This window comes from Abrus precatorius, unplaced genomic scaffold (assembly GCF_003935025.1).
Source record: "Abrus precatorius isolate BTA unplaced genomic scaffold, Abrus_2018 Scaffold7, whole genome shotgun sequence".
Taxonomy (NCBI): Eukaryota; Viridiplantae; Streptophyta; class Magnoliopsida; order Fabales; family Fabaceae; genus Abrus; species Abrus precatorius.
This window is the reverse complement of record NW_020874417.1, coordinates 4,128,907-4,192,511: the sequence shown is the minus strand read 5'-3', so window position 1 is coordinate 4,192,511 and position 63,605 is coordinate 4,128,907. Positions and strand designations below refer to the sequence as shown.

Here is a 63,605-nt window from a genome sequence, read left to right as displayed (position 1 = left end):
TCTTAATATAATTTTATAATTTTTATATTGATATAATTGCTAATCATCTTTCTTATGAATAAAATTATAAACTATCTCTTAACGCATAATTATTTCAGTCTCTAACAAACTCAAAAGACTATACGTTGTTATAGTAAAAAAAGTTCTTAATAAAATTTCATATTCTAAGATATTTTTACATTTTAATTCTTTAAATTTTTTATATATGATTTAGATTATTAGTCTACCTTAATCATAATAGTTTAGTAATAGTACTAACAAAAATAGTTGAGATAATAATGGTAACAATCACAATAAATATGATAAGATAATGACAAATGAGTACAAATAGTTGTGGAATAGGGAAAAGTGGCAACAAGTATAAAAAGAATTGACAGATGTAATTGATAAGATTTATTCAAGTCTCATGTTAGAATTTTTTAATAAAACAAAAGATAGAAAAATATAATAAATGAGATTATTTATTTTATGTTTACTTATCGTAATAACATATAATTTTTGTAATTTTGTCTGTTTAAAAAATTATAAAATAATAAAATAATATTAGGAGTTCATGAATGTAGTTAAAAAAATGTTAAACCACGTTAAAGTTTATGTTAATTAAGAGATAGAAAATGTAGATGATTTATTTGTTTATCTTTAATAACAGTAATGGTAATTGTAGTAATAATAATTGTGTCACTAATAAAAACAACAACAAAAATATGATAATTATATCGATTTGATAATAATTGCTGCAATAATGATAATTACACTAACAATGATCATTTGGCGTTAACAAGCGTGATTGTGTTTTAGATAACAGTAATAAGATCAGTTGTATGAGTGAAGGGAAGGGAGAAAAAGTTCTTCCTAATAATAATTACTATGTGAAGGTGAGTTTTGGGAATTTCGAGACAAAATTAGGATATTGATTGAATTTATTGCAGAAAAGCAAATGGATGAGAAGGAATGAAGGGGGGAAGGTGACAAGAACCGTTTCCGAAGCATTATTGCATTCAATTTGGATAACTTAGTTTTGAGGACCCATTTTCCACCAAATATGGGATGGTTTCTATCTATAAATAAATGGGACATTATGGCCTGTCTGTGCCTCGTTAAAACCTCAACATGGCTTTACCCTTTCGTCAAGGAAACGTCAATTTCCATATTAACATCAAACAAAGAGAAAACATTTCAAAGGAAAGGCCTGGCTCCACCGGGGATATATATATATATAGTATTTTTTTTAAATGATAAAAATTGGGAAAATAAATAGATAAGGATTTTCTTTTCTTTTTTTCTATTGCGGTAAAATTCAGTACTTAAATTAAGCAGGTAAGGCGAATTTAGAAATTCATGGCATCCTTTCATGTGTTTTTCAGGGCTTATTTATTTTTTTAATATTTTTTAAAAAACAAATTCTTAAAATAATGTTTTTTAAAAACAAATTCCCTGTCTGGGGTCTTTTTTGCCACGTCAAGACCTGTTTCGCATACTGTATAGACGAAATATAATTTTTTTTATTTTTTAAATGCTATTTCGTCTTTAGCAGAGACGAAATTATCAGATTGCGCCATGTGTCAACTGGTGTGTTTCGCCTACTGCAGAGACGAAACTCAATAAATGGTGCCATGTGTCATGATCTGGATCAATTTACGAAAATGGTTAAAAAAAAAGAAAAAATTTATATTTGAATATTTAATTAATATTTATTAAAAATAGAAAATTATAAAATTTAAGAATAAAAAAATTATATAATTTTTAATTAACTTAATTAACAACTACAAATATATTAAAAATGTATATTGAAATTACACTAGGTATAATGTATGACGCAAAAAAGAATATCTGCTAATAAAATTATAAATTTATAATGGCAGCATTAGAATTTAATGGAAATGTATTGAAAAAAAATATAATATTTAATTAAAATATATTAAAATAAAAAAATCATAATATTTAATTTAAGAATAAATTATTAAAATTTAGATAATTTTAATTAAATTAATTAATAATTATAAATATATTAAAAAAATATAGTGTTAAGAATTTGTTAATCTTAGTTTAAATATCTATAAAAATTATAAAAAATACATATTTATTATATAAATTATTAAGATTTTTAAATATCACACCTAACTTACAAATTAGTTTAAATAAAAAAAATTATAAATTTATAATTTTATTAGCGGATATTCTTTTTTGCGTCATACAGTATACATAGTGTAATTTCAATATACATTTTTAATATATTTGTAGTTGTTAATTAAGTTAATTAAAAATTATATAATTTTTTTATTCTTAAATTTTATAATTTTCTATTTTTAATAAATATTAATTAAATATTCAAATATAAATTTTTTCTTTTTTTTTTAACCATTTTTGTAAATTGATCCAGATCATGACACATGGCACCATTCATTGAGTTTCGTCAGGCAAAACACACCAGATGTTGACACATGGCGCAATCTGATAATTTCGTCTCTACTAAAGACGAAATAACATTTAAAAAATAAAAAAAATTATATTTCGTCTATACAGTATGCGAAACAGGTTTTGACGTGGCAAAAAAGACCCCAGACAGGGAATTTGTTTTTAAAAAACATTATTTTAAGAATTTATTTTTTAAAAAATATTAAAAAAATAAATAAGCCGTTTTTCAGCATATTAGTACTCGGAAATATTAAAATAAAATTTTAAAAAATCAAGATTAAATAAGTTATTGATATCTGAAAATGGTATAATTTTTAATTTTAACTTTTATAAAAAAAAATTTTGATTTTAGTTTCCATATTAATAAAGATAAAATCTTTCATTAAGAATTAAAACTTTGTGATAATTTTTTAAAAAAGATTAAAATTAAATATTTTTTAATAAAAATTGAAAATACAACATGATATTTGAAAAGCTAATAACTTATTTTCTAAAACTAAAGGGGTGTCAAATTACACTTGTAACGATCATAATTAAACGATACTATGATTTTTTTTAATTATCTTTGAACAATTATCCTGTATTTTGTAATATTTTATATTACAAAATACAGGATAATTGTTCAAAGATAATTAAAAAAAATCAAACAATCCTAAACTTTATGATGAACGAAGTTGTCTACAAAATCAGATATCTCTCCTGAGATGCTGTCAAACACATTGCACAGTATTTCATTTTTGTTATTGTCAATAGGTGAATCGGTGACATCTGAACTACGCTCGTGGAAAATTCACCTTCCACCAATAAACTTTATTGAAAATAACTTAACTTTAAACTGAACAAGTTCAAGAACAAATGATCAAACTGATAGTCTTGCTCTAAAATGTCATTGTAAACAACAACGTCTTGATTCCTCTTCACGTAGTGTTTTTTTATTTTTCATTTTATGTCTGAGCCTACATGAAGACAGGTCCAAAGGCAAGAAAAACAACGTAGTCCTTTTGACCAAAAATATAAAACAAATGCAATGCTAAAAGACACAGAAAACTGAACAGACTAGGAAGGCACGCTTTGGGCAAGTACAGCTCAGAACTACTCTTACACATGCCTCTCCATATCTACATCTTTTTCACTCAACAGCCCACAAATCATCTCTCTCTCTTTTGGATTGACTGTCGGAGGAGAAGGAAAGGGTAACTTTTTATTCTTATATTAAGAGAAATATATAGTATTTATAAAAATAAATAAATGTTTGACATTATAAATTTGTACTTAGTTTATTGTTTTATTTTTATTTTTAAAAGTTATAAAATAAGAGAATATTTATTAAAAATAAAGTATTTCTTCTTCTCTTTAAAACCTAACTCTCAAACATAATGAGTTTCTAAAGAAGGGAGAGGATGAATTTTTCAAAAAATTAAGAGAACTATTTATCATTTATGATGATAAATAAAGATTTGTTATATTAAATTTATATTATTAATTATATTATATCTTTTATTCTAGAAATATATAAATTAAAATATATTATTTAAAGTAATAAAATCAGAAAAATACTCAATGTTACAAAAGCTTCAAGTACGAAATATATACAAATAACGTGTCAATGTCTTAACCATTCGTCTATTAACCATCCACCCATGTTTGTCTATCAAAAGCAATCTGATTGATTATTTTCCTTTTGTTACATTGTGTGAAAAGAATTTCATAACAAATAGCAATTCTCATAAAATTATCCTTTCTTCCATTTCCCTTCATAACCATAATTTCCGAACAACACATTAGGGTTAATATTTTTTTTTTCCAAGTATCTTCTCTTTAACAATTTTTATATTTATTTTTCGTTTTAGTCAATTACATTTCATTTCATTCACGTTTCAAATAATTTAAAAAATCATATGAAAAATTAAATGAATTTTTTGGAAAAATTGAGGGTTTGCAATGTTTTTTAGAAAAACATAAATAAGAAGAAAAAATAAAAACAATGCAATTCTTAAGAAACTGTCATGGAAAAAGTGATGAACGTACTTTTTTCTAAGACTATTCGTGTACGCCTTTAACATTACCATGTTAAAATGTTTCCCCGTACCAATGCCCCGTCTATGACAAGAACTGAAACGGGTGTTTCGTCCTCTACACGTTCATCATTTATATGCATCTCGCTAGGACAATGAATCTTGAGACCAACGCAAAAGACAAGACAGAGAGTATCGTGCGGTAAACCCAACACTCAAAATGTCAATGGACATTCATATCACAATCTACACCACTATAGTTCACAAATACAACGCACTACAACTAAGAAAAAAGGGGCAAAATTTCAGATAATGGGAGTCAGGAACATTCCATATGATTTGTATTCCTTTAATTTTAAGGTGGTGGCATTGCACTGTTACTGGGAGGTGGCGGTGGTGGCATTGAGGACTGAGGATATACTAAAGGCCGTCCACCCTGTTGCTGAGGTGGTGGCGGTGGTTGTGGTCGCCAAACAGGTGGTGGCTGACTTGCCATTACTGCCGGTGGTGGAAGAGGCCTTGGAGGAGCAGGAACAGCTTGTGGTGGTAGTGGCATCTGCATACCAGAGTGAGGTGGCCTGAACTGCTGGACTTGAGGTGGAGGCATTACGGGAGGCATGATGGTTTGACCTGGCTGTTGTTGGTGCCATGCCGGTTGTCCAGGTACTGACATAGGTTGGAAGGCCGCAGCTTGAGGGGGTGGCAGACGGAGGGCAGGAATAGCAGCTGGAGCAACCCCATTGGCGAAGGGGCGGGGAGGCACTGGTGCAGCAATGCTGCCATTAGCCTGTGCACCGGGAAGTGTTGGAGGCCCACTCGCAAATAAAGTATGAGGCCTGCTCTTCTGTGCACTTGGATTACTTGCAGCCAAAACTCTCTCTGCACCATAATAGAAATACAAGTAGATAACCAGATAGTATCAAAACAATAGGCATGAATGAATCCAAAAAAATAGGTAGTTGCAAGAAAGGGGCTCACCTGCAGGGGTACCGTGCCTTTCACCTTTAGTGTCTTTCTTATAAGCATATGATACTGTAATTTGACGGTTGCAAAGATATTGTCCATTCATTGCCTATGAAATTTAGAAAAATCAATATCAGAATGCTTACTACTTTATATCCTATAGTTAAGTGGATTTGGATATCCAAACAACAAAACTGAAACACAATACAAGTTATTAATATATTTTTGATACACTAGTTATATAAAGTTAACATTAAATAAATAGAGGTCACGTGCACTTTATCTCCTTGACGGATAGCTTTAGTTGCATTTTCCACCTTAATTTATTAAATTAGGGATATTACTCCCTAATTTAACACTTCGTATTTAACTTCACCCCTTACATTTAACTTAAGGTCAAACGGAACAAATAACCAAACCATGTAATAGAAGTGAAAAGACAAAATTATCCAACTTTTTAATTTCATAAATTTTTTTTAATTTCTTCCTATTGTTAGGGTAGTTCTCTGTTTTAGTGTCAAGGAATCAGATGAAAAATAGTATGTCTTTTTCCAATGTTCAAATCCCTCTTCTGCAGGGAGAACCTACATACCGTCATCTTTTTCATTTTGATCCATTTGAATATGTGAAGGTAATATTAGAAAGATATCACTGATGCAATGATACCAAGAAATCATGAAGCATTCATAAAGAAGTCAGATGTAACCAAGAATCTTGATTTTTGACAGATTCCATGCAGACTTTGCTATCTTTGTGTCTCCATTTATTTATGGTACGAAAGCAACTACCTATCAGTGTTCTTTCATACATATCAATCTTGGGATAGAACCCAAGTCACATGCTTAAGAGACCTGAGTCCCTTCTGCTTAAACCAAGACATATTGGTCAACAAGTTTATGATTTGGTGAAAGATCATCAACCAATTGTCCATATATATTTTATTAGTTCTCAAGTGTTACATTTTTGGGGTTAGTTTCAATTTATAATCCACAAGTGCTGATAAAGTATAACAAAAGAATGAAAAGTGATCTCACACTATATTCCTACAAATGTTTCAAACACCAGACAGAGGCATACCTCAATGGCTGAATCAGATGCCTCAAAAGAATCATAGCTAATGAAGCCAAATCCACGAGAATTCCCTGTCTCAGGATCTCTCATGATCTGCAACAAAAACCCTTGAACATCAGATCAAAAACATAATTTTAAGTCAATCCCTCCAAGGATGGAGGGTTGATACAGCTGAAGGAGTACGTGTTTCACATGACATGTTTGGCAAAACAAGAATAAAAACATAGTCATTCACACATACACACATATATGCTACATCATAGTTGTTAATCCCGGATAGTAGCTGACCCCTAAAACACTGTAGTGTATAGCGGGATGATCGTCATTTAAAAATTTTCAATACACATATTTACAATATACATATATGTTATGTACACAAAATTTTAACATAAATGCTCAAGAAATTCTCAAAATTTAACATATAATCATCATTCTATGTAAAAGTGTAAAACAATACAGTATGAGTGTTAAAATAAACAAAAACAGAGTGTGAATGTGAACAGAAAAACAGAGCATAAAGTCATGAACAGCAAAACAGAACTTGAACAGCAAAGCAGAGTGTGAACAGCAAAATAGAGCTTGAATAGCAAAGCAGATAATGAACAGTAAAACAACAGAAAAGCAGAGCAAACCCCAAAAAAGGTGATTTCTCCGTCGAGTAGGTGAGCCTCCGGAAAAGGTGATTTCTCTATGAAAATGGGGTGGATAAGCGAATTAGGAGGGGAGAAACCATTACTGTTCAGGTCCCCACTATTCATGCAGAAAAAGAGTGTCGAAGAAGATTCATGCAATCTTTGATTTTATAATGTGTTTTTTCACAAAGGAGTAATGTCTTTTTACCCTTAATATAGATCAAAACTCTGTGTTTTGGATAAAACAAAAAAGGGTTTCTCACTTTCCCAAAAATCGTGTGATAACATGCAGTTTCTCCCTGTTCCGATGGCGAACAGCATGCAACCTCCGCTACATGACAAACGCCCCACAACATAGTGGCAGTGGCGTCCAACAGCCGCACTGCACCAGCGTGATAGCGCACTATTGACTAGTATGTGCTACATAAATGAATAGTTGAAGAGTTGATGAAGATGTTAACTCCATGAGATTTTAGCATAGTAATCACAAAAATAAAAATGTTAATGGATTCAACCAGCATCAAATATAATCCAATCCATCACATAAATTGCATATCCAATGTTTTTGTGCAGACCCGTCCCAAGTGTTTAAGGGGGACGATAATTACAAAACTCTGCCCTCTGAAGGATACATTGGGACAACATCCAATTTATTTTTTCATACCACAAACAATCTAGGCATATAGTGCCTAGAAATGTGCAAATAGAAAAGTCTTCAAAGAATAAAAGACTAAAAACAAATGGTTATTTTAATTGTCACCTGCTTGATACTAAACAGTTTTAAACAAACAAAATGATAAATGCCCATAATGAGAAATAAGAAAATGGTAAAACATGAAAAGTATTGCAACTGCAACTAGCCGGATACTGTTACTTACATGACACAAACATGATGATATTAGATATAATAAAAGATATTCAAAGAGCACAACCTTTGGATTAGTAACAATAACTCCAAATGCACTGAAGGTATCATACAAGAGTTTTTCATCCACATCCTGCAGCAACATCAGGAGAATTCATGTCAAATCTAAAAGCTCAAGGCGTGAGTCTATTTAACACTTAATTTGGTGACTTACAGGATCAAGATTGCCAATGAAAAGGTTTGCCCCAACATCCAAGCTTTTTTTGTCTTGGGATGCCTGTAACCCAAAAATATTGTAAAATCAATCACGTAGCATGGAAACTAATATTTCTTTAATCAATTGATACGGGCATTGATACGTGATTGAATCATACAAATACAGCAGGAATTGAACTGTACTCAACAAAATTTATACAAACAAAATACAAATATGAAAGATTGATTACTAAGTGAAGAATAAGAGATATTCAATTATAAGAATGATATCTAGGAATGGCATGCAATAAGGGCTTGGGAAATCAAAGATAAATATTATTTAGTAGTTAGTACTTAGCACACGTGGGGTGCATGAATAATGATACCATTCTTGCATCCCTTTTATGGAATGAGGATATCTATGTTGAATTCAAGAAAAAAGTTGAAAAGATCATCCCATTCTAAGGCCCTAAGCCTTAAACACTTAGACACAAGAACTAACATCCCTCCAAAGTAGTGGTCATCAAGAGTCATGGCAATCTTGAATCAGTTAATGATAGCTCTTTTTTTTCCTTATTAATCTTCGTCAATACTTCCAATTACACATGCAAAACATAATACAACAAAAATCAAGCCTTCTCCGGTTATCCCACTAGGTCATTCCAAACATAATAAAACAGAATAAAATTGAACAAAATATAATTCCATTCAAAAGGGAACTACAGTAATAAGCATTAGAACAGGAGAGTTGGTGGGAGCATTCCTAATAGTTATCAATATGAGATAGTGGTGTGTATTGTGGTTGGCCCCAAAAACTCTATAGCAAGATAACACAAAGTGGAATGACTACTATTTAGAAATTTTATTTACGAATTAATGTATACATCTATAAATGCTCAAAATCCATGACATATTCATATTTAAAAAGAAAAATTCATAGGTTTTATATAAAACATACAAGTAAATAACAATAAAAGGCAAAGAAACAAAGAAGACAATGTTGCTGGTTGCAGTGTGGGTGTTGCCGGTAGATAGAAGCATGGGAAACTACATCCAATTAGGGATTTTAAACCTCTTGGGGGAGAGATTAATGTTGCTCCTAAAAAATCTCCCAAAACAATGCTTTTCTAAGGGCAAAAGTGAGTTTTTTTAACAACTTCACTCTAGTTTTTTTAAGGGCAAAAATCCAATTAGGGACTTTTCAGTGTTGCGACTAATTCAAAATGCTAAGCTATCCAAACTTTATAGCGGTCCATGGCCCCTCCGCGCCACTATTGATAACTACAATATACTAATGATTTCATGCTTAAATACTAAACAGACGCGCACACAGGAAAGAATGTAATGGTATAAGCTTCATGTCAATACCTTATTCACACGTATTGGTTTCCCATAAAGTTTAATCATGTTAAGCACCTTGATGGCCTGCAATAGAAAAAAAACACCACCACCCAAAAATTAGCTTGAAGTTGTTAACTCAAGAGAGTTGCACAGTGTGATTTCCAAATACTGGAGAGACATACATAGTCAGCATCTTCTTCACTCCGGAATTCAACAAATCCATAACCCTGATGTTGGTTGCTGACTCTGTCCTTAGGAACATACACATTAACTGAAAGCAAACGAACAAATGATAAGCTAAAGAAAATAAATCACAATCATAACAGATTCCGTTTGCTGAAACATACCCACAGGACCAGCCTGAACAAACAACTCCCATAGTAACTCCTCAGTTATCTGCAACACAGACGAAAAGAGGTTAACCCTGGAAATGGAAATTAAGCGCGTTTGAAGTTTGAAGTTTGAAGAATGGAGAAAATTGCGAACCTGAGGGTCGAGATTTCCAACATAAGCAGTGGCATCTTGATTCCTCTCTGCGGAGTGTTGACCCAGCAAATTGGCTCCGACACCGGGTGCAATTCGAGTAGTCATGGAACAACCTCGTACTCAAACTAGGGTTTGGAAGCAGTTATGGGTGAGCATAGCAACAAATGTGAAGAAAAACACAACTAAAGTAGAAGTGAATAATATGTTATGAGTGAGGAGTTACTAAGCCTTAGAAGAATTACGGAGCAGAAGAAGAATGAGAACAGAAACCGCCGATATTCTGAACAACCGGCGAGTCGCGAATGTGTGTGGGGTTTAAGGAACACCGCCACGGTGGAAGGAATCAACCCCTCAAACTTTAAATTTTTCCCAACTATTAGAACGCACAGTTTTGAGCCATCAGGAAATGATATGTAATTATTGAAGATTATAATAATTTAAGTGAGTTTTATGATATTTATTATTTTAATAAAAGTTTATTATACATAGAAAGCAAACATTCAAAAATTAATTATAAATTAAGATTGTATTATAATAATTTAATTAAATACTTATTTAATAATTTGTTTATTGATAAAGAGTTTAGGCTATAACTTTGTTCAGAGAACTTATTAATATCGATTAAAAATAATTTATTTTCATAAATTATTCGAAGAATTTTATTAATATAAGATTATAAACTAATAATATTTATAAATTATTTATAAATTTTTACAAACTTTTGATTTAAATTAAACTATTTAAACAACTCAATTTTATGCACTCTTGAGTTTTAATATTATTTTTATTAACGTAGGTTCGTAAACATATTATTGAAAAATATCATATCTTTAAAATTATTAAAAATAATAAGTATAGAATAAAATTATATTTTTCTAGAATGAATATTTTATTCTTAATAACACTTGTTGATTTAAATTCATGATTGTGTACTTGGGATGCATATTAAAAATTTTGTTTTATTTGACTATTTTAAAATACATTTGACATAAAACTTATCAAATAATTTAAACTTATTTATTATTTAATATGATTTATATAAAATTTATTTAATAAAAAAAATAATTTTCTTTCTAAAAATAGTTAATTTGAAATTCGAATGAAATTTAACGATTGCTTAATTTCATGCAATAAAAATATAGCTATACACGTGGTTTGCTTACAATATTGGTTTTGTCCAATGTATATGAATGATAGTGGTATAAAAAAGGTATTTGATTAAGAATTTGATTAGACTATGTAATAATAATAAAAAAAATTAAAAAATATACCCGTGTGTTGTACAGTTTATTTTTTATTAAATTAATTTATTTTAAAATATAAATATATAATTTAAATATAAAAAATATATAAATATAATAAAAAATTTATTTCTTAAAATAAACTGTTATTTAAAATATACAATTTAGTATTTCTTAGCATAAAACAAAATAGCATATAAATATCTTATTTTTAAAATATAAAAATAAAATTTATATTATTTTATGATATCATAAATTATTTATTATTATAAAATTTTAATTAAATAATTATAACAATAAATTATTAAATATAATAAATTTATTAATATACATTATAAAATTTAAATAAAAGGTTTTATAATTTTTTATTTATATATTTTTTATATTTGTTGAATTAAATTTATATGATAAACTATCTATTTATAATTATAATTTAAAATTATTAATAAAATTTTACTATATAATTATTAAAACATGATATTATATTTTTTAAGTAATTTATCAATCTAATATATAAAAAATAAAGTATTTATTCAATGTATGAAATTTTAAAAATCTGCTTTAAATATCGATATACACAAAACTATATATTAATATTTAAAAATAAAAATATATTAAACTTTTTATGTATAAATAAAATTACGATAAAAAATATTGTAAATAAAAATTAATAATCATATAACATATATACTAAATTTAGATGTTTACTTTTTTATAAAAAAAATATATAGAATTGAGTTTTTTTTATAAATGATTAAATTATTTATATTTTGTGATAACTTAATAAAATTAATATTAATTGACATTATAAATAAATTAATTTTATTTAATAACTAATTAAGTATAATAAAATTATGTTATTTTGATATAAAATTAAAATAATAAATTTATTAATTTTTTTTATATAATAATTTTATAATTTTTGAAAATAATTAATGCAGTTTGTTTATTATTTATTATTTTAATTAAGAATTAATAAAAATATATCTATAAACTAATTTAATAATAAAATAATATTTTAAAAAATTTATTAAAAGAACAAATATTAATTTAAATAAAATTTAAAAAATAAATTTAAAATACTATGTAAAAGAAAACATATAGATTGAACTAAAAAAAAGTAAAAAAAAAAAGTATATTATTATTAAGTCTGTAATTATTTTAAAGATATATAAATATAACTTTAATATAGTAAATTAGATATTTAACTTTTATTTTCAGATATATTTTTTTCTCTATCTCTCATACATTATCTAATTATATAAAAAGAGGTTAATATTTAATAAAATTGATTTAATTTTTTTAATTAAAAAATTATAATTTTAAAAATATAACATAATAAATAAATATATTAATAAAAAATATTTGTACTCATTCCATATTTTTATATATAATATATGTATTTTGATTTATATCTTCAAAACTAATTATAAATTCACAAAATAGCTAAACTTTTTTATTAGAGAGTACTCTTCTTTATATTTGTAATTGAATATTATCATAAAAAAAATTAAAAGCATTAGAATTTATATTTCAATTTAAAAATTTTAAATAATCATATAGTTAAAATATAAAATTTTAATAAATAAATATAATTTGATATGTTAATATAAAAAATATTTCTATAACATTTTAAACACTAACTTCTATTTTTCTTGAATTTAAAGTCTTTAATAATTGTAAAAATTTAGACTTTATACTCATAAAATTTTAAAATAAATAATATATATAAAAATTAAATATAACATTTGAACTTAATTCAAATTTAAAACGTTATATTTTTTTTATTTATTCATTTATTATGATATAAAATTATTAAATATGAAAATATAACAGTTAAATCATATTTATTTTCATTGTTATGATATTTAATAATTTTTATTTTATTTCAATTATTATAATTAATTATTTTTAATTAAAGAATTTTAAATTTATTATCATCATTATAGCATTTTATAAAAAAAACATTGCAACATAATCATTACCTATGAATATTGTTAATTTTTAATTTAAAAAAATTAAATTTGTCATCATAATTATTATAATATAAAATATAAATAAAATATTGTCTATGTTAATAGGTTATACATAATTTTGATATATCAGTTTCTATTAAATTATTTTTAAAAAAAATTAAAATAATAGAAGAAGAGAAAACAATAGTAGTTAAAAATTTTCAATTAAGATTTAGGTAAAAATTAAAAGAGAATAATTGCTGTATTTAATACAAAAATTAATCTTTATATCAATTAAATTTACAGATGTTGATATAATATAAAATTTATGAATCACATATAAGATTTGTCTAAGACTTATTGCCAAATCTTTTTCTTTTATTTTTTTTATTTGTATTGTCTATACCTTATTCATTCTCAATCTGTAAATATCAAACAATGAAAATAAAATTATTCATCATTGTATTATAAATATTATAAATGAAAGTAATGAAACTTTAATTTAATTTTCTATATTACATTTACTATTGGCTTTATAATTTTATTTAGAGTGAAATTTTGTCTTTTACAACTTTCAAAGTAAGTACTCATTTTTAGTTAAACAATATGTAAAGTGCCAATAATCATAAAGTTGTGGAGGCAACTTTAATGCTTCACCATTACTTTTTAAAAAATTATCACATAAAAATAGTTATATGTTTTAATATATTTTATTTATAGAAAGTTATAAATTAACACATTTGCTTACAATTTTAAATGTTGCAATAAGATCTGTTAACTTTACTTGTGCTAATTGTTCAGCAACTTCATCAAATAAGACAAATATAGTTGAATATGTGAAATTTTTAATATAAAGTTCAAGACGAAAACTGTAATATATATAAATTAAGGTAATAATATATAATTCAATTTATTTTAATATGAAAATTTAAAAATTAGAATACACAGTGATGAATTAATTATCTTGTCATTGGATACTTTACGTCTTTATAACATGATTTACAATTAAAATTTGTAGTTGTAAAATAAATTTTCTTCTTGCAATGAGGGCAAGAAATATAATACTAATCATTTTTAAGCATTACATAGTTCACAGTTATAATACAACCAATTACAGCATTCTGAAAATTAATTAAAAAATTAGTTTAAAATTAAATAAAAAGAACAAAGTATAAGAGTGATTAAATTTACCATATTACTCTTTAATTTTGCCATTGTCAATATTTTAGATATGTTTTTGAAATTTTCTAACTTAGGAAAAATAGTTAATCTTATATTATCAATATTGTGAGTAATATGCATATCATTAAAATTCCTTTAACAAAGTGATAATAAATAATTGAAAATATGGTTAAAATAGAAAGTAAAGAATTAACAATGATTAACGTAACAAAGATATTTTAAATTATTTCAATACTTGAATAAATTTATAAAATGAGTAACTTCTGATATGTCAATATTGGCATAATTATTTGTTGATCTTGATGTAGAAATATAAATATTACCTATAATATATACATTCATATTTTTTATAATTAAATATCACAGCCGTGATATTCACACTTTTATTTTCTATTTATCTATTGTTGAATTCAGATCGTTAAGAAAAATTCATTTATCTTCATTGGAACTTATTGTTTTCCTACAACATTATTGAAAACATAAAAGTAAATAATTACTTGTAATGAATATAAGAAAATAATAAGAGATTTGATACAAATTAATCAATTAAAAATAAGATTCAATACATTATATCATTTAAAAATAATATTTTATGTTTATTCAAAAAAAATTAATTAAAATATATAACACAATTTAATGAAACAAAATAAAAAATATCAAACTTGAAAATACATGTACTTATGTGGATAGGTAATTCTTAACTGCTGACATGGTTGCATAATATAAAGAAAAAATATGACAATAAAAAGAACGGTGAGCAAATTTTTAAAAGTTGTGTAAATATAACTTATATAAGTAGAGAAAAAGTCTTTCCTTAAGATATATGAAAAGTCAAAAAATAAAAAATTAATATAATAAAAAATTTATTTTTATTCGATATTTACTTTAATAATAATATATAATATAAAACAACAATCCACATTTAATGTATATATTTTTTTTAAATATATATGGAACTATATATTATATTATATTATATTAATTAATAAAATCCTTTAAATATGTAAATTTACCTTTTCATTAGAAATGTAATTTAACAATATATAGTATAAACTAATAATTTTATAATTTTTTTAATTTTTGAGACATATATTGAACTATATATTATATTAAACTAATTACTAAAATAATTTAAATATATAAACTTGTCTTTTAATTAAAAATTTAATTTAATAATATATAATATAAAGTAATAATTTTATAAATATATTTTTTTATTTAAATTATATCTTAGTATTTGAAGTAAATGTTGAAATATAAATTAAATTAAACTAATTAATAAAATAATTTAAAATTATAAAAAAATTTATGAAAAATTTAATTTAATAATATATAATATAAAGTAATAATATTATAAGCGTAATTTTTTAATTTAATGTATATAATATAACCATAAATTATAATAAAATTTTTTAAATGTATGAATCAAATATAATTTTAATTCATAAATTTTGAAAAATATTGTAGTTAATTTTAATAAATAATAATTTAAAGCAATTTATAGTATAAATATTTACGTTGTCATTTATAATATAATATTACTATAAGTCTAATAAAAAAAACTAAATACAATTCATTAAATCTAATAAAGATTATTTAAATATAATTCAAAGATAATAAATATGAATAAAATATAATTTCAATTGATAATTCAAAGATAATAATATAGATAGATACAAATATAGAAGGTTTACACTCTTATCTATTATATTAATTTAAAAAATTAATTTAAAATTTTATCTATTATAAAATTTAATTAGTTGATAATGTACATTTTTTTATATGCACTAATATGATATTAAAAATATTTTTTTTTAAATAATGTACTAATCATGTAGAGAATATCTTCTGACTAGTTTTTGGTTTTTTTTTTCATGCAATATACAATAATTATTAAATTAAAACAAAATTTTAAAATATTTATAAGTTAGATAAATTTAAAATAAATAAATAATTTAATTATTTATAAAAAATATATTGTTTTATGAAACAATACTAAATTAAAGAGAATTTTAAAAATAAACTATAAAAAGATTCAAAATAATTTTAAAAAGAAAAAAAGATTCATAATAATTTTAAAACATAATTAAATTAAAAATTTAAAACTTTTTATGGTATATTTAAAAATTAAATAAAATTGGTGATATAAATTATAAAGGACACATGTCAAATATTAAGCGATCCATGTTATATGGCTATTGATACCCATTCAAATATAAACTTTTCAGCTATTAACATGATAACAAATTTTTGTCATTAAATATGAGCAAACGCATAATATTGTAATTATTTTTTTATTTAATTAACATATTAAATAATTTTAATAACTTTTTAAGGTGTATAATTTAGTAAAAAAAATATAAATAAGATTGGAGTAAATAGTAATCAATCAAATAAAATTCACACAGGTGCTTATTACATTTGGATATTTAATTTAAAAAATTAATTAAAAATAATATATTCTATACAGATTAAATAACTATAAAGCAAACTGTCTCATATATATGTGTGTATGTATTCTTGCGTGTAGAATACAGGGCCTCCACATGACCCTGCCATTGTTTGCTGAACCGAAAGACACAGATGAGCCTGTTTTTGACCAATCCAAAGCACGTTTTGGGTGCATTTGCACAATGGCCCTTTCTCCAGATTTTAGGATATGGTAACTGAAAATAGAGGTATATGCCAAAGCACAAATGGAAGTTTGTGACACAAACATGTAAATGCCATTTGCGTAGTTCTTACCAGTTTTGCTCTGACTACAGTCTAAACATGAGAATTCAGCTCTAAACTTCTAAAGCCCTCTTCTGTATCCATTTTCTTTACTTTTCTGAACGCTTGAATGAGTTTGTATATTGTTGAATCAAGTGTATGAGATACTAAAAAAAATCTTGTAACTATCGATGTAAGAGAAGAAATACGTTATAATTATAGAAAAAAATACATTTTCTGTTAAAAAATATAGATGATAAATTTAATATTTTTAATTTTTAAAAAAATTATTTCATTATCTTTTTTTATAAAATGGTTTAAAAACAATTATTTAGAGATAGAGAGTAAACAGCAAGGATTTCATTTTGTGAGAATATGACTTCCCTTTTGACCGAAAGTCACGAAATCATGTTTCCTTAAATGCTGGAATCAATTGGTGTATTTTGTCTTCACGCAGTTATAAGAGTAGATTTTTATTTTTGGGTTTTCAAATGTATTTCCAATAATACATGTAAAAAAAACATTAAATATGTCTATTAAATGTTTTAAATTATCATTTCAAATATTCAATGAAAGTATTTTATAACTGAGAGCCAGTAAATATTGTGCTTTTTAATAAAAAAAATTGTTTTTAATTTCTTAACTTTCATCCTTAGGTATACATTAAAAACAATTGAATAAAATTCTTCAAATTATAAAAATTAAAATTATTGATACTTACGGTTTGAAATATTAAAATAAATGTTATTCTGTTTACAATGAGTGCTGGAGATCTGGCCAAAATTTTGCTAAGCCAATTAGATACCCTTGCCAAAAAATATTGTTGTCTTTATTCTATCAAAGTACATGATAATAATTACATTCTTCAAATATCTGAAATTACATTTACATAAACACAATTTATTATATACCCATAAAAATCACATAATTCAAGTGAACTTAAAATATGAAAAATCATATCCAAAACCAAATTAATATTATTAAATTTATGTGTAAGATCAGAGATAGTTTAGCTGAGCTCAAATATTGAGGTACGTACACCGACCATAATTGAGTAGAGAAGAAGCCATTGACAAGGCTTTCTTTTCACGAGAACAATGAAGGTCGGCTACAAAGATACGTAAAGGATTCTCTTTTTAAGATTGTTTGTAACTGAAGCTCCAAGTTCCAACTTCTCAAGTAAAAAGCCTTCAAACTATTAACTGTTTCTCTCTCTTTTTTCTTGTGCTATATATATAAATATTCTGCAAGACATGCTATTAGCTAATATTGCATACCACCACTTTCTCCTATCTTGAACAACATGGCTCACCAGAATCACCAGAATCATAAAATAGCGGAGATAATATCTGAAGACGTTAATGACGAAAAAAGGTTATATGAGTGTGCAAAAAAGTATCAGAAGATAGTAAAACAGGTATCACCTTAATATTTGATTTACAACTATTATGTCTACATTTAAACATCAATTAATGTTGAGGCAACAAATTATTTTTTTCCCAGATTGTTTTCAATCTTTAGTGTTCAATTAAACATAAACACTCTTGTGGATCAACTATGCTTTCAGTTTGACGAGCTGGTGGGTTTGATGAACAATGGCACCTCTATACCAAAGTGGCGAAAGGTACTACTACCATATATTAGCTTCTTCTTCTTTTTTGTCAAATATGTAAATCTCTTTATCTTAACCAATCTCATACTATATTTTGGAGGTTAAACGTGTATTTGGATACATAATTTATTTAAACATTTATTCAATAGTTTTTTTATTTTTAAATTATGATTTACGTCATAATTTTAACAATACAGTTTATTAAAATAAACAGAAAATAAACTTATTATGATAAATTATACTAAAAAACTTATAAGAGTCATAATTATTTTTTACAACCTCTTCCAAACAAGCCTCAAGTATATGATTCTGTAACCAAACAAATGCCATACACTTCTTCTTCTTCTTCTTCTTTTTTATAGTAATGTCATGCATAATTTATGGTTATATATTCTTGAACACTGCGATGTAGGATTCTCAAATCTATGATGAATTCACTTTTAACAATCGCTCCACTCAATCTTAAATTTAGACTATTATATATAATTGTTGTTAAAACTTCTATCATAATTTTATGATACTATTTCTCACGTGAAGTGAAAAATGTTTGAATTAGAATTTTCTCATATTATTAAATTACATGATATGGTCATGCTAAAAAAGAAAGCTTCAATATTTATCAAGCTTAATTAGTAAATCTTTGTCCCTAATTAATATAATTTCTGACTTCATCGTTGTTTCAAAGGAGGAATGCAAGTGAGATAAATTTTGATATTTGTATTTGTCTAGTGCATCCAAATGGTGTTCTTATAACTTTATTGGCCTTCCCTCTTTTTCTCTCACACTGCAATTAGAGTCGAAGAGGGAGTGCTTCTGGTGGAAGGGCAACTGTTTCCTCAACCCAATCAAACAACAATGAAGCACTAGTCCAAACAGTGACCCAGTTTTTGCAAGAACTGAGAGCTAACCCTACAGATTCTGAATGCTCAAGGAGCACATCAGGTTAACAATAGTTATGTATAGTGTCAAGATGAAAAATAATCATTGTTGCTGCCAAACGTAAGTATTGATGTAAAAGTAGGACTCTAACTGTTGTAGCTGGTGGCCAAAGCCAGCAGCATGTAATGCGAATGAGTTTAACATATACGCTTCCTTTTGTGTGATAAAACAATATCTCATCCCCCATATCCCTTTAAATTTGTCCTTTTCTTTTATTTTTGAATAAAGGGACACAAATTAAGGAATTTTATTTTGTATTTTTAATTCTAAAATGTGTTTTAAATTAAGCATTAAACCTTTTGTTTTTTTAAATATGAGAAATGAATTTAAAAACATTATTTTGATATTCTTTTTAACTTTAAATTGGGTAAATTTATTTTTTTCAAAAATAAGAGGAAAAATAAAATCTTCATTTTAGTTATGTTTATATACTAAATAAAGGAGAAAACTTAATGATGATAAATTTTAATTCAAAATAAAGAGGAAAATAATTTGAAGAAAATATTTTGGATAAAAACAGAAACAATTTAAAGAAATTATTTTGAAATAAAAAGGAAATTAATTAAAAAATTATATTGAAATAAAAATTTAAAATTGATGTAACTATTTTAGAATAAACTAGAAAGATTTAAACACATTTTTTTAAAGTAAAAAAAAAAGTAAAATGTTAAATTAGAATAAAAGGAGAAATAATTTTAAAAATTATTTTATGATAAAAATTGGGAAGATTTAAACCGAAATATTTCATAATAAACAAGAATTTCAAAATTATATTCCAATAAAAGAAATTTCTCAAGGAGTCCATCTCTTACTTTTGCATATTCTAAGATGTAATAGAAAAAGTAAGTTACTTAACTTTTAACAACTAGAAATTGTTTTAATTTTTTGTATTATTAAAAAAAGTGACGATTTTATTTTGATTTTAGTTTTTAAAAAATTATAAAAATGAATTTATTTTAATTTTTTAAAGAATAATTTGTTTCATTAATTTAGATTTTTTAAAAATTAAAAAATCATTAGAAAAGAAATTTTGATTTTTAATTTATTTTTTAAATTAAGTTCAATTTTCATAAGTTTTTTTTATATTCTTGAAAAGAAACTAATTTGTTATTTTTAAGATTTAAAATAAAAAAATGTATTTTTTAGAATTTTGAAAATATTAAAATTTAAAAAATATTTTAAACATAATTAAATTTTAAAAAATTAAATATTTTTTAGATTTGTATGATTTTTTTAATAAAAAATTTATATTATATAGAGCACAACCATACACATACTCTTATAAATAATTACATGTAAAGAAAATCTGTAATTATAAATCTCGTATCGTTGTTTCTTTTTAATGACATATAAGATATATAGAAACAATTTTGTTTAAATCAGTGTAATTATGATAAACGATAATCTTATTTTAATATTTAACGTAATTATATTTAGTTGAGTCAAATTGGAGAATGTTATTATTATTATTATTATTATTTAAAAGAAAATAAAATATATAAATAAGAAGCAAAAAATGATGAAAAATGGTCCAGGTCTAAAGGGCGGCTAGAGAAGAAGAAGCATGCGGAGGCTCCGGCAACGAGCGGCGGTGGCGGATCATATCGTGATGGCTAGTGGGCAGTTTGGTCGTGTCTATTTGTATTTGAAAATTTTCCTGAGTTTATTCACGATCAGGCTGTGGAAGAAGGAGAGAGGTAATGTAAAACGACGTAGGTTTAATAATTTAAAGGAATTATCCTGAGGATTACTCGTATTTTTCTGATTTCATGTTTCAATGCATGAAAATCTGACTTTTGCTGGTTTAATCTACATTAGCTTTAATAAGATAAAGCTAAAAATACTTAAATTTAATTCAAGCTCTAATTTTAAAGATAAACTCTCTGTTTTATTGGCCTCTCTTTTGTTTCCATTTTCTTTACTTTTCTGAATGATTCAGTGAATGTGTCAGTGACTTTTTTTAGTGTTATCTTCTTATATGATTTTTTTTTTAATGAATAAATACTATATATTTTTTTGCATTGTACAATTATTATTATATTTAACATTTTTAGTGAATAATTCAAAATATTATATCATTATTTCAAATTTATATTAAATAAAATTGAAAATAAATTAAGAAGAATTTAAAAGTTAAATTAAAAATAAATACATGATATAAAAAAAATTATTTCTTACCATGCATTATTGGACATACATAAAAAAAATTTGAATAAAAATTTATATATAGTAATTTTTTATTAAAAAGTTCAATTTAATGTATTAATACTATTAAATTCTGTAATCTTTAACAAAAATTTACTATGTACAATTTTTTATTCTTTGTAATATTGCACTCATTAAAAAAATGATAATATTGTAAAATACTAAAAATATAATTTAACGTTAACCAAAAAAAGTTATGCATAATGATAAATTTTATGATACACCGGAGAAAATGTTGTATTATATCGTCTCAAAATTATAAAAAAAACACGTGACAATTAATAGAAATAATATTTTATATATATATATATATATATATAAAAGAAAGAAAGATCTTCTCAAATTAATATAAATCTAAAAATTTTTATACATAAACTTTTTATTTAACTTATATTTAACTGTTCTTAAAATAATTTAAAAAAAATTTACTTTGAGAAAGATTTCATCAACGTTTATGGTTGTCATCTTCCATGAACGGTAAGGATTTCATTTGAATATGACTTGCCGCTGAACCAATTGTTGTATTTTGTTTTCGCTTAATTATAAAAGTTGGTATTTATTTTTTTAATGTATGTTCAAATGTTAATAATTATTAAATGCACTTTACTAAGTGTTATATATTGATTTTTTTAAGATAATAAATATTTAACTTTTCAATACAAATTTTCTATTTTAAACTTCGTAATACGTATCATTGAGCACACATTATAAAAATTGAATAAAATTCTTAAACTACAAAGATTAATTATTTTAATTTTATAAAATAGCATTAATTATATTTTTAAGAGAAAATTATAATAAAAAATAAATTAAGGTAAGTCATTTTAAAAATAAAATAAATATTTATATAAAATCAATTCCTGAGATCTCACCAAAATGATTAATCATATTAAGTGTTAATTTTACTAAGCCAGTTAACTACCCTTCTTAGAAAAACTTCAAATATTGTCTTTATTCTAAACTAGACAAGCATAAACACAACTTATCACACTCATAAAAATCACATAATTCAAGTGAACTTATTTGTTAGGCCATAAAAAATTAAGGTGAGCTTAGAATATCGAGGTACATACACCGACCATGTTTAAGTAAACGAGAATCATTGACAAGACATTCTTTTCACGAGAACAATGAAGGTCGGCCACAAAGATATGTAACGGATTCCCTTTTGAGACAGATTATAACAAATACTACAAGTTCCAACTTTCCAAATCAAGTTTCAAACTATTTAACTGTTTTTCTTTCTTTCCCCTTAGTGCTATATATATTAACATACTACAATAAAGGCTCTTAGCCAATATTACATAATTCTACTTTCTCCTATCTCCAACAACATGACTCACCAGGATCATAAAGTAGCTAAGATAATATCTGAGGACAGTAATGATGAAAGAAGGCTATATGAATGTGCAAAGAAATATGAGAAGATAGTGAAGCAGGTATCACCTTAATGTTTGTTGTGCAACTGTTATGTCTACTAATGTTGAGGCAACAAAAATCATTTTTTACACATTGTTTTTAATCCTTAGTGCTTAGTTAAATATAATCATTCTTGTGGATCAACTATGCTTTCAGTTGGATGAGTTAATGGGATTGATGAACAATTGCACCTCTGTACCAAAGTGGCGAAAGGTACTACCATGGCCTAGTTTCAGTAATCTTTTGAGAGTCATAAGTTATTTTTCTCAATTCTTTCAACAAAAGCTTTATGTTATTTTTTTTCATTTTTGAGTGTAATGTCATACTCATACATAATTTATGGCCATATATTCTTCGAAACTATGAGGTAGGGTTCTCAAATCAGGGATGCATTCACGTTTAACAATTGCCCCACTCAATGTTAAATTTCTTTAATAATATAATTGTTTTCAAACTTCTATCATAATATTTTTATTATACTACTTTCTCACGTTATTATATGATATGGTCATGTTAAAAAGAAAGGTAAGGTCTTTATCAAATTTAATTAGTGAATCTTTGTCCCTATTTACTAAAATTTCAAAGTTTGCTACAAAGGAATGCAAATAAGATAAATTTTGATATTTTTATTTGTCTAGAGCATCCAAATCGTGTTCTTACTCATAACTTTATTGGCCTTCCCCTCTTTTTCTTTCACACTGCAATTAGAGTCGAAGAGGGAGTGCTTCTGGTGGAAGAGCAGCTGCATCCTCAAGCCAGCCAAACAACAATGAGGCACTGATCCAGACAGTGACCAAATTTTTGCATGAACTGAGAGCTAACCCTCCAGATTCTGAGTGCTGAACGAGCACATGAAGTTAACAATGGTTATGTATAGTGTCAAGATGAAAAATATTCACTGTAGCTGCCAAACGTAAGTCTTGATGTAAAAGCAGAACTCTAATTGGTGTAGCTGTTGGCCAAAGCCAGCAGCATGTAATATGAATGAGTAACATATTTGCTTCCTGTTGTGTGATAAAACAATATCTCTCCCCCCATATCCCTCTAATTTTGGCTAAGCAACCATATTAGCAATATTAACATGACTAATCTTCCCAATCCAGCATGCATATTGACATTTAACCCTTGCTACAAGTAAAATGGAAATACTAAAAGTGTTGCAAGTTCTGAATTTTATTATAGGGCATCATATTAGTCAATAAAAAGTGTAAATGTTAATTAACCAAATGCAAGCTGTATTAGCTAGATGCGCCCATTCATTATACACAATACAGAGGATAAGGGTAACCCTTTCTTCTTTAAAGAAAGTAACTTATCAGGCACATCCAGAGATTAAAAAAAATGGTTTTTCCATAATTAAGTACAATGGATAACGTAAACTCCCAAAAAGGGGGGAACTGATTAGTATGACTCATGTACCATTTCCTTGACGGCCCATGTCTCTAAGGTGAAAGTTGTATGCTGCAAATATGTTTGAAATACTTGTGCTCAAGAATAAATCACTTGAGAATGAAGTGACAAAAACTACACTTCACGTCAGTGCTTTCATGATCAGTTCATGTACCGTGAACTGCACTTCAACTTTTCCTCTTCAAGCTCTCTTTTTAATGTTTCCACCCTTTCAAGCAAGACCCCATTCTCCTGGTGGAAGGTCATTTGAACACACAAATTATGCATGCCCAAAGAGAGCCAAAAATAATTTCACAAAAACATTATCTTATTAAGAAAGAGTAGGAAATCATCAAAGCTTATAGACAAATTTATAGCATTTGAAAATAAATAAAATCAGCGTCAGTGGCAATAAAATTTGAAATTTGAAATTTGGGAACCAATTATAAGCTGCCCGCATTGTATCTCTGACATTAGCAGTTCACATTATGGTTATCCTTCAATGATTTTATTCTTGTTTCCCGAGAAGGGAGAAACAAATAGAAGATTATCATAGGGAAGCAGGATGAAGTTTGATTGATATTTTACGAAGACATACCTTTTGCAGTATTGCCAGTTTATGGTTAATGCCAGAAGCATCCTCCCCCTTCTGAGAGGACTCCTGAAACTGCAAAACACACGATTATACAGTCATAACAGGAAAGATAAAGGGAACAGTTTGCTATTTAATTGGGTGAGAAAAGAAAAATTGGTTTCTACAAGACTGTTTCATTGAGTACAACGCTATATCTTGGTGCAGACACACCATTACCTCACTCCTACCAACAGAAATTATAAAGGTTAATGTGTGTAGTGCCACCAACCATAATAGCACAAAACATGAAGCCGAATCTTTCTTCGAGCTCAATTTAGCAGGTAGAAAGTGAAAATCCAAATAAAAGTCTACCTTTTGAAGTTGCTGTAAACACTTTTTTCCCCTATCTACCTCCTCATCATACCTTAGCCTCCACTCAGCAGATTCATCCATTGCCTCCCTGTTAGCAATATCAAACTGTCGCCTGCAAACAGAATATTTAGTCCAAACAGCATTACAATTGCAGCTGGAACAATGCTATAAGGCCATCACTACAATGGCAATAAAGCACAAATTTGATCACAGAAAAACACTTCTTTTAGCAGTGCCAATTCAAACCATGAAATTGCAGGGAAGTCTCTTTGCAATATGAAACATGAGAACAGAAGACCCTAATTGTAATCAGTTTAGGAGCTTCCCCTTGAAAGACAATCCTCAATTAGTTTGATCAAAATTCAGAGAAATATGACAAAATAGTGAACAAATTAAGGGAATATTTTGATCATTTTCAAAACTATGAACCACAAATCGAAAAGAAGAAGAAGAAGAGGGTACCTTAAAAGCTCGGTGTCATCAGAAGAAATATTGTAATGAATAGCCCAAAGCCTGAAATAAACGGCAATACCCATTAACATTAGAAAAGCGAGAGCCACTAAGAAAGACCTTCTTTTCCCCCCCACCATTCTTTCTTCTTCTTCTTCTTCTTCTTCTTCTTCTTCTTCTTCACTCCATTTGATTCTTCTCTTTTCCCAACAACCTACGTTGTCAGTGACTCACACCTTCATTAAATTTTGCTTCCAGAGTTGTATTCGATCCAACCTTTTTTTTTTCTCTTTTTTTTTTCAAGTTTTACTAATTGCCTGATTTTATTTTGGGTCTGGAATGCATTGGGCCTGTCTAAATGATGGCTCCATTAAAACGCTTAGCCCATATAATAATGGGGAAATGTTGAAAATTTTGTGGGGAGAAATGAAACTCATCACCAATGACAGATCCAACCTACCTTTCGGCCAATAAATTAAAATAAAACTAAATCATAATTTAGGCTCGGTTAGATTCAACTTTTATTAATATAATTATGTAACTTTAAAATAAAAAAAAAATTTACAATATTTTAAAAGTTTAAAATAATTATTCCTAAAAAAGTGTGTTATTTATTTAAAAGTCTAAATAAATGAGTCCTTAAAGGTCCATTGACAAAGATGGGACAAAAAAAAGATGAAGTATATGAGTTTAATATAAATAGGAGAAGATAAAAATATTGGACTCTTGTCTCATTTTATAATTAATATATATTAAAATATTAAATTAAAAATATTATATGATTTTTTTGGGTCTATTTTAACTCAAACTCTCTTGCAGAATAAATTTTAAAATTTAAAAAAAATTAAGATGAACTATTATTATATCGTTTCTTTCTGGTTAAACAAATATTAAAAATATAACAAAATAAAAACATCATATTTTATTTTCTTATCATATCCTCTAAAAGTATCCTAAATGTTATTCTTTTCTATCCTATATACTTGTGTCTGGATGCATTTGTGATTCTCAATTAGGCAACTGATCAATAACTCTTTGCAAAATGGGAATTTCGAGTTTGAGCATCAATTAGGCAGTTTTATTTTGTTTGTTTTTGCAAGTGAATGATTTACCACTACCTAGTTATTCTTCTATGTAGTATAATTTACTATTTTAAAGAAATAAATTTATATCATTTTTTTTGTTATTTTACAAAGATTAAAATTTCATTCATATATTTAAATTAATTCTTATTTATCTAGAAAAAATAACACTGTCAATTTTGATTATTTTATGAAACACGTTTTGATAATTTAAACTTTTTAATAATGATGTCTTTAAAATTTTTATGTAATTAACTTTTTGGGTTCCCTTTTGTATAGTTTAGCTTCAACAATAGATATTGAGACAAACTAATAACACATTCTTAATTATTTATTAAATTTTAATCAATAATTAAAAATATGTTAAAAAATTCTGTTACTATCATTTTTATATATATATATATATATATATATATAAATATTTAAAAAAATAGATAAAGTTATTATATTATTCTATTCGATTTTTTTATAAGAAATAAAATAGAGTATTTTCTTAGTTCTTATTATAAATAATAAATGATAGATTTAAATACATGAATTGTTAAATTTTTTTTATACTCTTTTTTTAATTAGTATCATTAAATATATAAATTATTAACTATATTATTTAATATTATGAGTATTTTTAGAATAAAATTTATATTTATAAAAAAATATAATAAAATTAATTATTTTTTTATATGTTAATAATTTAATTTTTTATTTTTTATAAAAAAAATTGAAAGAATAATTATTTTTTAGTCGATTGTAGATGGACTTAGCTGAATGATGCGCTATCATTTTTACGAATGGATAAACACTAGGCCACATATGTTGTTACTAAGCCCAGAATCTAAAGCAGATTCGAACATGCCTATACCAATAGGTTAGTTCTACGTCCTAAAAGACAAATAATAAACCAATTGGTTAAAAAGTGTTTATATTGTCACTTATGTATGTTTTTATTTTGTATTCAGATTTTCATAAATTCTAATGTAATTGAAAATTAATCTCTGGTATTAAAACGTGTTATGATATATGAAATTGATTCTTAATGTTAACCAAACAAATACTCTACTCGTTTGATCTAATTTATACTAAAAAATAATCATTTCTTTTAAACTTAAGCTCAACCAAATATAATATTAATAATTTTGTACCAAGTATTAGTAAACACAACCTGTGCCAGAGAGCAAAGAGCGTCACCTACCCCATTTCAGAGGCCAAGTTTGGTGCTTATAATTAACTAATGAAAGCCCAAAATGGGTACTTTTCATTTCAGTTATGACTCAAATCAAAAGAAAAAAATCCCAAATATGAAGATAACCACAGGAAATTAATTTATGTTAGTTCATATGCAAAAATATATTCTGTACCCAAAGTAAAGGCATATTCTCATATTCTGTCCCACGAATCATGCTCAAGAATCACCTGAGAACTGAGAACATGCTTTTATATTTTATTTTATTTTATTTTAACGAAAATTTAAAATAAATTTTTTATTAAAAAATACAACAATACATTCCTTCCATATTTTTTAACTAAAAAAATTATTTTATTGAATTTTGACATTATTTCTCAGGTTCAATTTTAATTATTTAAAAATAAAAAATTTTACAAAAAAAATTAGTTTAAAATATTTTGCTAAAACTGTTTGTAATTTCGGATTCCAAAGTCCTACGATCTTCCCTAAGCAAAGAAATTAGTATGTAGCATGTGAATTTAAACAAACGAGATAATTCAAAATTGAAATATTTTATATATGTCGCAGTGAAGTTGGTGGAAGAACAAGGACTTATATATACTACATACTATATAGTATATAGCACACCATGTTTGTGTAGAAACAAAGCCGCAGGAACACATCAAATCAAACAGCTGCGTGCGCCCATTGTTGGATGCTCAGGAATCAAGAATATTCTCAAGTCACATTTTGATTCCCCAAAATTTTATCCATTGAAAACTACATTTCACTACAGTTAAGTCACACTTGAGCGAGAGGATCTGGATTTCAGTTTCAGACTAATATTACCTTTGCTGCCATGTTAGCTTCCTTCATTTCCAATTATCAAACCCGGATATAGACACACAACATCACCTTCGAATTGATCCTCTTTTCAACATTATCCTCGAACATTACCTTTATATGCTTTCATATATTATCTTATGCACTTTAATTTAATATTGATGACCATTCCTGCACTATGATATATAGTAAACACGAGAATAATGAAACAAGGGAACCTGAAGATTCTCGCATCCAAAATATTTTTAAAATCGTTGAAGGAAAGGGAAGCCTTGGAACCATCAAGAAGCTCACTGTTGTTGAAGCAATTCATGAAACTAAAATAGGATACAGCAAAAGCGTAATGGGAGGAATTAGATAGAGGAGATTTTGGAAAAAGTGGGAATTGAGACCAAGATATTGGCAAAAGCCAATGGTGGATCCTTGGCACCCAAAGGCAAAAGAAACTGGACATTTTAACGTGGTTGAGAGCTATGTTTTGGCAAATCTTGATTCCTAGACACACAATGAAGGGAACTTACTTTGTCTGGACTTGTGCCTTTGTTGGCTGCTTTATCGCGTTGTCACTAAGTCACCCCTTTATCAACATATGAAGCACACAAGATTTTTGCACAAATTGGAGAGGATTCACATCCAAAATTCTCTCAGTTTTAAAATGTGTCACGGTTAAATCTACGTGAAAAGTAATAAACTTAATGAGTTAACTAACTCATTGAATATTTTCCAATGTTCAAGCATACATATCAACATGTTTATTTTTGTGCTCTTGAACTAGGATATTGTATATAATCTTGAATATTAATATATAGACCATATTGATGGCTACAGCGAGAATTGTTACCAATATTAAATATAATATGTTGATACAAATTTAAATTTTAAAGTGGTTATATATAGAATAAAATAATATAATTATTTATTAAATATAGTTTTAGTCATTTACTAAAGTTACACTAGAGTGATTACATTTTAATGACCGACTATCGTCATTTTTAGAGGACCGTTTAAATTTTAAAAAACTCTAAAAACTTTTAATTTATAAACACATATAAAAATAAAGTGCTCATCATAATAACGTTACTCAATTCATAGTGACTTGATTTTTTAAAAAATTTTCTTTAAACTAACAAAGTTAGGTTTATTTTTCACGCTTCTTTTTTATTTCTCTCTTTATTAATAGTAATTTTTAAATTTTTTTCATTTATTTAAATATAAATTATTTAATTAACATGACATATAAACTTGTATTCTAATGAAACAAAGAATCGATTACATTTTATGATAAAAAAATTCATGAAAAAAAAATTAAAATTCCAAACATATAAATTTGAGTTTAAATATAACAAAAAAATTAATTTTAATTTATAATAGAAAATTCATAAAAAAAATTAAATTTTATATTTATAATTCATATTTTAGAGAACAATTATAAAAACTACTGTATAAATATATCCACCGAATAGTTAGAGCAATTTGAATTACTCCTCAAAACATGCATAATCATTTTTTTTTTGTAGTATTTGTATTCAATAATGTGTTCCTATATGTCATGTATAATGAATTTGACATATCATGTATTTGCTAAATTTTTAGAAAGAATACATTAATATACGAAAAAAGGAAACTAATAGAAAGAATAAAAATAGATATAATTGTATTAAAAAATGGTGCAAAATTATAAATATTCTTAATTGCACTCCCATCACTTGTTTTAAGTGTAATATGATTAGAAGAAGCAATAAATAACTCTAATGAGTAATAAAGTTTTAACAAGTTATCTTTACTGGGGGAATGGAAATAGTAATTGCTAAAAAAATTGTAATGTAATGAAGAAATAAGTGAGTTTTTTTTTTTGAAAAAAGAGAAATTATTGAGTGGAATTAAGAATAAATAAAAGTACGGTATTTTTGGCAATTGATCTCTTGAAATTCAACTCATGTCTCAAGAAAGATGAGAAAATTTTGATAATGCGAGAATGAGAAGAAATTCTAACAAGATACAATAGCATGTTTTTCTCTTCAAATCCAAACCACGTGCTTCATGAAATATACAATAGCAAAAATATGAAAAATAAATGCAACGTGACAAAGCAAAAATTAAAGATGAAAAAACCATATGAATACGAACCGCACTTTTTGACTTTAAGTTTGTTTGGTTTTTGATTAATTCGCTTTGACTACTTATTTTAATAATGACGCGTTGTATTAACAATTTATAAACAAATACTAGAAAAATTTATTTCAAAAGTTTAATTTAAAATTTTTCTACTAAAAAATTAATAGAATAAAAATTTAAATCATTATAAATATTATTTTGTAAAATAACATTTTAAATTTTTTTATTTATTAATTACTTTAAACTTTACTTTTTCTCTATTAATACAAGTTATTTATATATTTTATTTATTTATTTATTATTATTATATAAATTCTTTAATTTATATTTTTAAAATTTATCACAATTAAAAAAATTTAATTTAAATATAATAAAGGTATAAAAAAATTATACTATCATTCAAACATTTCAATATTCTTTATAAAATGAGATTTATATTAATAAAAATACTTATTCATTAATTATGTAAGTGAACAAAATCATTGTTACTTATTTGATTATTTATTGTTAAAAATATTTTTAAATTATATTAATAAAACATATAATTATTATTTTTATTGATATTGATCAACGAGTTATTTATTTCTTATAAGAAAACAAAAAGCTAAAAGTAGTATTAGATTATCTTTTGTTAGTATAATTTTTCAACAAAATTCAAACTATTAGTATCAACGTTACGAATTATACTAATAATATAATATGACATACAAATAAAAATAGAAAATTTATTAATAAAAAATTAATTTTTTAAGTATTATTACAATATATTATTTGCTAATATAAATTTTAAAAGTGCATATTAATAATTTATTTTTGTTTAATAAAGGCTACATAAATAAATATTATTTTTTATCATTAATTTTTTTAAAAATGATAATTTTTTTAGTGATGTATAAAAAATAGATCTTGATGAAACTGTTGATGTGAATGGTTAAATATAAAATGAAATTAGCATAACTAATAAGTCAAAGTTTTATGCATTATCTCTGTTAAACTTTTTACTTAATCATATTTTTAATGAAAACAAAAGTAATCTTTTAACAATTTTATTTAAACTAAAAATTTCTAGAATATGGTAGGGTTAATTATTTTTTACAATATTTTTTATATAGGCCAGATAAATTTTAAGACTTTAAAAAAAATATCAAACATCTATTATTCGACTAATCATATTTAACATATTGTTCAATAATTTAAAAATAATTTATTATATTATAGATATAAAGTATAATAAATATTTTTAATAAAAATTTATTAATTTCAAATACTTAAATTCAATCTTATACGATTAACAAAACTAATTTATTTATTTTACTTAAAAATTAATAGTCATATATATAATATATTATAAGACGAGTCTTGTTAACCGGTACCTATTAACTAAGAATTACAAATTAGAAAGCTTGTTTTGAAATTTTTGGGAATACATTTAAAAATACAAAAAATGTATTAATAACATTTAAACATTATAAAATTTCTATTTTTTCTTATAAATCCTTTTTTTAAGTGGTAAATTATCTTAATTATTAAATAAAAAATTAAACGTATTATATATTTTCAAAATAATACATACATATAATTTTTTTATTTAATATTTCCTTTGTAAATTGTAGGATAATTATTAGAAAGATAAATAAGAGAATATAAAAAATAAAAATGTTTTTAATTTCTTAACTAGTGTCTACTATAAGTAGCATTGATAAACATTTATTTATACTTTTTCACTTTTATTTATATAAAAAATTTATTAGTTTATTAAGATAAATAAAAATATTACATGTTATAAATTTATTTTATTTTTTAAAAATATACATAATATTAAATTAATGTCTTATATATATATATATATATATATTGAATAAATATATTTATATAAAAAATATGTTAATATTTCATTAACACAAATATCATAATAAAAGCTTATATATATATATATATATATATATATATATATATTATTTTTATTGTGAGATTTGTATTAACGAAATATTCAACTGTACAAAATTATGATTTCTAAATAAATCTATATTAATTTTTAAAGATATCATAATAAAAGCTTTCATTAATTATTAATCCATTAAAGTTAAATCTATAATTGACTATTATCGTGTTAATCATGCGTTTGACAAACGTTCAGATCAAAGACATGAGAATATTATTTAATGATAAATGTTATCCAATATTTTTAAGATTTTAGTTAAGGAATTAACATTGAAATATTTTTGTCTAAAAATATATTAATGTATTTTTTAATAAAAATATTTTATTTTAATTTTATTTCTCAACCACTATTTATATGGCAATTTATTATTTAATGGCAAATGTTATCCAATATTTTTAAGATTTTAATTTTATTTCTCAACCAAATAATATTTTTCTTTTTTAATTTCAACTATTTAATTGCTATATCACAAAAGTGAAAATGAGTTTTATCTACGTTCTCAAAATTTTATTAGAATACCCATTAAGTAAATTTGTATATTAGTGTTTGAAATTGTATGAATTACACATTCTAATCTCTAAATATTAATTTTTTTTATGCTTTTACAAAATAACATCTACTTTAACTGTGTTTAATGCAAAACAATAACAAAAAAAAGACAAAAACTACTATTTTACAAAATGAAGACTAACAAGAAGTTATAAATTTTCAAAAGTTGAAATACCCCACCTATATACTCTCAAAGACAAACTTAAGAATTTATACTATCTTAATATCAATTATTTCCAGCCCAATAATAAAAGTAAAAAATTAAAAGGATTCTTGGAGAGCGATGATGATGATGATGCTACTTTACCAAAGGAAAAAGTTGTCTCCTTTGTGAGTATGGGGAAAAGTTGGGTAGGAATGGTCAGGGTCCTATTGATTCTTACATGAATGTTACTCAAAGTCATGTTATAGCCAAGCAGTACCTTTCTTACCAACTAGTAAGTTAACCACCAACCTCTCTTATCCATGGAAATTCACCCACCGACGTTTCCCATTTCTCGCTCTCTCTTCTTTGTTCTCTTCTCATTCATTCAATTCAACCAATCCTATTAAACGCCTTGTCCTCTTCTCGCTTTAACTCCATTTTACATTCTCATCATTTAAACACACAGAATCAACCAAGAACCAAGAAAGAACAAACATGGGGCCGCGAAATTAAATCCACCAAATCGAATATTATATTCATTAATAGGTACCATATTATATAAAAAGTCGAAGAGCTCATTACAAGCATGAGTGGTCCTTCTTTAAAAACACTAGACACCCAAAACGAGGATCATCTCCTAACTACATGATGATCATGGATATTACAAAAAAAAAGGTTCACTAAACAAAGCATATGGATCATTTCAATAGCTAGTTGATCGTTTAACAAATTAATATCGTGTAAACCAAAATTTTCCAAAAAAAATAATTCTGGAACCCGATCCACAGCTTATCTCTATATATACCCCGATGTTATTCTATAACAAGTCTTCAATACTAGTTAATCTACAACTCTATAACACTAATTATTGTCTTTAATTAATTAAATTAATCTTCAAACCCCACTTTCTTCCAAATGGCGTTCCTTACACTACGCAAGTCTCTTCCTTTGAGAGTTCTTCCAATTCCTTCATGCACCGAAAAAGAAGCTCCTCTTGTTCTAGCCAGATACTCATGAGGGGGTACCCTAATTCCACCACGGTGTTCCCTGTGGTTTTCTTCATCGTCAAAGTATTCTTCATCACTCTCACACTTTGGGTGCTTCTTGTAATCATCCTTCAAGATCTTCGACCAATCAGGTATGTTAACGGGCAATGACGCTGGAGCCATGACTCTTCCTCCTCCGTTATCCACTTTCCTTGAAGCTCTCTTCAAAACGGATCGTGAACCTGAAGGTAAAGCGTTCTTGCTCTCAGTTAAGGTGGTGGAGGAGTTCCACAACTCTGCTTCGTCGAACTCGAACAAACCCTCTTGGGTTGGACTCAAATGGGTCTCTGTGGTTTCTGGAAAGATGTGACTTGGCTTTGAGAGAAAGCTCTTCCTTGACGCCATTGAAGAAACCTTTCTCTCTCTCTCTCTGGTTTTGTTTTGTTTCTATGTAGTTGGTGGTGCCTTTGGTTTCAATTCCCAAGCCTTCACTACTACATTTATTTATATTGCTTTCGTAGTAATGGATAAAGCTAACCCCTCTCCATCTATTCGCTGCTATTGCCCTCACAACTTTTAACGTGAAGCACCGTTTTGATCTGCTTTACCTTTGATGAACACGGATTCTATATAAATTATTCTATTTCAGATTCTCTTCCTATTATATTTGTTCTTCACTGTTTTTTTTATTACAGAATTTATATATGTTTCTTTTCTATCTCTATTTTCAATTTTCTTACTTTTTAATACTTATTCTCTTAATTATTAAATAAAGAAACTATGAAATATTTTAATTTTTTAAGGAAAAAAAATATTTTTATTTATTATTTATTTTATAAAATGATAAAAAATTATTAAAAAGACATAACAAAACTCTTTCATATTCAAAAATGAGAATGAATTTAAATTTATGTATACATAATTTAATTCATAAATGCACTAATTTCACAATAAATTAATTCTTTTATTGTAAATTTAATTAAATTTATGGAAATACTACTATTGATATAATAATATAATAATATTTTAAGATACATAAAAAATATAATAAAAACTTGTTTAATATAAACTTAACATTTTTATATATATTTTAAATTAATCTTAAAGAATAATTAAATTATATACAAACAAATACACAGAACTTTTAGAAATAAAAAAACATACATAGTTGTTAGACGAATGAATAAAGTGAAGTTGGTAGACGATGGAGATTGTGAGGTGTATGTGAAGAAGGTGGAAGTGCAAGCATGGGATGGGGACATAAGGGTTGAGTTGACATAAGTGAAGAAATGGATTTGGCAGAGCCAATCCACGAAAGAACACGTGGCAAGCTAGCGATCCAATTCTCATAATCGCAACGAGTGAGTGTGAGAAAAGAGACAAATAAGGGGCAAAGTTATCCAGTTGGGGAAAACACACACGTGGACCAACGCGATGCTTTCTCTGCTTCATCACTGAACAAACAATGGAGACACTTTTAAATACTGCTTCACTCAGACAAGACTTCTACTTTTATACTGTCTCTATACTGTCATTAATTATTGCGTCACGTCACTTCCTAATGGATATTACACTCATTAATTTTTTGCTAAATTATATGTTCTTTTCATTTTTTTTATTTCTTAATTTTTCAAAATTTTAATTCTTTTTCTTTTTATTTTTATTTTTTTAGTATTTTATAATTTTTCTATTTATTGAAAAAATTTGTTAATATTTTTTTTCTGTCAAATTTTTTCCTTCACCAAGGCACACATGTTCCCCTCTCATTCACTCACGTCAGAACACGACAACACCAATTAAAAACCCCATAAATGTAACCACAGATCGTAAGAACAAAACCTTTGACAACGAGCAAACCGGTCACCCCAAGGCCCAAACCTACGTCCAACCTCACCAATCATTGTAGATAATGTTGACAAAATATCTTATTCAATTCGTTCGGATTAATCCTTTACAGATAATAAATTTTAAGGAATTTTAATCTAATTCAGACTCCTAAGATATAAAATTATGTTTAAGTTTGACAAATAATTATTTTTTAAGAATTTTATAAGTTTTTGCGGCTATGCCGTCGTTAAGTTTAATAAAATATTTTTCTTAATTTAACTCAAAATTTAACATTTTATGGAATGAATTGCACTAATTGGATTAACTCATTTCATCACGTCACCATTTCAGCCATTCATTTTTAACAGTTAGGCGATTCTATCATAAACTTTCAATCACTTAGCCACTAGTTTAGATTAAATAGATCAAGAGATCAACTTCTTGTAACACACTTATTATACTCTTGTTGATATACTCTAGGCATGTTTTTTCCCTTTTATCTTATTTCCTTTTTGATAACTCTATTTTTTTCCCACCATGATATCCATTACATCTCAAAGCATATCTAAACAGCAAAGTGAACATTCTTATTCTTATCTTATATTTTCTTTATTATCATTTATCCGTTATTTTCTCAAAAAATACTTAAGAATCATTGTTTTCTTTCATCTTCTAAGAATTGCCACACCTCAATAAGCTCACAAATTTAAGAATCTCATTTATTGTAACACATTGTTAAATCATTTTATAAAAATCGACAAGCAAGGTTAGTAATACACTTTTTAACACGCTTTTTATAGCATATTTTTTTATAATTAGTTAAAGTTTATTAAAAATTATAAAAAATAAATAGATTTCACTTTTAATTAATATTTTTTCATATTATTTTAATTTTCAATAAGTGTATTAAAGAGAACATGTTCTAACATTCCTTTCAAAACAACGATCGATGCACAGTAAACACCCTTGATAAGGACATCTCTTCTTGTGCAAGGGGGCAATTGTTATGAAGTAGCACCAATAAAATAGCTTGCTCCACAGGAAAAGATGTGCACCACTTTTATGAAAAAGTAATTAAAAAAAAAGACGCAAAATTTCCTAAGGAGAAAAAACTTACATCAAATAATGAACACCTTGTGGGAGGTAGCAGACAACTCGTTGGAAGACCTTTACTTCATTTGATATTTGACACCATTCTATATTGGCTAATTAATGTGATATCATATTAAAGGGAACGAGGGTTACCAAGAGAGAATGGAGAAGAAGAGATAAATAAAGATAGAAAAACATGCTAAAAGACATCCAAAGATTGCAACAATGTACTGCTTTTGAAGAATGGAAAGCCATCCTTTTGCGGTGTTTAATCCCAATTAGTGTGAATTGGGAAGGCAATCTATTTAGAAATAGAACATACACCTCAATAAATATGCAAGTCCTATAATCTAGTTATGAAAGTATAGAGTGAAAAAAAATATAAATTATGTAACAAACATTATCTTTTCCATGCATCACCATTATGAACTTTTCTTGCAACCATCACAATCATACGGTAAAAGAAGAAAATAAAAAGAAAAAAGAGAAAGAAGAAGGGATAAAAGAAAGAAAAAGAAACGATGTAAATAATATACACAAAATAGGATAAAATTATTTAATAGAGTTAACATAGTTAATAAAAACATTATTTTGAACCCGTTTAAAGATTAGAAAACAAAATTAAATTTTTTAAAAGTTATAAAATTAAAAAGGGTTAAAAGATAATAAATATAAATTTATCTTAAATTTTTTATAAAAAAAACAACATAAAAACTTTATTATATGTTGATTTATGTGATATTATTATGATGAATATTGTTATAAATTTATATTGTTTAGACAATAACAGGTATATTATTTAATTATATTTTAAATAACGTAGTATACAGTAAAATTAAGTTAAACAATAAGGTTTTATTTAATTTTTGGATTGTATAAAATTTATAAGGCTTGATATACTTTATGAGGGTTTCAATTTCAATGATTGAATTAATATTTTTTTTAATAAAAGTTAGTAAAGATATTAGTTTATTAAATCATTCACCTAGTATGATTTCATCGTACACACATTAGTTAAGTTTTTAAAAATACACTTAATTTTAAAGCAAATTATACTCACGCGTGTTAAGATGTCATAAAACTCTACTTGATATCCCTTCCTTTGTTTTGATTAAATTTTAACCTCTCTTGATTTATATAATCATAAAATTGATATAAAAAGATATCTTACTACATAAAAAAGTTGTGCGTGTATGGGTGTAATATACCTTATTTTGAATCTACTTTGGACGATTTTTTGTTTATTATCCATTTATCATGTCTTATTGCATGTTATATACTTGTTAACGTTAAAATCAATTTCTTTTAACAATATGACAACATAGTTTACATGATTTCTTTTGATGTAAACTAAAAAAATTGCATTTATCAACAAAAGTAATAATTTCCTCCATACTTAAAAGTTAAGTAATTGCTATTGATACCCTTAAATTTAAGAGAATATTTTATATTTTTTAATTAAATTATTAACTTTACTATCTGTTAGTATAAAATTAATAATATTTATTGTAATATTCATAAATTTGAAAAGACATTCTATATCCCATTCAAATTAACAGTGATAATTTCTTTAATATTTTAAAAATAATAATATTAACATCTTTAAACACTAACTTTATTATTTATCAATATAAAATTAATTAACAAGATTATTTCACACAAAAAAAAAATAACAAAATCTCTGAACTATAAAAAACATTATAAATTGTATTAAAATTAATGATAATAATTATTTTATGTAGAGGTATCAAAATGCCTTATTACAAAGGTTAAGTAGATTTTACTTAAAAGTTATTAAAATAAACCTTTTTAAACAAAACAAAATTTCTCAATGTTGTTGTTTATCGGTAACATAAATTAGATGATAATATAAGAACAACAACAATGACAAATTAAAAATTACAGACGCGAAGGAGAAATTAGAGCAAGTGTCTGTAATATGCATGATTCAATTTGAAGATAACGATACATGGGCTGTGAGTGGATGGGGATGAGGTGTCGATCCAAAGTAAACCGAGAATGCTCTAAGATAAAGTTTTTTATTTTAAAATTAAACAATCTGTTAAAATCTTACGCGCGTCTGCATTGAAATTATATGATAAGAACTGCATATGTTTATTTATATATATTCTCAGAGGATTATTCCATGAGCAATGAAAGATGTGTCCTATTGCTTTCATGTTTCTAGAAAATATATAATAAATACGAAAATAGTTTGAAGCATTCATTCTGCATATTATTAGTTCAGAGATGTGTGTATTCGTGACAACCATGTCAGTAAGGGTAAATTTAGTTAAATTTCTAGAAAAAATTATTATAAAAAGTTGATAATTTTGTTCATAAATTAAAAATACTTCATTATTTTTTTAAAAATTCTGTCAAGAAGATAAATTATTTTTAACTTATCAACAAAATTATATGTGTTTTATTTTAATTTTCTGTTTATGAAGACTTTTAAGCAATTTTACCAAAATTGAGCTAAGTTATTTGATTTTCAAACGTGACATAAAATATAAAATTTTACCAAATCCTGAACTATCTCTTTGTTTTTTAACGGATTGTTGAACTAAATAAAAACAATTGTTTTGTAAAAATTCTAGAAAACAATTTCGTACCAGCTATCATATAGTCTAAAAAGTCATAATTTTATACAAGATATTTATTCTTCTAAAAGAAATCATATAACACACTAAAAAAACCAATAATATTAAGAATTGTATTGTTTATATAATATAGTTTTATAATTTTTTTTCACCATATTGCTTATTTTATTGCATAGTTTCTCTTCTTCTTTTTTTTATTTCTATCTGTCATTATTGTATATTAATTTTTTATTTTATTACACAAGAATAACTTCTCGATTATTAAATTCAAATTGGGTCCCCACGAAATTGAATGATTGTTCTGGTTCAACCGAACCCGGCTCGTCGATTAAAATGACCATATTATCCTCAAGTGAATTCCATATGTCAGCCACTTTGAAATATTATATTTAGAAGGCTGAGGTTTAGCAAAATTTTGCATTATATATTCTTTGATATTACTTTGACATATTTATATAATTACTTCAAAAATAAAATACAATATTTGTAAAAAAAAATATAGTATTATATTTTTAAATAAATTAACAAATATTTTATAAAATAAAAACTATTTATTAACTATTTTTTTAAAACCTAAATATGTTTATTTGTCGCAGTCAAACATTAAATGTAGACATTTCTCTCACCAAAAACTCAAATCATAATTTTCCATTTTACAAAGTCCATTCCATTAAGTTGAACACTTGTTAACAACCACAAATGTTATTGATAATTGGTCTACAAAATTTGTATATCCTAAATTTATCTAAGTTTTTGTTTAATAATATTTACTTATTTTTTATTTTTACTAATTTAATATTTTTATTATTTATCTTATAAAAATATATTTATTTCATATGAATTTTATTAAATTTTAAGTTAATTTATTACTTAATACATATAATATTACAAGAAATACTTATTTCATAACTATACAATATAGAATCTGAATCAGGTAATTACAGTTGCAATTATTAGTTTAATTTTGAAAAATAAATGTAAGTCACAGTAAAAGTATATTGCAGTGCAAGCTTAGATAACACTGCTATAGAAAAAGAAAATTCTATAACGTTAGATTAATTTTTGTTATTATATTTTTTTAACAAAAATTAAAGTTACAAACTATGTTAAACAATAATAATTAGTTCACATGAAATATAATTTTATAATTATTACATATTTATCGTTAAAGTATGTTATTATCCGGCTAAATTACACTTTTTTGGTCGAACATGATTTATATAAATAATCTCATATTAATATTAATGTAATTTTAATTAAATCAATTTTTATAACAGAAATGATTTTGATAATATATTATATCAATTAATTTATTTTTAAAAATGTAAGTAAAAAAAATCTATAATATGAAAAAATTACACTCAATGATTATTATTACAACAAATAATAAAAAGAACGCAGAGTCAAACCCAGCTTCCTTCAAGAAGGGGAAGAACAAAATAACCATCGTACAGAATGCAACGTTGGAGAAGAAAAGGAACTATATAAATATTTATACTTATAAACATTTCTTCTCAAAATCTCTTTTCAAAGTATTGCGAAAACATACAATTGAAAACAGACATAGGATCCACTGAATGAAACATACACTATGACCCAAAAATATTTATAACATTAAATGGTAAAATTAGTGTATTGTATATTAAATGGATGAATATACCTCTCTCTCTCTCTCTCTCTCTCTCTATATATATATATATATATATATATAATACATACTTTATTAATATAAATATTATAATAAATAAAAGTAAAAAATAAATAATTAATGCAAATAAAAAATAATCATATATTTTTTATAATTAAGACAAAAAAAAAAGTTAAGATGCACTTATATCATGTGTCAAATTTAAATATTTATAATATATAATAATTTTTTTATAAAATACAAGATTAATTAATTCAATCATTAAATATTTTTATATTATTTTTATGATATGTATATTAAATTTCATATAATTTGAACATTTGTAAGTATGTAATTAAAAATTTAATATTTATTTATATTTTAAAAAATATTATACGTTGAAATAATATAATGTAATGAAGTATCAAATCATTTTTTAAAAAAATTTATAAAGTTAATTTAGTTTGAATTGACTAATCTGTATATATATAACTATAATAGCTAATGTTAATGGATCTTTGTTAAAAAAATGTTAGTATTTATTTCTTAAAAGTAAAATTGAAAGTAGTAGTAAATATGATGAGTGATGTAATATAATATTATGAGGGAAATAAAAAGAGTGAGAGAGTTGATTATTGGATGACACCTTCTTTCAGCAATTGGTTAAAGTTAAATGTGAATGATTAAGTTGGTAGGAAGCTGAAAAAAAAAAAACTTGTGGTGACTTGCTTAGAAATAAGCATAAGGAGTATCCTATGGGCTTTATCAACAACCTAGACCCCTTATTGGTTATTATGACTAAGTTACAGACTCTTCTTTTGAGTATTCCCATCATAAAGAATCTTTTAGTTTGAAAAAGCAAGAGTGAAAATGGATTCAAAATTAACTTTTTATTTGATAAAGTCAAATATTGTCAAATGCTATAAGTTAAGCTTGAACCTCTAGTTTATGAAATCAAAGTTTTAAATTAGAATTGTTAGTGTTTTCCATGTTATAGAAAAGCTAACAGGTATGCTGATTTCTTTTTGTTAATTTGGCACATCTTACGTTTGGTGGTTATAAGCTTTTCACCTCCTCCTATGCCATCTTGTTCTTCCTTGGAGATGATGCTTATGGAGTAGTTAATTCTTTTAGGATAGTTATGTAATTTATTTGTCTTTTATTTAGATTATTAAGTCCCTTTAAGTAACAAAAAGAAAACATATTAAGATAATATACAAAATTTAACTAACAAAAAGTAAACTATTAATTCATATTATCTTAAAAATCAATTTGAAAGTCCACTCATGTTATAACAATTGTTATGTGTTTTCAAAATATAATTTGATTTAAAAATGTGATTTTGTACCTAATTTTTTTTACTTTTAAAAATTTTATTTCTCATAAAAATAATAAGAAGTACAATTTTAATTTTATCTTTCAAATAAATCCTTTTTGTTTAATGGGCTGGATTAACCTGTATCTAGCACTATAGACTATGGAGGTCCAAGACTGTGTCAAGCTTAACCCTTGATAGTTAGACCCTTGTGTAATGAATCTAACTCGGATCCTAAGGCAACGACTATCTATACCAGGAAAGCTCTAGAATGTGCCATCATTGACCTCTCTATTCACGTTCCCATATAAATCATCTAGAAGATATGACACCTGTTAGAGAGTAACCTAGCATAAAATTAGTATTCAACTGGGTATTACTTATTTTTGCATAATTGTGATTTTAGCTTTTTGGGTAAGTAAAACAAAATATAAATTTGATGGAGGAGAAAAAAAGAATAGTTGCTGACCTTTTCTTTTCCTTCTCAAACAGGTAATTAATAATTAAATTAGGGATTATAAGGCGTGTTTGGACGGCAGGCCTTGGATTACGCATTGCACTCGCTTGTGGTCCCTAAATTCGCCCCACCCAACAAGTTCATAAGCTCATTTTTCGGAGAAGCTTCTTAGGAATATGTCAAGAGACACTTTTGATTTTGTTCTCACGTGTGGTCTTCTTCACATATTTCCTCCTTATGACTCGTGATTTTAGCTCCTTATTCTTAGCTTCCACCAACATTTATATATAAATATATACACATTGGCCTTGGCATAATCGGTTCTCTTGTAAACTATAGAGCTTTTCCAACACTCCCTTGACCAACCATATCTCCATCTCTTCTTTCTAGACATAGGAGGAGGAGAGAACTTCTTTCTATTGCAAAGATTAAGCAAATTAAGGAGCAATACTCATATATATGCTTTATTGTATTATATTCAATGGCTAAGGGAATCAGAAACCGATGTTGCTGGATGGAGGTTGCACCGGCACCCATAATTTTTCCAACAAAGCCTTCTAATTCGCCTGCTTTGGAGACCATCACAGAAGAAGTTGGTGAGGAACACAATGATGATTAAATATCGCCATAAATACCCTCCTGAAGCTGAAAATGTTGCAAGATCACCCAAAGTGAAGCCCGTTTAATTTGAAGGTTTTAGCTTCTGAAGAGGATCAGTTGTGCAGATAATGGCAACAACTCTGTAAAGTGATTTTTGTAAAATATGTAGTTCCCTTTTTCTTCTTTCTGGATCATTTAATTTATGCATTGCTGCTGCCTTCAGGCATAAGAAAATGCTAACTGCAGTTTCTCCTTTGTTTTTGACGATTTGAAGGTTGATGGTTGATATCTGTATATTCTTAACTATTTTCAAAATATAGTATTACATATATGTATGACATTTGTTAATGTTAATTTCGACCCAAACATATTAGTTTTGGTTAATAAGTGCAAGTGATGATTAATTAAGAGCTGTGCTATTTCCGAGAACGAGTACAGTACGAATTTTAAAAAATCCAATCAAAAGTATGTGTCTTAATTAACGGTAAAAGAGAAAGAAACTTCATTGATTAAGATCTACAGAATGCATACATATGGCTGGAAATTTGAACTACCTGGCTTGATTTGGTTTGGCTTGAGTTTCTTAAATGAAAGTTCAATCTAGCCTTATGCGAGTAGTGAATTTAAACGGATAGTGCTGCTTTTTAACCTTTTTTATTTTTATTTTTTCATTCCAGAAGAGTTATTTTAACATATTATATTTATAAAGATTACATTTTAATTTCAATTTTCATAATGTTTTGGATTATAAAATTAACATATCCAATGCAACGAATTAAAAATAAATTCAAACACCTCAAAAATCAAAACATTATTATTCATCCATTAAATTTGAAATAAAAAATATCATTAAATTAAAAATATTTAGATTTTATTTTATAAAAAACAATACCCTTTCAGTCGAGTTTTAAAATTAATGGCAATTTTAGCAGTATATTTGCATAGACCTATCACACCAATCCCTCGGATCTATGCGTGACGTGAATTTTGTTCTTTAAATACAAAATTTTATGTTCAAGTTATTTTTAAGGAGTTTGGAGTCAGCTAAATTGTATTTGAATTTTTAAATTAAAAATTGATATCTCTTATCTTATTTTCTTATTTTTATTAGACTTTTTTTATATATATTCTTATTTTAAATCTCAAAGAATACATTTTCCAATCTATTTATTATATATCTCATCTCTCTCCCACATGAAAGAAAAGGAATCAAACTTCAGAATTATCAAACACCCGAATAATTGATCATTGATTTCATAACATTAGAGTATCTAAATACATGTTTTTACTATAAAGTTTTCTTATAAATATGATTGTGAATATTTTTGTGATTTGATGTAGTTTTATATTTTATATTTTTATTAATTTGAGTAACTATTTCTATGTTGCAGTAGATATTATGATATGAATTGTTTTTTAATATTTTTTTGAATAATATTTTTGTATTTATAATGTTTTTTTCATCACTTTTATTTTAATTAATAAAAATTAACCTCCTTTGATAATTTCCAGCTAAAAAAAATAAAAACCGATCATACTACTGTTTAATGGACAAATCTATGAAATAAACTAAACTTATACGGATTAATCAAAATTTTAAGTTTATAATTAATTATTAAATTCACAAACTCGTTAATTCTTTGTAATTTTTTTATTATTTATTGTCTTGCATGATTATTAAAAATATTAATAAAAGATGAAAAAAATACTAATAAAATTGAAATGAGTAATTACACATATGGTTATAGATAAAGTCAAAGTCTTACATTTATTTATAATTGATTTTTTTATGTATTTGTTTGACTTGTTACTTTTTTATTTCTTGTTTATTTTTTTTATTAATTATTTTTATAAATTGCAATTTCATCAACTCTTGGTTAGTCTAATAATCGTATATTTGATAAATTTAGTGTTGAAAAGCCTTTGTAAGACGATACTAGAGATTTTAAATATTTTTTTTCCTAATCCAAATGATTATATTTGCTTGAAAGTTAAAACTAATAATAAGTTTTTTACTCTATTGTTGAGTACTATTCACGTAGGAAAAGTTGAATTATACTTGCATAAGACAATTTGTTTTTATTTCTTAAATTTTTCTTTCATTTTGCTTTGTGCTTGCCTTTATTTAAATTTAATAGTAAAAATACAAAAATTAATTATAAAATATATAAAAATAAATATAAAGTATTTATAAATTATTTTTGTTTCCTCATTTATATATATATATATATATATATATATATATATATTATTACATGTTAATTTGTTCTTAGACACTTATTTAGTAGTTTAACCTTGATTTTAAAAGAGCTGAAATTAAGAAAGACTAATAGTGTGATTGTATGCTATGAAAATAGAAGGAAGATGAATTTTTTCCTTATTTGGATAATCCATAGAAATGGGAGGGAGGGATTTTTTTTTTTTTTGGACCTCACAAAAAATCCCTCCAAAAGTAAAGGAAAATAATGTTGTAGAGAGGGGAAAAAAAGAAAAAAAGAGAGAAAGGAGTGTTTTTAAAAAAATTAAAATAGTATGAAAAATTATAAATAATAAAAAATTATTAAGAAAATTTTAAATATAAAATATTAAAATCTTTTAGCTTAATTTTATTTTTTTATGAATACTTTTTAATACAACTTAATTATTATTTTACATTTTTTATTCATTTAAATAAGTGAAATAATTTACTTAAACATAAAATATTTGTATTCTATGTATCATTTTTTTTTTCTTCTTTATTTCAACTCGCATTCAAACAAGCTGAAAGGAAGACATATAACTAAGAATTGGAGAATTTGTTCTAAACATTAAGATTAAGGAATTTAATTTAAAGTTAATTTTAATTAATTAATACAAGAGCTACGCAAATGACTTTAACTTAAAGTTATTAGCTTTAGAAATAACAACACTGCTACAAAGTTTCTCATTAATAGTAATACAAAGTAGTAAAAATATTTAATTCTCAATTATTTGTTATCCTCTAGTTTTTTTTTATTTTTTATATAGTTTCTTAGCACTCTTTTTAATCTCAAAATTATACAACAAAATAAATATTGGAGAATAGATTAAAAGTGAAATAATATATATATATATATATATTATTTTTGTATTTTTATTACTAAATTTAAATAAAAGAAGACACAAAATAAAATGCAAGAAAAAAAATAAAAACAGTGCCTCAAACAAGCAAGATTTAATTTTTCTAATGTTATTGAAAATAATTTTTGGCAACTATGCCAAAAACCTTTTAGGTAATACTTGAAGTAGTAAAAATGAATATTTAAAACTCATTGAATTGTTTGACACATACTATTTTTATAAGTACTATATTTATCAAATATATGACTGTTAAGATTAAACAAAGAGTTGATGGAATTGTAATTTATAAGAATAAAAAATAAGATGAACGGAAAGTGAAAAAATAACGAGACAAACAAATGTTTAAAAAGAATCAATTATAAATTAATCTAAGACTTTAGTTTCACTTACAAACTCTTGATTTTTTCAATTTTATCTTTTTGTAGATTAATATGGACTATTCATTTCAATTCTAATATTGTACTGTTTGATTTGTAACGCATAATCTATGTTCCTGTTAATTCTAACTTTATGTTTATATATATATATATATATATATATATATATTCTTTATTAGCGTTCAATAATTATACAAAATAACTAATAATAAGAGAAGCACTAAGAATAATAAACTTATTAATTTAATAATTAATTAAAAACTTAAAATTCATATTAATCTTCCAATATCTTAAATTCAGTTTATTTTAAGAATCCACTAATTAGATAATGGTATAATTATCTTTTATTTAATTAACTAAAAATTATTAAGACGAACACCATGGCAACAAAAACGTTAACAACTAATTCACAGAACAGCATCTACTATAATTACTTATGTTAATGAAAATATACAATCAAATCATAAAAATAATTTATAATCCTATTTAGACTAGAATTAGAGAAAAAAAAAAACCTACATTTTTCTGCCATCTAGAAGTAAGATGTCAATCTTACGAGTGTTTAATGGTTTTGAAGTTACAATCCTCACAGAAGGCAGAGAAATGAGACATAATAAATTGAGAAGCAATAGATTGAAGAATGCATTCTCTGATAATTAAAATAAGAGTACTTAGTGTGTTTTAGTGGTTAAAGCAAAATTAAACTTTGATTTGTCAATATTCTTTTTTCCTTTCATAAATGCGTGGATTTATAAGTGCCTTTTCTGGTTTATGTCAACTTGAATCTTGAACAAACACACTGATTATGGGTATCTCAAACGTGATTTTGGCAAAATACGTGTACACAGGCAGAAAGTTACCCGTGAAATTCTTGTGTCAAATTGAGAGCTAATTCATCAAAGGTGAAAGTTGTGTTTACAAAGTTACTGAAAAATATAGTCCCAGTAATTGATATCACGCACATTCACTTATTCTTCGATAGAAAGAGTTTGCAACAGATCACAGCCCTTACTATTTTTGTCTGGTTTTTGGGGCAATCTCTCATAAATATATTTACACCATTACTTTACGGGATTTGTCTGCTTGCATTGCACCATTCCATAAGTTTGTTTATGTGGGATTGGTACTCGAGAAATCTTGGATTATGTGGAACCACAAATCTGCCTCTTAGTTCTCTCAAATAATATTTATTTTTCACGTGTTAATGGTTCACAACTCTATTCTTTGAACCTTTATCTTTATTATTTTATTAGTATCAAGGTAACATGCTAAAGACTCGTTTTAGGTTAGGTACTGCTTGCTAATTTTGATCAACTTTTCCTATATCTTTTTACTACTTATAAAAGTAAATATTAAATATAGAAATAAAAGGTAAAAGGATTTAAAATTATTCAATTTAGATTAATGGCGGATCCACTTTCCGTGGCTGGAATGGCAACAGTGCTTACACTTTGAGCAGCCATTAATTGGTGCATTTGGACTCATCTTCTTTCCAATTTCCACCGTAGGTTTCCTAATTAACTTCACCTACCACGAGAAACACGTTTAGCATTGTGAAAGGTTAAGTTACACGACAGTGACTTTATATTTGCAAAATATGTGATCTAGCATCCACCTTTTGGTGTCGGTGGATATTTATGTAATCGCATTGAGGGGTCTTCGTTTCCAAGAAACAGCCCGTGGCATAGACAAAGCAATATAATATTTTCTATTTATGTAAAATTAACTTCTTTTAATTTTAATGGTAGTGTGACTTTCCCTATGTCCAACCAAAATCCTTGTTAGCATAAAAACAAAATCATATTTTCCCCGTGTATTATCATTTAGCACTAGAATTTGGTATAGTGGTAGTGGGTCGCATCCAATAATGTTGTCACTTTAACCATTATAAAAGAGGAACCCCAGTTGCATCCCTCTCATAGCATCACCAGTGTAAAAGTGGAGAGAACATAACTCTAGTTCCAGCCTCACTTCTCTTAACACAGTTGAAGGAGAAGGTTCTTTTGTAATTGTTGGTGCCATGGCAAAGGAAATCAAGTTCTTGGAAGCGTGTATTGAGTTTGCACCCGCTCCAGTGATTCCCCTCAGAAAGGTTTCACATGCTCCTGTGTTAGAAACCATTGCCGAAGAGGCTGAAGAACATGACGAAGAGTTTGGTCCCCACTAGCTGTTGCTTTTGAATATAAAATATTTTGTTGGAGCTTTTATTTGTTGTGCAGAGTCTTGTAGTTCCACAATCGACGGAAAGTTTTTGTGGTCAATTTGTGGTAATTAAGTTTTTATTAATGTGTCTATAATTGCATGATTTTCAATCGTGTACTTTAATTTTGGTTAGATTGGTAGATTTCATCATGTCATGTCAGAACTCAACTCTGATAATTCAAAAGCGTCAAATGCAAGCAGATAAATTAATATAAATTAGGTGAAATCAACTTCGTTGAGAAAAAAACATGAAGATGCTAATTCGCTAGCAAGGTTCCTTACTTGGTTGGTTCCGCCAGCTCCGCACAACGTTTTCATGTATAAAATGAGGGGATACTGTAGTAACAAAAATAATTTCTTAAAATTACTACAATTTTAATTTTTCAATATAATTTTAATTGAATTATCATAATTAATTTGTTTAACATTTTTTAACTGATAAGAAGTCAATTTGTTCAATCATTTTTAAGATATCATTGATGTGTTAGATAATATTTTGTAGAAGGAACTCTAATAAAAAATTATTTTTCCTATTTTATACAGCAAAAATAAAATAAAATATAACGCAACAACGCCAAAAATGCAATTAAATGCATTCATAGAAGACAATCCAAAACAAATAAAAAATATGCGATTAATACATTGAAATTTTGTTATAATCAATCTTGATGAAGATCACCATTGTGGTTAGAAACTTATCCCTTCTCCTCCACACTTCTCAAATATTGTTCTTTTGCATATGTAAGAACATGTTTTCTTTTACTTTCCATTTTCTTCAACAAAGTAAGCCTGTATCCCTCCTCACTAGAATTAATCATTTGAACCAAAAAAAAAAAAAAAAAACGCCACAATAGTCTGAAGTCAAAATTTTCTTAAATGATGTAGTAGCTTCATCAAGCATCAAGACATATATGAATTTCCTTTGACCCATACTCCAATTTTTTTTCATTTTCAATAATTGTCCGACATGTAACGACAAGAAATATTTTTTATTATATTTATTCTTATAATTGTGACTTGTAATATATCTTTTAGCTATGTTGAAAGTGATAAGAAGTCAAATCCTTGAAGTTAAAAGTTCTTTTTTTTTCCCGCTTCGTCTCTAACTTGGCATATATCTAAAGCCTAAAACATTTCTTAAAACATATTAATATGGGTTGCTTTTAATGAAAAAAATAATTATAATAGCAAATGAGTCCAGATCATGATCAACAACAAAAAAAGTTACAAGGCCTATGGCTCTTGAAATTTCAACATCTATGACCATAATTAACTTCCTCACATGGCATTCAAAATGAACATCATCCATTGCTCATCGCGGTCGCGTTCACCACGGTCCTTTCATTCATGGCGTCTAAAATCAGCAAGGTCACTCCAATCCTGTTGTAAGATTGGACTGGAAAGTAATTTATCTGGAATCAACATAATTGATCACGATCAAGCAATCAAAACTGCCATCATTACAAATTTGAGCATTCTGGATTTCGGACCTACCAATACCATTGTTGGAGTCGGAATCAAATTGTTCAGATTTGACACCAATAAGACCCATCAAATCCCAAATGAATCCACCAAAGTTTCATCCCATCAGTGTGAATAATACACATAATCCTTAACTAAGTAACGTGGATAACCCATTTCACATGACATGTCAGCTAATCGACTAAAATCAACAATATGGTTAAAGATTGCGTGTATATAAAGAAAGTTGTCAAAGCCAGTTCATTATCAACAGAGAAACTCTTCGCTTACTTAAGTTTTATAGCGCTTTTTTTTTAGGAATACACCTCTATCATATTCACCATCATACTAATAATTGAAAACCTCTACATGTTAAATAATATTATATATTTATTAGTTAAAGATAATTTAATCTTTATACTATTGTCATATTTATCTTTTAGATTTCTCATTTGATTAATATGAGAAACTTTATTTCTCTTTTTCTCTCTTTCATGTTTCTTCTCTTCTTGTTCTTATGTTATCACTATGAAGAGTTCTCACTTCTGTCCAACATTAATGAACTCAATACCAACCAAATATAATTAGTTTATGTACAAAAATGTACTAATCTATTACACTTGTTCACTAAATTCCAATTTATAGCTTGTCCATCTCACTGATGATTGAATTTGTAACACCAGCCAAAGGAATAGCACAGCTAATCTCAAAAATCCTTTCTCAATCGTATGATAGGTGTCATTGTTTGGGAAGAGTCCATAACTAAAGCTAGAACATTGTTGCAAATCCCATCTTTGACAATCTTCTCCCGTTTCCTTTCAAGATCAAGAACCCTGAGTTGTACAATATCCTTCTCTTATATGCGAAGATGGATAACCTCATAATAAAGCTCAATCTCATAATCACTAGTAAGCCCATTGAAACACAACCACCAGATTCGTACACACACTACCCACAAATAAATTTCCTATCAACTTCATATGGTTTAAGGGCTACCTCAATCATATCACACACAACCTATAAGGTGGGAGCCTCACTACCTTGACGAGGTCTGAAGAATACATCATGACAAGAATTCTTGTCTTAAATGTGAAATACGGGCTCGTGCCTTAATCTTAATGTATCCCTCATATGCAACCCATAAATTGATCACGACTCCTATCTATGTTCTTTTATGTGCACAACTTACAAAAATGGTTCCACACTACTTTGATGAAGTTCGAAAGATACATTTTTATAAAGGTTAATGTGTAAACGTGCATGATAAATCACAAAAAGTGACTTCCCCAACTTGTTGCCTAGATGTGAACTTAGTAGTATTCAGGTTACGGACGAAGCAAAGATATTAGGGATGTTTTAACATTGTATATTTTAAATAAGGTAAAATCTCTTGTATCCCTTCCTTATTAAGAGGGAATGTATCTCTCTAAATCTATTAAATGTAATTTTATATTTAAAAGATTTTAAAAAATATTTACTAATTAATCCTTTAAAATATTTAATTATTATTAAATGACCATTTACTTTAATTTAAGATTTAAAGAATGGTGAAGATTCTCGATAACTTAACCTTCTTCTCATCTTATGAATACGAAAGACACTATATTATTCATTAACTTTTCACATTAAATTAAGATTCTAAACTCTATCTGCACTCTCACCTATAATTTTTAATCATTATTCATTTTTAATCTCTTTGAACTTTTCTAGTATGATGAGTCCTATATACTGTAAAATTGTGATTTTTCTTATAAATTGAATGAATCTTCTTGTTTGTGAATTTTTTTACTTAAGTAATTTGTGAATATATTATTTCAATTCACCATTTATATCGTTATTGGATTTCAGATGTTAGTATAATTTTGAATCGTTACTAGTTTTTTTTGCAATCAATGTATTGTGGTTTTATGTTGAATTGTTCAAAACTCTTTTTTGTTAGAGAGCTTTCTTTGGAACTATTTCAGAGGAATTCTAAGGAAATAGTTGCTCTAACTTTAAAAAATCCATGAATTTTTAATATCCTCCTATGATCTCTTTCTTTAAGTTTGTGGGAGAAAAGATCATGCACTCATACCTCTTAATTTATACTTACAACTATAAAGAACTAAAGAAGGAATTGACTCACTCTAATAAGGGACTATTGACCCTCAAAGATAGTCGTCTCTCTTTGATTAATGTAGTATTGAGGTTTAATTCATTTGAAAAAGATGTCAGTCTTAGGAGAGACCATGCAAATGGTTAAATTGAATACACGTTTTTATCATTAATACAATCTAAGCGAATGACACATTTTAACTTAAGGCATTGAAAGATAAATTCTTATACCAGTCTATCTTTTTAGATTTTGAAAAATCATTACTACTTCTGTGAATGAAAATTAACACATATTTGAATATTTGAATTTTTTAATTGAAGTGAAACAAAAATGTGAACGAGTTAAGTAGATTTGGATGATGAGATGAAATACCTTCCCACATTACCAAACCTAACCAAGCTATAATTGACCAAGGCAGGGGACAATAGCTGACCTTATCTCCAACTTGGGAACTCTTTCTTCTCTAAAGACTCTTTTGATCCATACTTTATATATATTACTAATTTATTTGGTATGTTAAGTTAACAATTCGACTCTTTTGATCCATACTTTATATATATTACTAATTTATTTGGTATGTTAAGTTGACAATTCAAACTTCTATATTGCACTACCAAACTGCTATTGATCCTCTAAAGTGATTTTGTGATAATACAAGAAAAGAACAAGGTTATACTTACTTTTTTACAAACCACCTCTTTATAGTCCTACAAATTATTTGCTACATCTTAATTTGTGACAAAATCTTACTTTGCCACCAATTTAATGCTTTCATTTTTGCATCTATAAGAGCTACATATGACCAATTGACAAAGTAGATTAGCTAACCTTACCACATTTCCTTTGCATCCATGTTCAAATAATAAACACACTAAAAATTACACATAATGGGTCAAAGGGTATGTTCAAGATGAGCTAACCTCTTGATTTTGTTGTAACATGTCAATATCTTTTTAATGGTTGTTGACAATTTAATTTCAAGAATATGTTTAAAATGACATTAATTGAGCTAAAGTTGAATTTAAAGACAACCAAAATTGTCTTAATCTTTTTGAAAAGGTACCCTTTGACCCATTTTAAGTAATTTTATTAAAAATCAATTTATACCATGAATCAATTGAAATTTAAAATCATCTAAATTTATTCTTTCAAAATATAATAACAGTCTACAATTTTAAACATTCTGAAAATTTGTTAATTGCAGTTCAAGTTTCAGTCTTGAATGTTTTGTTAGAGATTAATTTTAATGCATTGATAGTGGAAGAAAAATTATAATGCTAATTAATTAAAATAATTTTTACAAAATGTGCAAAAAAAATAATTTAATTGTCTATTAATTACATTAATATATTTAAATGTCTTATATTAAAAAATAAATTGTCATTTTAACAAAAACCAACTTATACCACAAATGAATTGAAATTTAAAATCATATAAAATTATGTTTTTAAAATATAATAACAGTCTAAAATCTTGACGGGTAACATATTTTGGTAATTTGTTTATCGCAGTTCAAGTTTTACTTTTGAATATTTATTAAGTGTAATTTTAATGAAATTAAAATATAAAAATTTCTACACTGTTAATTAATTAAAATATATTATAGTTTAAAAAATTGGAAGGGTTAGGAAGGAAAATAGTTGGTGAAAGTATGTTTATTTTATTTTATTTTTTCTTAGTAACATCTTAAGGTGCTAAAGTTCACCATTCATTCTTTTTTTTTTTTAATTAAAAATTCTTTCTTTGCAAAATGGTAAAAATCGATACATGTCCAATAAGCAAAATAAACAAGCAATTATTTATTCAATAATCATAATAAAAATAGATATTAATCGCAAATAATCTCTCACCATGATTTTTATCCGTACAAAATAAAATAAATTAAAAATGAAAATAAAACTCGTTAGCACAACTACCAAACTGGAACAGGAAAAAGGAATCTTGCAGTCGGAAAAAAGATGATTATTGCTACTGTCTTCCAAATCAAACACCACCAATACAACCAACAACACGTAAGTTGAAGGTTCTTCGTCGCTTACATTACGATGTTCTTCTTTGTCGCTCACATAACTATGTTCTTCTTCGTCTCCGTCGTCGTTGTCTTCGTCGTCGCTTATATAACGATGTTATTCTACATCTATTACACAACGATGTTCAAATAAGTTGTCGGTATAGTAAATATGATTTGGTTTGGTGTAAGAAGAAGCACAAGGCATAGAGATAGATGAATTTAATCCAAGCACTCAGGCATAGTATCATGCATTCATGAATGAAATAAAAAATAGTCATATGACTTTTTTAAGTGATCACATGAATTTTAAAAACTTCCAAAGATTTACCAGTAGAATGAATAGTACTTTCACTTGAAATCCCCTTCAAAAGATTTCGGTTCCCAGGTTACAGAATGTTACATTCATACAACAGCACAACTTTAATTCATTTGACAGGGGAGGCACATATTGAATGACCGCAAGAAGCTTTGTAAGGTGATAGATCCAGATATGGCTCGAAATTCTTACACCCTTCAGTCTGTAGTCACGTTTTCCAATCTACCATCAAGATGTGTCTGAACAGACGGTAATGAGAAACCATCAATGGCAGAATGTGTAAAAGAACTCCTAATGATTCTCTCTATAAATTCAAAAGGCTTGGGAATGGTAATGCATAGTTTGAGAATGATCTAGTGAAATCACAAGTTTAGACACCGGAATTATAATAATTTCTTCTTGACAATAACTCATTCGGAAGTTCTTCCATTCATATTTATACACCAAGCAGAATAATATGACCAGTGCAAAGCATTTTAATTTGGATGATCTTATCAGATGAGGAAATAAATCCATTATTGACAAAGCTACAAGAGCATTTCTATTTTTCTTCTCCACCCACATTCATGCTCCATGCTATTCACACCCTTTCTGTCACATGGCAGGAGTATCCAAAATTGGTCTATTTAGCTGGAGCATGTAATAACCACGTCTATACAAAATTGAAACTGAAACTTGCAAACTTTTCACAGTTAATAAATTTAAGATTGTGAAAAATAAAATAGAAAGTGTTGTTGCTCTAAATATAGTTTAACGTTTAAAGAATGATAGTAATGTAAGATTAGAGATAAATAAGTTTTGTAATTCAAAGATTGAGTTTTCTATTGTCTATGACAAAATTAAAAATAAATTTTAATGTAATTATTAATTTTTTAAAAGTTGTGGTATTTAGTATTATCATATTTTTTTGTGCTATGAAGTAATAGCATGTGAATGTTGAGTCATATTTCATTACTTTTAGAGGAACAATGTGATAGTAAAGTTGTAGAAAGTTGTATTGGCTAATACTTGTAACAAGATTTGTAATCTTGCTGTAAAATAATCAAATAATTTTAAAGAAATTATTGAAGAAATTTAAAAACTTACTATTAAATAAACAAGTGACATAATCTTAAGTATAAGTAAAGTATCTCTTCAATTGTTATAAGTAACCTAACTTTGGTCAAGATTAAAGGTGTACCAAATACAATAAAAATATATGTTATTTTTGTTATAAACAAATTAAACACACGGTTCAAAGATATCTCTAACTATTTATAAGAAAAAGTTTATGCATTATTGATAAAAAAAAAATTCATCTTTAGAATTTGATGAACATTTTGTAAGTATAAAATATTTTAATAATTCAATAATATTTAAATAATTTTTTATGGTTAACAAAAATATAATTAATTTTTATTTTGGAAGAGTAAGTTTGAAAAAGTGGATACGAACAAAAATAATGTGAATATGAATGCAAATGAATCTGTTAAAAAAATAATATAATTATTTATTTATATAATTTGTGAGTTTTTCTATATTTTATTAAATATTATTTTAATTTATTTATAATTCTTTTAGAATATGATCATGCATGATATGCTCAATGAAAATGACACTAACATGAGTAGCGGTCAAGAAATAAATATGTCTACTACTTCAAGTAAATATTTATCATTTGAATCAATATTAACTTTTTGAGAATTAAAAAGATACTATTTTGTTTTAAAAAATAATTACTAATTTATTTTTAAATTTGATATATATATAATATAAAATAATAGTACGATTAATTAGACAAGTGACATAGTTAAAGTAAAGTTTTGCATATCAAATCATCACTGGATAAAGTTAATTACAGATACAGTTTTAAAAGAAAACTAAAATCATGTGTTAGAAATTAAAGAATTAAAACCAAAATTTTAATTTTTTTTAAAGATTAAAACAATATTTAACTCTTTTCTCTTTATATTCTTAATTAACATAATATAATATATATATATATATATAAAATATTTTTTTATTAAAGAATCTTATTATAACTAACTATAAGATCCACTAATTAATCATCTAAAAAAATTAAAACTCACAAAAAAATATTAATTAAATTCATTCATCAATTCGGGCTTAAAAAAATCGTATTAGCGAAAATTGGTGGGGGGAAAAAGAAGGTGGCCACAGTGTATTGGATTAAGAAAGAACGGAAAAACAGTAATCGTTTGACAGAAGTCGGAAATTTCTGCTGATCTCTCTCCTATTTTTTCTGAATCTAATACCTCCGATAGGTACGCTTCTCTCTTCTCTCTTCTTCTCTTCTTCTCTTCAGATCTATGCAAATGCGATTCCGATCCCTTTCTCTTTCAACTCTCTTTACCAAATTTCCCTTTTCGCATCATTTTCCTGTCTGTTCCGTCACCTGCAAAATTTTAATTAAAAATGGTGATTGAACTTTAACTACACTTGGATCTCTCGAAATTGGACCTCATCTTATCGCTATTGGAGATTAACTATTGTATCAACTGAATTTCGATTCCGTTGTATGGTGATTAGCTCTTCTAGGTTTTCCATGTTAAATAATAATAATAACAACGTTTCCAGAGAAGTTTGACCACGTAAAATTTGTGATTCTGGGTATAGTTGCATTCTTCCATTCTATATCGTTTCGCTCTATGTAATTTTATATATTGGATTTTCTCCCTCTTTGTTTTGAGGGAGAAGAGTACTCGGTTGGTAATATAATTTGTTTAGTTCGAAAGTTCGGTTCTAAATGATAGAAGTAGTTCTCTTCTTGTTGTTCCATTCTTTGCTCTATTCCCTTGCCTATTTCCAAGTCACAATCAAGTGGTTTTGTTTGCGTAATTATTTACTTATGTTGCTCTGAAGGACTTGCTTTGTGTTTTCTTTCGTGGCTTTGGATTCATAGTTTATTTAAATGTTTATTCAACGAGGTCTTTTTAAATGATGAATTATGTAATAAATTTAACAATGATACTTATTGGAATAAGCTGAAAATAACTTTTTTTGATAAACTATACTAAGAAGCTTATTAAAAAAAGTTGAAATTTTTTTATGCGAGTCACAAGCTGTTCCAAACAGACCCTTAATCAATTCAGCATTTGTTAATAGTTACCAATGGTATGCATTGCAGAATGGCATCTAGCAGGGGTCAAGGTGGAATTCAGCAGTTGTTGGCTGCTGAACAAGAAGCACAACGGATTGTCAATGCTGCAAAAAATGGTATTTTAACTTCACTATTTTTCATATCTTCCCATGATTTTGCATAATTTCACCTAATTATGCGTCTTCATGAAAACTTTTATATCTTAGTTTTTTTTATGTCAAAAGTGTTCTGTTCTCCCATTTATTCTTTTTATATTGGTCATTTCATTCTTACCTGGAAGGTTGGGTTCTTGGTTTTATGATGTGCATGGGTTTGCTTGCCTCCTCATATATGTGATAGAACAAATTCTCAGGTTGAAAATATTTGCTATAATATACTAGTGCCAAACTGCCAAACTTCAACCACCCCTTTTCCCTTTTTTAGAATGGTACTTGTGTATAATGTTGTCCTCTGCATCTGTACTGTTAGAGAAAATGGCTAGGTTGAAACAGGCCAAGGAAGAGGCTGAAAAGGAGATTGCTGAATACCGGGCTCAACTAGAACATGCGTTTCAAAAGAAACTGTCTGATGTAAGTCCATCATTATATTTGATGCTGTTAGACTTTCCCTTTACATTATTCTAATTTATGATGTATTCTCTAACTCCCACGTGTCCATGCTTTCTTATTAATACAGAGTAGTGGAGATTCTGGAGCTAATGTCAAGCGGCTTGAGCAAGAGACTGATGCTAAAATTCATCACCTGAAAACGGAGGCTGCAAGAATATCAGATGATGTTGCTGCCATGCTCCTCAAGTATGTAACAACTGTGAAAAATTAGGACCCTTTGATATATATTGATGCTGAGGACTCCTAAATTATGTTTGATTATTATCCTGAGTTTATTTTTTACTCTAGATATTCTGGTGCGGATAAGATTATTGTTTTGGCTACAATGCTTAGTATCTTGCTTCTTTGTATTCAAAGAAATAATTTCATGTTTGTTAAACAGTTTTTCAGAATTCAAAGACATATATATATATATTTGTGTTACCGTTTTATTAGGATTACTACTTCCACCTCTGCATATCATGTAAAGTCCAAATGGATGGCGAAGAAAACCTCCAACCCAATTACCAAAAGCATTACACATCATACAACGGCACATATTGAACCCTTTGGACGATCGATTATTGACATTCATTTTGATCCAATCCATTCGCCAGATAATTCAACCCTCATGCTATTCCTATGGAGATCTGCTAGTATTCAGCCTAACATAGCATTGGCTGAAGCAAGGATTTCGCTAACCTTGGCAATCTGAATGATCATGATATATGTCCTTGTATATCCAACTTTGATTTTGCTAAAGCTAAACAAAGATCATGACTAGTAGCACTTTGGGGGATGTTTAGGAATAGGAAGTGCAAAGGAGGATGCCATGTATATGTGTCCCCTCATTTAAGCAAATCTGGGGAAAAAGAAGGAGTTGCGGATGCATTTTTTGGGTCCTTATCCAACTTTAACTTTACTAACCTTGACAAATGATCTTGTAGCTCTTATCCAACATTCCCGGGTTTATGCCACGCATTATGCGCAGCTACTACTTCATTGGAAGCTGTTTCATACAAAGGAAACTAGAACTGAAGATATATATTTTCAGTCTTCGAAACCCTTCAACCATGGAAAAAGTCCAATCTGCGGAAATTTTTAGAGAAATTTTTAATAAAAAAATTTTATTTTTTTATATTGATTTTTTCCTCTCACCGAGACTTTTCTATTAGTTTATAACTTTATCAGCCAAAATTAGAGGCAAACTATCAACAAGACTCGATAAGACGCCATCATGAAATGCTAGCTAGCTATATTAGCCCCAAGGGCCTTGGCAATTAGTGAGACCTGCCACCTTTGCATATCACTTTTGTACATGCGAAGCCATTATTATATTATTTTTTCCTTTTCGGAATGTTCATCTAATGAGTAGCGAGGCTTAAAAATAAACTTTTGAGGGTCATTGTCTGAACTTTCACAATTTTCGTTGAGCTAAACACGCATCGAATGATAGAAGAAAGGTCCTATACAAGAAGAAATTGAACTCCCTAATTGGCTAGTTGATCAAGGCGAAGCAACTTAATCATTGTCCATAAATACAATGGTAGAGATTAGTTTACTTATATTTTCATAACAACATACGTGAAATATACTCTTAAAGACACTCAAAAAAGACAATTATAAAACATTTGTTCATAATTTAGTAGGTTAATTATGTTTAGGCTTTATATTTTATTTTACGTATAAATTTAGTTTATAATTTTTCAGATATTAAATTATATCCCTTACCTTAATTTTCATTCAAATTCCGCCAAATAATTAACGTAAATTATTAAGAGAGTAACATCAAAGAGATCATGAATTACTGGGACGTTTTTTTTGGTCCCTATTTTTGGAAAGCAAGGAGGCAAAATGAGCTACTGACCTGATTCTTCAATAAGATTTCCCTTTTTTTTTTCCTTTTATTTGTTAAAAGATTTCCCTTAATGAGAGTATGAAGAAATAGAAAGGTTTAAGGATCAAACTGTAGGCACATTGCCATAAGGTCCCAATCTTCTGAACAAGAATCAATCTTCGCCTTTCTACTACGCAAGGACGAAGGTGTTTTGATTCTTCTGACTCTCGGGGGGTTGTTTCCAGAGTGTTTGACTTATTGTTGTGGGACTGTAAGAAGGGTTCATTTTGGAGAGACAAATCAACCTTCTTTTACAATTTAGTTATTTATAGAGTAGAAGTTATTTGATAGATATTGACAGTCTATGAAAAATATATTATTATTGAAATGTACGGATAATATAAAATAATTTAAGTTTTTTGAAAAATATAATTTAGTTATTTATAATTAAGTTTTTATTATATTATAATTATAAAATAATTTAATTGAAAAATATGGTTAATATAAAAAATTATTATTTAATTATGAAGTGAAATTATTAACTCTTATAATAATTAATTTAAAAGCCATTTTTATCTTATATTTTAATTGATGGATAAAAAATTTTAAACTGACAATGCATTAAAATTAAACTCTTATAAAAAATATCATGTCACATACATTTTCATTCATTATTAAATAAAATTAAAAAAAAGTTAAGATAAAGGACTCAATTATAACAATTGAGAAAAAAAAAGGATCGAATGCCATCAATTAGAACTAAAATGACACGGAAGGTAAATTATATAAAGATAGATTATTCGTGATTAAGATTTTAACTAGAGCGTGAAGGATTCAATTGGGTTCTATCTTAAACTAACAACTATATTTATATATTTACTCTTTATTATGTCTTTATTTTTATTTTAATTATTTTTTAATTATATCATTCATTATAGTTCTCATTCTCTTTCTTTTCTTTTTTCTTTTAATTCATATCTCTTGTCTTCCCCTATTTCACTTAATGGGTATGAACTGATAAATTCTCATCTTAAAGAGGACAAACCTGAATAAAGACAACGAAGATGTAAAAAATCTGAATGAATATACGATTGAAAAGAACGGTACAAGAGCATAAAAGGACAGAGGCTATAAGTTGTGATGAGTAGGAGGACGAAAGTTTTACTACTTCAGCCAAGTTATGTTATACGAAAAATGAAGGGAATACAAAGGAGAAAAAAATAGGAAGACACTAGTTTTTCCTTTCACAATCTTTTCACTTTTTTTTGACGTAAATGTGGTCCTTTTATACACTATTTAAATTGCAATGCATCTAATAATAGAAAAGGAAAATAAATGAAATTGCAAAAACTTATTGGTACCACGACCTACGGAATTAATGTCCGCATGGATGATACTGAATCAATCACAGAGCCAATTTTCCTTACAGTTTCAATGTGGGAAATGGAGTTTTCTTAATGAGACACTCTTTTGTCTCTCACTTCCTACCCTACATGTGCCCAGTTGGTCTTAAGAAAAAAACAATACAATAATAGATAATTCGAATGAGAAAAATTCAGAGGAAAATCTAAGGTAAGTTAAATTCTTCACCTGCAAACCCCAGAGACAAGACATGTGCTAAATGGCTTCATAACTTTCTAATCCTAACATGAATTCCCATGAATTAACAAAAAGCAAAGATGGGTCCTCTTTTCTCCTCACCAACTATACCTCTGTCCATTCTATTCCCGTCTTGAATTGCATTATTATATAATATCTATGATTATATATTCATGAGAGTAGTTGAGAGGTGACTCATAGCATGACATTTATATTTATGAATATCATATGCAAGTCGGTGGCAGTGCATGCATGGTGATCTCATTTCACCATGGCAATCAGCTAGAGACAAGAAAATGAAGGGATGGGATGTGTCTCATCCATTCCTATCCCATCCTCGTCACATCTTGTAAATTATTAAGTGGACTAGAAAGAGAAAAACCTTAACCTTAATTTTTTCTACGAATTAAGTACACAAAAATGTCAATGAAATATAACCCATTTGACTATAAAACAAAAGAATATAAACTTGGATGTCAATTCAAAATATATATAGCTGTGTTTATAATAGATATTTTTGCGAATTCTGTGAGAAAGGTTTAG

The 63,605-nt window shown here is 26.4% G+C and overlaps 4 protein-coding genes across 6 annotated transcripts; 1 reads left to right on the top strand and 3 right to left on the bottom strand.

The window, feature by feature from the left end:
* Window positions 1-4,627: 4,627 nt before the first annotated feature.
* On the bottom strand, window positions 4,628-10,373 carry LOC113872648 (splicing factor 3B subunit 4). Of its 2 annotated transcripts, none has more exons than XM_027510354.1 (10): window positions 10,226-10,373; window positions 9,984-10,108; window positions 9,845-9,893; window positions 9,680-9,768; window positions 9,525-9,581; window positions 8,176-8,238; window positions 8,029-8,094; window positions 6,471-6,557; window positions 5,409-5,502; window positions 4,628-5,309 (listed from the first exon to the last, which is right to left on the bottom strand). In XM_027510354.1, exons 2-10 carry the CDS (start codon window positions 10,086-10,088, stop codon window positions 4,786-4,788), a joined length of 1,134 nt encoding a protein of 377 aa, XP_027366155.1. In that variant the 5' UTR covers window positions 10,089-10,108; window positions 10,226-10,373; the 3' UTR covers window positions 4,628-4,785. The 2 variants fall into 2 exon arrangements, with proteins under 2 accessions (XP_027366155.1, XP_027366154.1); XM_027510353.1 differs by having other exon boundaries at window positions 4,635-5,309; window positions 10,207-10,351.
* Window positions 10,374-24,407: 14,034 nt separating this feature from the next.
* Window positions 24,408-26,331, bottom strand: LOC113873021. Of its 2 annotated transcripts, none has more exons than XM_027510961.1 (4): window positions 26,046-26,331; window positions 25,584-25,695; window positions 25,236-25,304; window positions 24,408-24,889 (listed from the first exon to the last, which is right to left on the bottom strand). In XM_027510961.1, exons 1-4 carry the CDS (start codon window positions 26,171-26,173, stop codon window positions 24,800-24,802), a joined length of 399 nt encoding a protein of 132 aa, XP_027366762.1. In that variant the 5' UTR covers window positions 26,174-26,331; the 3' UTR covers window positions 24,408-24,799. The 2 variants fall into 2 exon arrangements, with proteins under 2 accessions (XP_027366762.1, XP_027366763.1); XM_027510962.1 differs by having other exon boundaries at window positions 24,707-24,889; window positions 25,236-25,295.
* Window positions 26,332-34,390: 8,059 nt separating this feature from the next.
* Window positions 34,391-35,330, bottom strand: LOC113873504. The gene has a single exon (XM_027511647.1). It carries the CDS (start codon window positions 35,260-35,262, stop codon window positions 34,759-34,761), a length of 504 nt encoding a protein of 167 aa, XP_027367448.1. The 5' UTR covers window positions 35,263-35,330; the 3' UTR covers window positions 34,391-34,758.
* Window positions 35,331-58,077: 22,747 nt separating this feature from the next.
* LOC113873139 (V-type proton ATPase subunit G-like) lies at window positions 58,078-60,062 on the top strand. The gene is made up of 4 exons (XM_027511136.1): window positions 58,078-58,203; window positions 59,067-59,155; window positions 59,508-59,608; window positions 59,715-60,062. Exons 2-4 carry the CDS (start codon window positions 59,068-59,070, stop codon window positions 59,856-59,858), a joined length of 333 nt encoding a protein of 110 aa, XP_027366937.1. The 5' UTR covers window positions 58,078-58,203; window position 59,067; the 3' UTR covers window positions 59,859-60,062.
* The last annotated feature ends 3,543 nt before the right edge of the window (window positions 60,063-63,605 follow it).

Coding starts and splice junctions, on each gene's coding strand:
- LOC113872648 (XM_027510354.1), bottom strand. CDS start 10,088: ATGACTACTCGAATTGCACCCGGTGTCGGAGCCAATTTGCTGGGTCAA. Junction 9,769..9,844: donor TGTTCAGGCTGGTCCTGTGG/GTATGTTTCAGC, acceptor GTTTGCTTTCAG/TTAATGTGTATGTTCCTAAG. Junction 5,310..5,408: donor AAGGCACGGTACCCCTGCAG/GTGAGCCCCTTT, acceptor ATTATGGTGCAG/AGAGAGTTTTGGCTGCAAGT.
- LOC113873021 (XM_027510961.1), bottom strand. CDS start 26,173: ATGGTGGGGGGGAAAAGAAGGTCTTTCTTAGTGGCTCTCGCTTTTCTA. Junction 25,305..25,583: donor GTTTACAGCAACTTCAAAAG/GTAGACTTTTAT, acceptor TGTGTTTTGCAG/TTTCAGGAGTCCTCTCAGAA. Junction 24,890..25,235: donor AACTGGCAATACTGCAAAAG/GTATGTCTTCGT, acceptor ACCTTCCACCAG/GAGAATGGGGTCTTGCTTGA.
- LOC113873504 (XM_027511647.1), bottom strand. CDS start 35,262: ATGGCGTCAAGGAAGAGCTTTCTCTCAAAGCCAAGTCACATCTTTCCA.
- LOC113873139 (XM_027511136.1), top strand. CDS start 59,068: ATGGCATCTAGCAGGGGTCAAGGTGGAATTCAGCAGTTGTTGGCTGCT. Junction 59,156..59,507: donor TGTCAATGCTGCAAAAAATG/GTATTTTAACTT, acceptor CTGTACTGTTAG/AGAAAATGGCTAGGTTGAAA. Junction 59,609..59,714: donor TTCAAAAGAAACTGTCTGAT/GTAAGTCCATCA, acceptor TTATTAATACAG/AGTAGTGGAGATTCTGGAGC.